General features: G+C 34.0%; 6 protein-coding genes and 1 pseudogene across 11 annotated transcripts in view; 3 read left to right on the top strand and 4 right to left on the bottom strand.

Moving 5' to 3' along the window:
• LOC133307306 (2-oxoadipate dioxygenase/decarboxylase, chloroplastic) overlaps positions 1–2,490 on the top strand; it is a 3,839-nt gene extending 1,349 nt beyond the window's left edge. The window contains exons 4-7 of the mRNA XM_061507798.1: positions 549–670; positions 767–930; positions 1,843–1,997; positions 2,206–2,490. Of these exons, the coding sequence (XP_061363782.1) occupies positions 549–670; positions 767–930; positions 1,843–1,997; positions 2,206–2,304 (540 nt within the window). The 3' untranslated portion in view covers positions 2,305–2,490. The remainder of the gene's footprint in view (positions 1–548; positions 671–766; positions 931–1,842; positions 1,998–2,205) is intronic.
• Positions 2,491–4,575: 2,085 nt separating this feature from the next.
• LOC133307322 (serine/threonine-protein kinase PBL34-like) lies at positions 4,576–9,164 on the bottom strand. Of its 3 annotated transcripts, none has more exons than XM_061507826.1 (6): positions 8,566–9,164; positions 7,425–7,762; positions 7,196–7,331; positions 6,594–6,730; positions 6,399–6,522; positions 4,576–5,488 (listed from the first exon to the last, which is right to left on the bottom strand). In XM_061507826.1, exons 1-6 carry the CDS (start codon positions 8,747–8,749, stop codon positions 5,004–5,006), a joined length of 1,404 nt encoding a protein of 467 aa, XP_061363810.1. In that variant the 5' UTR covers positions 8,750–9,164; the 3' UTR covers positions 4,576–5,003. The 3 variants fall into 3 exon arrangements, with proteins under 3 accessions (XP_061363810.1, XP_061363819.1, XP_061363803.1); XM_061507835.1 differs by having other exon boundaries at positions 8,587–9,164; XM_061507819.1 differs by having other exon boundaries at positions 4,577–5,488; positions 8,569–9,164.
• Positions 9,165–21,245: 12,081 nt separating this feature from the next.
• Positions 21,246–31,506, bottom strand: LOC133307313 (uncharacterized). Its single transcript, XM_061507807.1, has 11 exons — positions 31,399–31,506; positions 30,930–31,216; positions 29,950–30,027; positions 29,320–29,837; positions 26,788–27,381; positions 26,461–26,615; positions 23,117–23,316; positions 22,887–23,020; positions 22,398–22,732; positions 22,210–22,313; positions 21,246–21,651 (listed from the first exon to the last, which is right to left on the bottom strand). The coding sequence occupies exons 2-11, from the start codon at positions 31,186–31,188 to the stop codon at positions 21,581–21,583; spliced, it is 2,448 nt and encodes an 815-aa protein (XP_061363791.1). The 5' UTR covers positions 31,189–31,216; positions 31,399–31,506; the 3' UTR covers positions 21,246–21,580.
• Positions 31,507–36,706: 5,200 nt separating this feature from the next.
• LOC133307240 (protein TWIN LOV 1) lies at positions 36,707–40,998 on the top strand. Of its 4 annotated transcripts, XM_061507722.1 has the most exons (8): positions 36,707–36,744; positions 37,228–37,872; positions 38,311–38,518; positions 38,622–38,686; positions 38,838–38,917; positions 39,024–39,079; positions 39,171–39,234; positions 40,473–40,997. In XM_061507722.1, exons 2-8 carry the CDS (start codon positions 37,320–37,322, stop codon positions 40,629–40,631), a joined length of 1,185 nt encoding a protein of 394 aa, XP_061363706.1. In that variant the 5' UTR covers positions 36,707–36,744; positions 37,228–37,319; the 3' UTR covers positions 40,632–40,997. The 4 variants fall into 4 exon arrangements, 3 of the variants coding, with proteins under 3 accessions (XP_061363706.1, XP_061363720.1, XP_061363712.1); XR_009751020.1 differs by lacking the exon at positions 36,707–36,744 and having other exon boundaries at positions 36,801–37,872; positions 39,024–39,059; positions 40,473–40,530; XM_061507728.1 differs by lacking the exon at positions 36,707–36,744 and having other exon boundaries at positions 36,804–37,872; positions 38,311–38,456; positions 38,611–38,686; positions 40,473–40,998.
• A 2,698-nt stretch (positions 40,999–43,696) lies between these two features.
• Positions 43,697–44,883, top strand: LOC133307287 (3-ketoacyl-CoA synthase 10-like; annotated as a pseudogene).
• A 797-nt stretch (positions 44,884–45,680) lies between these two features.
• Positions 45,681–47,378, bottom strand: LOC133307279 (aldehyde oxidase GLOX). The gene has a single exon (XM_061507768.1). It carries the CDS (start codon positions 47,376–47,378, stop codon positions 45,681–45,683), a length of 1,698 nt encoding a protein of 565 aa, XP_061363752.1.
• A 3,490-nt stretch (positions 47,379–50,868) lies between these two features.
• LOC133307265 (protein NRT1/ PTR FAMILY 4.6-like) lies at positions 50,869–57,015 on the bottom strand. Its single transcript, XM_061507751.1, has 5 exons — positions 56,882–57,015; positions 56,667–56,775; positions 56,148–56,365; positions 52,278–52,709; positions 50,869–52,153 (listed from the first exon to the last, which is right to left on the bottom strand). Exons 1-5 carry the CDS (start codon positions 56,882–56,884, stop codon positions 51,176–51,178), a joined length of 1,740 nt encoding a protein of 579 aa, XP_061363735.1. The 5' UTR covers positions 56,885–57,015; the 3' UTR covers positions 50,869–51,175.
• Between the last annotated feature and the right edge of the window lie 14,664 nt (positions 57,016–71,679).

The following is a 71,679-nucleotide window of genomic DNA, read 5'->3' as shown; positions in this document are numbered from 1 at the left end:
ATGTGGAAATCGAACTGCTATTTCGGTTTCCCGCTCTTATATACAATGGTATGATGTTAAAAAGTATACTGCGTACTTTTCTCAAATTCACTTAATTGTATGGGGGTTTGAGGCTCATATTTGTTAATTCTCACTTTATCTTCTCTCTCACCATTTGAACTTTAACACCAAGAGTATAGACTTCTCACAATTCCAGTAGTAGAAATTGCTTGTAGAAGTATCTGGTTTTCTACTCACCTGCCAAAAGCTGGTTGTAAGGCAATGTTTTGTCATATTATCTGTTTTGTGGCTAGTAGTTGTGTTTATTATGATAATGATAATTTGAGAAACAAAGAGTGGGGGTTTCATTTCTTAGGATTTAACATATGTTACTTCAGTATATATTAAGATTGAGATGTGATATGTTGTTTATGCAATCCATATCTATGGTGATATACATAATTGCATGACACCAATCCTTTATACTTATATAGTTACATCTCAGCTGCATTGTGGCTCCAACTTCCAAAAGCATGATTGTATTAAATGAAGGTTCGAATTTCTTGCAGGAAATAATTAGAAAATACACTGAGTCATCTAGTAACGGAAGCAAATACGCTGCTCTTGCAAGTTCTCTGGGACTTTTAACATGGGAAAAGCCCTTATATTCTGAGTTTCAACAATTGGCAAGGTATTACTATCTGTATGCCTAGAAATATTTATTTGAGGAAAGTCACTACCCTCTTCTAGCATTTAGTTTGCTTATGGTTTTATACTTGATGCATAGTGAAAGTGAGTATGCTGCCTGGACCCTAGTCAATGGGCATGCACTGAACCATGTTACTATTTCCACTCATCGGCTGAAAACTCATTTGAGGGATATAAAAAAACTAAATCAGTTTATTGAGGACAATGGATTCAGATTGAATTCTGAAGGAGGAGTACTGAAAGGTTTGTACCCTTGTTTATTATTCTGCAATTATAAGGTTTTCTGGATCTTTTCTAACCAAAATAAAAGCTTTCAATGTGCAATGGTAAGACTAGCTCATGCTAATTTCTTTCTGATTTAGGCTATTGCTATCTTATGTGAAACAATGAGGATAGAAGTGAAAGCAATACCCACTTATTCATTTCATTCATAGTGTTAGAGATGTGATATAAAACTATTGATGTGTCTTCACTTTATACCATAAGCTTTTGGGAGAGTTGGTTTATGACATAGTATTAGAGTCTCTATGACCAAGTGGCATAAAGTTTGTTCCTTACCACCCCATTCTTCTAATAGAAAATTGAATTTTAGCATGAGGTAGGTGGGCTTGTGCATTATTCACACTTCAAGTCCATAAGGCTCTTGCATGAGGAGGTGCGTAACAGATGTAATATGAAACCATTTGTGTTCTTACCTAACAGTTTAAGCTTTTGAGACGGTTGGTTCATGATGCATAACAGAAATGACTATTTTCCTTTCATACCTGCATGTACTCACCCTTTTAAAAGTTCAGGCTTACTCATCAAATCTGTCTTCATTCTTCCCACCCTTTCCACGGGGAAATAAAAATCTTGCAGTTTTTCTGTCGAGCCCTTTTCTCTTGAAAATTCTATCTATTAAAAGAGAGGGAGAGAAGCTGTTTTTAATTTGTTTGCAAAGTTGTTTTTCCATTGATCAGAGGCTTCTGCATTTAGAATTGGAAAAAGAATATTGTCAGTGCATGCAGCATTTTCCAAACTAATGAGCCATAATAACCTAGATTAACCATAGAACATAAGGATATATTACCTTAAAGTTGAAGAGGATCAGTGCAAGTTGTAGTCCATTGCTATCGTGGATCATGTGAATGACTTGAATATTTCCTCCACTTCCAGTGAGCCCTGATGGTCTTCTCCTGCAAAGCTCAACTGTAGCAGATGCAATTTCTTTCCAATTTTCTGATGGTACAACTGAATCAGTTCCATGCTCATATATTGAATTTGCTGAGCGTCTAGTGCTTCCCCAGTATAAAAATTTACCTCACACAGAGGTAAGCAGCAATCTTTCTTTGGCCTATCATGTTTTAACTTTTTATTATAATTCTTATCTTCGGGTGTTGACAGCTAAGACTGATTTTGTGACCGGTCTTTTGGTTAGGATCAAATTGTGAACTACTTTAAGAATTTGAATGACATGCTAATATGAATTCAAGACATTTTCTGCAGGAATGCTAATTCTTGTTTTAACTAATGGAACAGGTTAAAGAGTTCCATAGAAGGGATGGTTTTGAGGTAGCAAGTGCTGACAAGATCTTTGAAAGCACATCCAAGGAGCAGCTGAGCAGAGCAGGCTCATAAGAGGCTCATCTTAGTCTCTACCATGAATTCCCCATGGGGAAACACATAACATTTTATACCATGTTATATTCTGGAAGTTTGGATTTCATGCACTTCCAATCATGTAGATACTGCATTATTAAATTGGATTGAGTAATTTAGAAAATGTTATATAAATAAATATAAATAAAGATCAGATATCCTTTTCCTCAATTTCTGCCTTTCTTCTTATCCCACCAGGGCTAAATCTTGTGTTAAATTAGAATTAAAGGATCTGAGGTATTTGTTGATCTTTGCTTTTCTGTGTGCTTTTGAGAAAGAGAAATTACAGGGAATAGTTGAGCTTTGAATAGGTAATATGGTCAAAGATGGAGAGGATTCATGATCTTAATGCATGTAAAGGCCAAAAAATAAAAACAAACAAGAGACTGCAAAGGAGAAAAATACATTACTATTATCAACCAATTTCAAACAATGAAAGAAACACTTCCCACCCCTCAAAACAAAACTCGGTCATGGTTATAGTACAATTACCAGTATTGACCATGACCCCTGCAATGAAACCACCAAGCTCATTCCTCAAAATGCCTCAAGACTCATCCTTTTGCTGATTGGAGAAAATGGATCCATAGTTCCATACACATTAAATTTGCTCCACCCCCTCCCTCTGGAGGTGCACACCAACTAACCTTTAAGCGTTATGAAGCCACAGGAAGGATCTGGTCCTTTGAGGCACTTGGAGCTTCCAAACAGTTTTGGAAAGTTTTTTCTAGCTACCCAAATCTATGTTCTCATGAAAACCATATGCTTCCATACCTGATGTTTCTGACTACCAATAATATCCATAAATCCTATGTTACTGACACTGCACAAAAATCATTTTAACAGAAGGAATAAGATCCTGCCCGCAACCTTAAGCTAAATGTGATTTATTAAATTGCCTGAACCTTCTCTAGTACGTGGTAACATGGGTCACTCCACGTGCTGGATGGTATTAGGATCCACTGATTGTGTTGCCTCAGTCCAAAAATAAAGATCTGGCCTTTGATTTATTGTTAAATTCTGTACCCAAAAGAATAAATAAATAAATATTTGCGTTATATATTTGCTGTTTATATATTTGGGAGTGGACATCCTTCTTAATAAACGTTAAATAGGTTAGACCTTGTTAAAATTTGTGAAAACTTATCCGAAGAGAAGTATTTCAGGTAGTGAAAATTTAACATGAGATGAATTATTTCCATTCATTTAAAAACTCCTTTCAAAAGTTAGTACAAAAAATAATAATAATAAATTCACAGCTTATTTTTTTGGATTACAAGGAATCCTTACAATTATTGGGCACTTGTCATTACATAGCTGGCTGAGAATGTAATGGAATTCTCACCTGCATTATGGGACCATGAAGTTACGTACAATTTCCACAACCGTGTAACAGGGTAAGCACGTCCCTAGGTCTATATATAAGGGATGTTCTAACAAATTTAAGGTAAGTTATTTTTCTATCATAAAAACTCACTCATACTTCATTCTTTTACTCATTTCAAGTACTTTTGTAGTTACTCTTACCACCGTGATTGGTTAACCATGCAGCCCTTCAATGTGACTAAGCAATCCTACACAACCAAGCGTAGGAACAATAGTTATGCTCTGTTATTGTGTGGCAAGTTGAACAGTTCATTAACCCAACCCGTGATTGGTTAACACGTTAATATGAATAATTATTTTTAAAATGAATTAAATAAAAATATTTTTTTTGCTGAAAGTCCGGTAAACAATCCCGCGCCTATATCTTTCATTTATTTGATCACTGTAATTCTTGTCACATTAATTTCAAGAGGTAAGATTATATCTTAATTTAACCGAATTTATAGCTATGATATTTTCATTTTTGGACCTATATAAAACCTGATATCGTTGCACTTGTGTGACCAAACTTAAATGTGTGACCAAATCTCAAGAACAGTTCTCGAGCATCATTCAAGTGTATATCCTTAATAAACCACTTTCAATGATGACAAAGCTTACCCACGTCAACTACTTATTTCACCAAATACCTTCAATTATTAAATGAATCATAAAGAAGTATTACCCTACACCTGAACATCATCATACGCACTATAATCTTACACAAAATTTAGTTATAAGAATGAACACCATCAATGACCAAATTACTAAAGTTTGAATTTTTAACTACTTGAAGATGCTATAAAGTATAAACCGCAGCTTGCGTGATATACAAAATAAAGAATCATTTGCTGGATCATACAGGAATAAATAACTGACATAAAATAGTGCAATAAAGCTTCTTTCTCATCTTCCTATAAACAAATGCCTGTAATTAATTTAAGGAGATGCAGTGTTTGATAGCACAATCAAAGCCTAGAGAAATCAAGAGATAACATTTTCTGGGGCAAATGAGAAAAACAAAATAAAATAAGGATGAGAATATAATAATGTTCAATGTTACCAAACAACCTGAAGAAACATATTGGTTGACAATTTGACATAAGACATAGTAGCTCAATAAGCTTCCCCAGCCCTCACCTGACATTCTTCCCGGGCCAACACTCATTACAACATCATAAAGCAGCATGCTTCTTTTGCTCTCAAGTTGTCCATGAACAAAATGGTTTGACAGAAGGTACATCTAGACGGATTAAATATAGAAATGGCGAAAAAAGAAGGGTGAAAAAAAAGAGGAAATTTTCACCAGCTCTCTATGCTTTGGCTTTGGGTTTTGGTGATTGTTGGGGATACTGATGGTGATATGGAGATGCATGAGTACCATTTGGTATTGAAAGGCTCCTTTGCTGGCGTCCATTTCTAGTATTTGGGCTTGCTCTAAAGCGGTCAGCTTGCATTGTCTGGAAATAATATAAAGAACTTGCCATGTCCTTAAGGTTTGGGAGAGGCTTTAAAGCCTCTACAACTTCACTCATTAGGGGTCTGGCTTTTGGATCTCTATTAAGGCAGTGAGCAGCCAATTGTGCTGCTTTCTGAGCTCCTTTTATGGAAAAGTGACCTTCCAGGCGAGGGTCTATCAACCTATAGAACCTTCTCCTCTCCCCGAGATAAGGCCGAGCCCATTCCACAAGGTTATGTTCACCATTGGGTCTGTGTTTATCCATAGATCTTCTGCCGGTCAACATCTCAAGTAGTACCACTCCAAAACTGTACACGTCGCTTCTTGATGTAAGATGACCTGCCCCACCAGTAAATCTGATTAGAATATAAGCAATTAGATATTACAGATGTTAGATAATATTTAAAAAAGGATTTGATTTGGAACAAATGTGATTGAAAATCAACAGCAGAATATAAGGGAACTCCAATCTTTGTAAGTAGTAAACATTACGAGAATGCAACAACTAAAATTATCAAACCCATCAACACAATTGATCAGTGCAGACAGGGAAACTATAGACAACTCTAAAGGGTCTGCTTGGATTAGATTTTGGCAGAATAGATGTTAAAAAAATTGATCTGTGTTTGGGAATGATATTTTAAAAGTGAGTTAAGAAGAATTGGTTTTGTTTGGATGGTAAAGTAGAATCACTTTTGAAGGATAAATATAGGTATGTTTTTAAAAATGTTATGGGTATCAGTTTTACTCAGCGGAGAAGCTAAAAAATTTCACTTCTCGCAATATCAATTATACTCACTGCACAATTGATTTTGAGAACCCAAAATCAAAAGATTGATTTTGAGAACCCAAAATCAAAAGATTCAAAACCAAACAGCACAAGTTACCTAGCAATAGCATTTTTCTTGACACAAATGCACGTTTAGCACCATCCAAACAATCTCTAAGTAAATTATGATCTTAAATCATAAATTTGGCTCAAGGGGAAAACAATCAGCATCACCCCATAGAGGTCAAGAACATTGTATGCACCAAACAATAAAACAGCACCACAAGGAATTACATTCCAAATATTTTTGTTCAGAAATTTTTAGATAGTGATCATCAATAATAGAACTAACAACTTCCGAGATAAAAAGTGCCCAACAAAACATAGTCAGATAGTATACCTATGAAGTGTGTGTGATTTTACTGATAAATAACTATTAAAACTTGCAGTTTTGGAATTGCCATATCAAACTAAACTTACCTGTCATGACATATTCTGGTGCTGCATAACCGTAGGTTCCCATCACTCGTGTAGACACATGGGTTTTATCACCTTCTGGACCATCTTTGGCAAGACCAAAGTCCGAGAGTTTTGCATTGTAGTCCTGAATTTGTATGACATTAGACTGACAAAAAGAAACAAGATGTAATCTTATTGTAGTATTTTGGCACTTACAGCATCTAATAGTATATTTGAAGTTTTAAAATCCCTATATATTACTGGTCGTTCAGCTTCTTCATGAAGAAAAGTAAGGCCCTTAGCAGCTCCTAGCGCAATTTTCATCCTAATGGACCATGGAAGAGGCAGGGATCCTACATATGATATAATTTCTAAATGAGAATATCAAAGAAGTATATATATATATATATATACACAGCAAAAAGTTTCAAGTTCCAGTCTCTACACATGTTAGAGAAAGCTGCAAAATCCAGCAAGAAATGAGATACTCATAGAAACAGTATGATTATTTATGGAAACATCATTATAATGGTATAGGTTAGTTCTATACATTATTCTTAAGTAGGCAGATCACTAATGTACTACATCTAATAAATAAGAATCACCCTTCTCCCCTCAAATGTAGAGAAAATATTTTTCCATGTCAAAATGCCAAACACTTTTTTATCTGGCTTTGATGGAGAAGGAACCATGCTTCACGAGAGGCATCCGGCAGGGTTCTACATATGTAGTCAAAACTTCAAAGTGCAGTAGTGATCCAACTATTATTATTGAAAAAGAAAATGAGGAAACAAATTAGTTAGAAAATACTAACTTACTCCTAAATAAGTGGTTTTCCAGGCTTCCCCGAGCCATGAACTCATACACCAGCAACCTTTGATTATCTTCAATGCAGTAACCTACAAGTTTAACAAGGTTTGGATGAACTAGATCACCAAGAAAATTTACTTCAGCCTGTCACATGATACAAACAAGAATGGTTGTTAGAAAGATAGAATTTAGCAGATAATATTACAAGAAAGGAAGGATTATTTAAAATAAACAAACCAGCCATTCTTTATGACCCTGGAGCCCATCATGGTTAAGGGTTTTTACAGCAACGGTAAGCCCTGTGCCAGGTTTCACGGGAGCAGTTCCATTTTCTTCAATCCACCCCTTGAAAACACAACCAAACCCACCTTCCCCAAGGAAACTCTCAGGCCGAAAATTTCTTGTTGCCAACTTAAGGTCATTGAAAGAGAATTTTCGCAGTCTGGAAGCAATTTTAAGCTCCTCTTCAAGTTTTGAAGTGGATGAATTGCTTTCTGCATTACTAGTGGTTGTAGAAGAGACCGCTGGAGCTGTTGGTTGGTCTCTACTTGTATCATTAGTTGATTTACTTTCAGCTAATGAGAAGCCAAAGATAGGGAAGAAAAAGGTATCAGGACAAGCAGTAAACATAGCATCACACAGTATTGGCTTAGAATAGTTGGGGAAATAGGCACCATCTCAAGAGTAATTCAATAACTCAATGACTTCACCTAAAGTAATTTACCTTTTTAGCCTATGTTTGAAATTCAGTTATTTCCAAACAATAGTTGGGACCGATTTCCTTTCTAATATTTACTCAAGCTTATCTGACAATAATTACTTTAACTAAAGTCTCAAGTTTGACACTTTGTAATTCCTAGCCAATCTAAAATCCAAATTTACACTGGTTTCTCATTATGTTAACTTGGTAGACTACATGGGGATAAAAGAAACATTCTAGTGATGAAGCTTACATATACATTCGCATACCTCTTGTGATTGGCTAACTTTATGTTTGGAATATGTTTTCGTATAGAGTTTTGAAGAAGCAGGAATATGAAAAACTCAAACTTTTCTCTTTTTTAAGTAAATAAATCTCTACATTTTCAACTCTGTTTGGATGCAGCCCTGTGAATGGCTGCCACAGCAAGCGTAATCATTTCACATTATTTGGCATGGTAATGTTCAGAAGTAAGTAAACCTGCACAAGGTGCTCAAGGAAAACTTCTCAGGCAGACCAAACGCTAAAAACAAACTACTAAAAACTACTAAAAAAAAAAGCATGCCAACCTGAGTAACATTTATGAAAAAACAAAAACATATCACAAACGCATTTACATAGATGGAACTTCCAATCACACCATAAGAAGAACAATAACTCTTCCAAGGAAATAGTAACTACCATAATGAGTGCTGGTACCGCTGACTGAGCTATCAACCTTGGATCTTGAGGAAATGCAGCTACCCATGAATCTCAGCCTAACCCAACACCCACTCTTTTCCTCATCCTCTATCTTCTTCTTCTTCTTCTTCCTCCTCCATTTTGACTCCACCACCTTACCATTCTCAGCACCTAACCCCATCTCTAGCAAGACCAAGAGAACCAAACCCAAATATCATCAAAATCACCCCAGAACCAAACACCACCCACCCTTCAATGCCCTACCTTCCCATCACCACCCCAGATGATAAATTTCCCTAATAGAGCCCAAAAATCACAATTTTACACCCAAAAACCCCTCAAAACAAGGTAACTTAGAAAACCCAGAAATTAAAACTGAGAAGGAAAAAGGAATAAATCGTCGCACGAAGTAAATCAAAATACAACAAACAAAAAAATGGGGGGAACCCTTGAAGCGTATATTGATGAGAATGGAAAGTGAAGAGAGTAGTGGCAGAAAGAACACAGACAGCAGCACAGCACCTGAGCTGAACTCAGAAATCTCCGTTCAAAGATACGGAGAAATCTCAGAGATGGGGTCCTCTGAACACAAACACAAATGCTACAAAACAAAATATTCGGAAATAATATATATTTTATTCACATTTATTTATTTAGGTATTCAGTTAATATTACTTCCAAATTCCAATTATCGATTCTCTCTCATTCTTTAATTATTATTTATTAATCATGTTTTTGTTAAAAAATAAAGTGACAAATTTTTGTTCTTTATTAATCGAATCGAAGACTAGGAAAAGGAGTTGTTGCTACTAGCTGCCCCAAGAAGACGGGCAGGAGTTGAAGAAGTGGGACCCACCAATATGCTGCTCTCATCTCAGCGGCGGCATTTGGCATGTGTGTTTATATTTCACGAATGAATTTAAATTTTCGATATTTATCTTTTTATAATTAAGTAAAAAAATAATATATTTTTAATGAGATTTTATAATTCTCAAGTTACACGAGAATTAAAATCTTATGTTGTAGAGGCAAAAAGTACGTGAGACTCATATGTTAGAAAAAATAATATGCAGGACTCACATCAGCATAAAAATCGAAAAATGTGTAGGAAGATTTCAATTCTCATGTTGAATAAAAAATATAAAAACCTTTTTAATATACAATAAACATGTTTATTTTTATTTTATTTTTTTCATATTAAGAAGATATAAAAATCCGTATGTCATTCGTGCTGTCCCAATAAATATATATATAGGAAAAATATTTTCTCCTTTTAAAAGAGTAAATTTTTCTCATGTTAGTGACTCATAACATAAGTGGGTCCCACCTTGAAACTTTTTCTCTCTCCATTATTTTGTGGACCCCACTTATATTATGAGTCACTAACATGAGAAAAAATTTCTCCTTTAAAAAGGAGAAAATGTATTTCCATATATATACGTGTGTGAGAGAAAGAGATTATGATAATTTTGCAAGTAAATTAATATATTTGTAAAAGGGAGGTGATTTTTTCTTGTTACATGAAAAAAATCATTTCATGTTGCCCCATTAAATTTTATTTAAAGTTTTTTAATTTTTTTAATTTATAATGGTGATTGATCCCACCATATAAATGTCTCATAGGAGATATATGTCAGCCGCAATTATAATTATCAGTATTTTACGATACACACACGATATGATTCATACGATACAATAGAATTCACAAGCACAATGATACATATCTTGGTGTATATCAAAAATAGATTTGTATCGAATGATATGATATTGTATCTTATGATACAATACATGTATCATATGAAACAAAAATTAAATCAAAATTTGTAATTTTTAATATTAAAAAATAATGATTTGATTTGTGATTTAAATTAAAAAATCTAAAAGGATCTTTTTTGGAAGAAGATGATGGATTAGTTATGTCACTAATAGATCTTGGTAGTAATAGTAGTGATAATATTAGTCTTAATGATTGATAAATAGGAGAATAATTGCTTTGCATTTTAATTACTTATGTATTTTGTTTATTGGATCCTTTTTAAAAATTGAATTTATATAATATTCACGATACACAGTTCAAAAAATTGACTCAGTTATTCACTATACACAATTCAAAAAATTGACCAAATAATACATAATACATATTGCGATTCAACAACCTTGATTGGAACATAAGAGAATGTTTGCCCTTTGTAAAAATTTAGAAGTTTAACAAGTGTTTTTTCTGCAGAGAATGAGAATGCAATGAGTTTTACGTGTATTTTTTTTTCTCTCTCTTATTTATGGGTCACACTTCTGTTTTGTGTCTATTACATGAAATGTTCTCATGTATTTGGAAAAATACATTACTTTAAATTTTCTTTAGACTCTCCACTTTTCAAGAGAGCTCTTTCTGTATAACAAATGTACCAACATCTCTCCCAAAATAAATAAAAAGTGAGGACTCGAAAAGGAATAGTAAAAAATATTTTGATTCAAATGGAATTTTTTTTATTTATTTGAAAAGAGGAACACTGACTTGTATATTTCTGTAGCAGCCAATTTTTTTTTCCACTTTTCAGAATATTACTTTCTCCGCTCCTTTACAAGTGTCTACCTATAAAGCCACTAATGATCACACCCTCTTAGATTATCACATTATTAAAATATAAATATCAGCTAATACTTTATAGTTCTCGTGATTCTATTTGTATTTGAAAATCAAATTAGGCTCGCAATGCTTGTTAAAAGTTAAATTTTCTATTGCTTTTGGATCATTTCAACTATTCAACGTTTTATTTATGGAAAATACAAATATAATATTGCAGGATGCAACATTGGTAACATTGCAGACACACCAATATTATTGGTCCCAGGAAAAAAAAAAATGGATCCCATATTTTTTGAATCTGTTGAAAAGTTTTGTTGAACATAACAAATGTAAATTCCCTTATATATATGTATAATAAAATAATAATTAATTAATCTCCATTTGAGTGACTTGTTACAGTCCTACGTATTATTAGCATCACAGTGTACTTCATCTAAAATTAATTCTCTATATTTATATAATAACTACATGCTTATTAATTTTAACAAGATTAGGAAAATCTTTTGCTTACTAATTTCCCACATAATTAATTAGGATAAGATTAGCCAAAAAGGAGGTAAACGTGTTACTCTTTTTTGACCTTTTCTTTTTTTACCCATTCCACCAATGGTATTTAGGAAAACGAAGTAGGGCGCAAAACTAGTAGTTGCTTTCAAATTTTGATACCTAAAACTTAAGTGTAGGTGGCTCTACTAGGCAAACACTTATAAAGCAATAGGAATGGAGTAAAAGGGAATAATATTATGTGACAGCTGAAAATAGATTGATTAAGAGATTGCTTGCTGGTTCAAGAGATTACGCTTGACTTTAAGGATCAACGTGGAACATGCAGATTTACTTCAGTTTCTGATTAATGATACTCACATAAATTAATCATTCACTTAGGAAGATGCAATTTGATATTTTGATTGAAAATGAACTACTAATCATTACTTCAATTATTGTTTCCCTGCTATGTGATCTCTGTATGTTACATTTTATGGTCAGAAAAAGTAAATAAATTTTGTTTTTGGTATACATAATGGGCCTGATCAAAGTTGAATTCATATGTCAATCCAATGATGGATGTGTAAGAGCCATCTGGCTAGTTAAGACCATAAATTGAGATTGTCTAGTTTATATTAACTGAAATTGATATTTTTGAAAATGATTTGTATAAAAGTCAGTGTATGCAGTGTTATAAAACTCAGCTTGATCGGGCCGAATTGTTTCAGAACCGGCGAATCGATCATGAGATTAGTTTTAATCAAGTATTAGACTGGTCGTGCACTGAATTCGGTCAAATTAGGTTAAATTCAGTGACCCGTGACCTGTTCGAGTTATGCATTTAAAAAAATAAGAATAAAATTGTTTTAAAAAATGGAGAACTCATTTTAAAAAAATTTGTAATTTTATTTACTAGTAGTATATTCTTCTACAATAAACTCAAATTTCAGCTTTCAATACTGAAGCAATTTGCAAAACAATAAATTAAGAGAATGTGACATATGGTATTCCAATGTCGATGAATTTAAAAAATATGATTTCACAACATGTGACCTTTCGAATGTTATTGAGAAGTATGCTTATGGGTATTCTCACTTGCAAAATAGCGTGCATTTTCTCTTATTTGTGCTTCATGAATTTGTAAAGGTGTGATTGAATAATTGTTGAGCTTATTTAGTGAATCTTATTTAACTCATTTTAGATATGAAAAATATAATTAAATTTATATGTTCATATTTATATATATTTTTATATATATTTGAATCAATCGATCCGATCAATGACCCAATACTGTTATCAGATTGATGTCCGAATTGAATTTAATAACGAGAAAGATAACCCTGCAAGTTTGAAGCCAGGTATCAGGAATTCATTCATATGCGTTTATGTTTTAAAAAGTCACGGATACAGGTTGGATTGATTCATCAACAATGTTATTTTATGCACATAAAAATAGAGCAGGTTATATTTACAAACTTTTTTGTTTATAAACTCTTACAAACTATATTATCTTTTCTCGGGAAAACACTAATTTCACTATGTTCTCCCGGGATAAGATAGTATAATTTGTAAAATTTATCAAAAAAGTTTGTAAACGAATTTTTTTTCCAAAAAAATACTCACGATTCATTGCATTCATATGTTCCGCAACAGTGCCTTATAATTCTTGGTCGCAAAGTTCGCTTTCGAATCCAATTTCCGATTTGAATTTTGTTATGTCATAACGTAAGGGATGTTGGGTAAAAGAGAAAATATTTTTATGAAACCAATTTCTGAATGACTCGGTTAATGAGGTGAGCAAAATCGTCATGTCGTTGAGCAATGAAACCGACAACCACCACGCTTTCGGAGGAGGAGTGAGTTAGTGATGGTGGTGGTGCTGAGGGATGATCGTCGAGCAATGGGATTTTTTTGTCAGAAAATTTCCATCACTCGAGAATTCAAGAATATCACTCTATCCTTGGATAACATTTTGACATATAAATGATTCACAAATCAAAATTCCAAAAAAATTAAATTTTTGGAAAAAATTTCAGAATTTCCCGTATCAAACATAGATAAATAAAATTATCAACATTAATCTTTTAGAAATCCAAATATTTTCCTTATACCAAAAAAACTCCCTTGAACGTTTTGAGTTTTCAATTGTATTATTAATTGTTTGCGCGCTTTTAAATTGTATCATTTGCGCGCTTTTGCATTAAATGCTTTTGACATTAATAATTGCTTTATGTACATTTTATGCTGTTGTAATTGACTCTTGGTTGATATCCTTACTGATAAAGGATAAGCTATATTAAGTTAGTTATGACAGTTATTAGTTAGATTCTTCTTTTATCCTTTCTAGTCTTTATCATCTGCTATATATATAGCAGCTTGTAATCCTCTTCTTCATGATTCAATACATTCAGAATTATTCAGTTTACCTTTCTTTTCATTTCTTGTTTTCACTCCAAGAGTGAGATTCCGTTTATGTCATTAAGGTCTGATACCTTACATGGTATCAGAGCGGGCAACGATCCATGGAGTCACCTAAATCTACTGCATCATCAACAAGCAATGCAAATGCATCAGCAACAGCAACAACAACCAAACTCATCATGAAAAGTTTCTCCAATCTGATTGGTGACAAGCTAGATGAAGTTACCTTTCTTCCTTGGCAACAACTTGCCCTTGCTTCCATCCATGGGCACAATCTTCAACATCATCTCACCAATGACAAGATTCCTCCTCAATATACCGAAGAAGCAAATCAAGATCCTAAAACTGAAACACCAGATTACATCCATTGGCATCAACAGGACAATCTTCTAGTTTCTTGGCTTCTTTCCTCCATGAATATGTCCTTCAAAAATCGTATGGTAGGTTGCCACTTTGCTCATGAAATTTGGACCAAACTACAAGTCTATTTTGCTTCTCATACTCAAGCCAAAATCAAACAATTAAAGAATCAATTAAAATCTGTCAAGAAGACTTGTCCAGCATCCGAATACCTTCTGCAGATCAAGAAAGTGGTAGACTCATTAGGAGCAGCTGGTTCTCCTCTCACAGAAGCTGAACACTCAGAAGCAATTCTTGATGGCCTCAATGAAGAATATGCTCCCCTCATCACTTCTGCAATGTCCAGAAATCTGCCTTTTACAGTCATTGAATTAGAAGCTTTTTTGCTTGCTCAAGAAAACATGCTTGAAAGATTCAAGAAACCTGATAATGTCACACCTATTCAATCTCACTTTATGCAAAGACCTCCATCCCAACCCAACAATGGTGGTCGTTTCTTTGCAGGCCGTAGAGGCAGAGGTGGACGATTTTTTAGAGGTGGTAGAGGTCCACCCCAATCTTGGAACACAAATCGTTTACAGTGCCACATTTGTGGAAGACCAGGTCACCCTCCGTGGAGGTGTTTCTATCGGTTTGACTCTTCTTACCAGAATGCTTCTCAAAGCACCACTCCATCCTCCTCACATCACACTCAACATATGCGCACACCTCCTCCTCCACCTCCTTCTTTTCATAATCCTGCAACTTACTTAGCTGAACCTGCTTCACTTCTTGACAATTCTTGGTATCCAGACTCTGGAACCACCAATCACCTCACACATGACATTGGTAATCTCTCTTCTATATCTGAGTATCGTGGCTCAGATCATGTTCTAGCTGGTAATGGAGCAGGTATACCTATTAACCATACTGGTTTTTCATCTTTTACTTCACATGATTCATCTTTTACTTTCAGACTTGATAATCTTCTTCATGTTCCTCACATTACCAAAAATTTAATTAGTGTATCACAGTTTGCAAGGGATAACAAGGTATACTTCGAATTTTACCCTGATTATTGCCTTGTTAAATGTCAGATAACCAAGGATATAGTCCTCCAGGGCAAGCTTAAAGATGGCCTCTATCAATTCATTGATGTTCATATTAATAAAATGCCCCATAATCCCAAACCCCCCATGGCATTGGCCACTTCTTCTGTTTCTTTTGATTTGTGGCACAAAAGATTAGGCCATGCTAGTTCTCCTATTGTAAAATCTGTCTTGCAACAATGTAATATTTCTGTTTCTGTTAATCACCTCAAACTTAATCCATCTGTGTGTGAAGCTTGTAGTCTTGGAAAAATACATCAGTTACCTCATTTTTCGTCTACTACTCACTATGCTGCTCCCTTAGACTTAATTTTCTCTGATGTTTGGGGACCAACTCCCTTTGCTGGTTTATTAGGAAGTAGATACTATGTCTTATTTGTTGATGCTTATACAAGATTTGGTACTCTTTATCTTATCCAAAATAAATCTCAAGTATATTATGTGTTTATACAATATAAGGCAATGATTGAAACCTTAACTGGCTTAAAAATCAAGAACCTACAAACTGACAATGCTAAGGAGTTTACTTCTACTTCCTTTGTTCAGTTTCTTCATACTCATGGCATCACACATAGACTGACTGTTCCATATTCTCATCAACAGAATGGGAGAATTGAAAGAAAGCATAGACACATCACAGAAGTAGGTTTGGCTCTTTTAGCAAATGCCAAATTACCCCTTTCTTATTGGGAAGAGGCATTCTCCACTGCCATATATCTTATAAACAGATTACCAACTCCTGTTCTTCAATACAAGTCACCCTTTGAATTGTTGTATCATAATAAACCTGATTATAGTTTTCTTAAGGTATTTGGATGCACTTGTTTTCCTTTGCTTAGACCTTACAACAAAAACAAACTTAATTTTAGATCCCATAAATGTGTATTTTTAGGCTATGCTATAACCACAAAGGCTACAAATTCCTCTCCCCTACAGGAAAAATTTACATTTCCCGAGATGTTATATTTGATGAAAATGATTTCTCTTATGTTACTCTTTTTCCTACTGTTTCCATGTCAACTCATGCACCCACTTCTATTACAATTCCTCGAATACCTCTAGTTTCTCAAGAAACTGTTACTACTCATCCAACCAACTCCACTTCTACATCTACAGATTCTACTAATACATCTTCTAGTCCTCCAATTTCAGGTTCAGCTCAGACATCCACTTCACAACTTTCTGCTGATGCACCACTACCACCACATCAGAATTCCACTCCTCCTTCTGATCCTCCACTAATTCATCATATGCAAACCAGAAGCAAGTCTGGCATCTATAAACCCAAAACTTACCATACTTTTGTTCACCAGCATCTCTCTAATCTTCATGACACTGAACCTGCAAACATATCTCAAGCTATCAATTGTCCTCACTGGAAGCAGGCCATGACAGAGGAATTTCGAGCTCTTATCAACAATAATACTTGGACTTTGGTACCTCCTCCACCTGGAATTCAACCAATTGGTTGCAAATGGATCTTCAGAATTAAAAGGAAACCTGATGGCAGCATCCTAAGATACAAGGCCAGACTTGTGGCCAAAGGTTTCCAACAAAAGGAAGGCTTCGATTTTGGTGAAGTTTTTAGCCCTGTTGTAAAACCTACAACCATTCGTTTGATTCTGTCTATAGCCCTTACTCGAGGATGGATCATCAGACAATTTGACTTCAATAATGCTTTCCTGTGTGGAGTTCTAGATGAGACTGTTTATATGTCCCAGCCTGATGGTTTTCACGCCACAAATTCTCCATATGTTTGCAAACTCAACAAGGCTATCTATGGTCTAAAACAAGCTCCTCGAGCTTGGTTTCATACCCTCACTCTGACTTTGCAGAAATTTGGCTTCACAAACACCAAATCTGATGCCTCTTTATTCACCAGATTCACATCTACTTCAATCACCTACATTTTAGTATATGTTGATGATATTCTCATCACTGGCAACAACTCCACTGAAATAGCCTCTCTTATATCCAACCTCAACAGCATTTTCTCTTTAAAAGATCTTGGTTCCCTTCACTATTTCCTTGGATTAGAAGCTGTTCACACCTCACCTACTACTCTCCATTTAACTCAAACCAAATACATCTCTGATCTCCTCACCAAAGCTCACATGACTTCCGCTAAACCTATGCCAACTCCTACGATATCAAATCAGAAAATGTCTGCAACAGGTGACACTGCTTTCTCTGATCCCACTTTATACAGATCCATTGTTGGAGGACTTCAATATGCAACCATAACAAGACCAGATCTTTCCTTTGCTGTCAACAAAGTTAGTCAATTTATGCACAATCCTCTTGAAGTTCATTGGAAGGCAGTCAAACGAATCTTAAGATATCTTGTTGGCACTCTTACTCATGGCCTTGTTTTTCACAAGTCCAAGGATTTTCGGTTAATAGCTTTTTGTGATTCAGACTGGGGGTCTGACATTGATGATCGCAAGTCAACTAGTGGTTTTTGTGTGTTTCTTGGATCCAATCTCATTTCCTGGTCAAGCAAGAAACAACATGCAGTCTCCAGGTCCAGCACAGAGGCAGAATTTCGTAGTTTAGCTTCATCTTTGGCTGAAATTGCTTGGCTTCAGTCACTTCTTCTGGAATTACACATACCCTGCAACACTTTACCTACTGTATTCTATGACAACTCTAGTGTTGTGATGTTGTCAGCAAATCCAATCCTTCATAATCGAACCAAGCATTTTGAATTGGATCTGTATTTTGTCTGAGATCGTGTTCTTCAAAAACAGGTTTTTGTTCAGCATATTCCAGGTTCCGAACAAATAGCTGACATCCTTACAAAACCGATTCCTGCTGCTGCTTATTCTAAATTTCGGTACAAACTCAAGGTTATTCCACTGCCCATGAGTTTGAGGGGGGATGATAAAGGATAAGCTATATTAAGTTAGTTATGACAGTTATTAGTTAGATTCTTCTTTTATCCTTTCTAGTCTTTCTCATCTGCTATATATATAGCAGCTTGTAATCCTCTTCTTCATGGTTCAATACATTCAGAATTATTCAGTTTATCTTTCTTTTCATTTCTTGTTTTCACTCCAAGAGTGAGATTTCATTTATGTCATTAAGGTCTGATACCTTACACTTACATTTTGTCTATTGAAGTAGCGAAGCTTTTTGTCATGTATTCCTGTGATTTTGTTATTATTCTTTCGGTGCATGTATTAAATACTGTTTCCTTATATATATAAATATTAAGATGAGTAAGATGAATATTTTGATGTTTAATATTATTGATTATGGTTTATTGTAATAATACAGATTTAAAATTAATTAATGTCAAGTGATCTAATATATATAATTAATTAGAAATTAGTCACAGTATATTTAATTATTTAAATTATATATTAAGAGTTTCTTTATCACATAAAGCTGGTGGCATTAATTATAATTGATCAAATATAATATAATAGATGTTATCCAAAGAGTATTTATTATTTTTTACGTGATTAATTAGGATATAATATCAAATTATATTCTTAATTTATCCATATGAATTAGAAAATAAAATTAGATATTTTTATCATAAAGTGATGTACGAAATTTACAAAGTTTTATCATTTTTGCGTAGGATTAAAACTTAGAGATTTCTTATGAACTTTTACATAATTGATTTATATGTATTTTTTATTTGTTGTTATATATTGCTACATGCAATTTTATGGATATTTCTATGCATAAAATTCAATGTCTAGTAGGGGTGTTCATCAACTGATCCAGACTGATTCAAACCGCAGTGACCGAACTGAAAAATCGATAACCGAATAAATCGAAAATCGAAAAATAAAAAAAAAACCTGCAAATTTTAATTGGATTAGATCAGTTTTTGGATGGTTTGATGAAAATCGATCCAATACAAACTGATCTAATATATTAATTTCCTTCTACCTACTTGGGTCTTTCCTTAATCATAGCCTAAAAATTTCTAAACCAAAGACTCATTAACCCATCAACTAAACCCAAGAAAAAATCTAGTCACATCTCATCAACAAAATTTTATCTTTGTAGAGCTTCATATCTCATTGCAAAAAAAAAACTATATTATAGTTTACTAATGCTTTTGTATTTAATTTTTTTTTTACAAAGCCAATATATACAAAAGATGTTATTTGCACAATAATCATGAAATAAATTTTAGGATTTTCAAAAAACCGAAAACCGATCCAATCCAAATCGAAAAAAATTGGATTAGATCGGGTCGGATTTGAAAAAAAAATCCAAACCGAATGGATGATTATATGATCAAACTGGAGGGATTAGATCGGACGATTTTTGCTTTCAAAACTGATCCAATCCAGACTGCGAACACCCTAATGTGTAGTGCTCTATATAATTTAATTAATTAGATGCTAGCCATAACATATTTGATTATTTAAGTTATATATTAAGAGCCTTTAGATTATATAAAGTATAAAACATTGATCATAATAAATCAAAATAATATAGTGAAATTCATTCTGTAGAAAATTTTATTATGTTTATATGATTTATTGGGATGATGTAACAAATTATAATTCTTAATTTATCCATAAGAGTTGAGAAAAAAGGAACATAATTTGCTAGTTTTGTCATAAAGAAAATCTAGATATAATTGAATTAGAATTTTAGCCCATAGATAAGTTTTATGTCAATAGATTCATAAACTTTAAGCGTTATTTATATTGATAAAACATGATGTATAATTTGATGGCCTCAAATTTAATTGTAAGCATGTATGTTTAATATTTTGTTGTCATGCAACCTACATGTTAATTTCTTTTATATGAAATGTGATGCTATTGAACTAAAAGAGTGATCATATCTCTTATGTCTTCTATGAATTTAATATGATAGGTGGAAGTCATAACTCTTGATAGATAGATTTTGGATCTACAATTGGCGTCTCAAATTCCACGCAGGTGGAACATTTTTCCAAAATGCCACGATGGCAAATCCTGTTAGTGGTGCGAATTCTAAGGATTGAAGATCTGCTCTTATGCATGGTGGATCTTTGCTAGTCAGATTAGTCAAAAAGCTTCTGCATATAAGACACTCGCTGGTCTTTTAGAGAGAGATAAATTTTTGAGAGAGAGAGAGTAATTTTAGCGAATGGTGTGGAGTGTGGGGGCTGAAACTCGTTGTCAGTGGTGTGAATGGATTAAGTCGATTAGTTTATATCAGATTTAACTTATTATAAGTAATAAATTAAAATTTAAAAAAAATTATTTAGAAAACAGGTCATAGATTTTTTTGTATATGTCGGACCTATCAGTCTACGAATCGGCCTATATCATATTATTTATTTTAAATAAAATTATTATTTTAATAATTTTGAATAATAAAGTAATATTATTTTAGTTATTCTTTTAATTGTTGAATGTTTAATAGACTTAAATAGACTGATATGTCCGAAAAGGTTGTATATGTCGGGAAAGGTACGAAGGAAAAGTGAAGAGAAGATTAAGTTTACAAATCTAAATTGAGAGAGTTATAAAATGTTTATAAATTAAATAAGCATGAAATAATTGAAACTTTATATGATGATATCTCCATTTATTCCTTTTATTTTGAAATATTCTCAAATAAGGAGAATTTAGTCAAATTAAATTTAAAGTATTTAACCCTCTTTCCCGTTCCCCCTGTCCAACATGAAGTGTGAAATCTGAAAACTAGATGATCAATCGAGAGCACACTCATTTGCAGCTGTCCACTGCAATATATCAAGATTCAAGAGGCGCATCCTTGTTTTCACTCTGAAGAGTCAGATACGTACATCTTCACTAGAAAAAAGTTTTATCTATAAAGATTACATTGTTCCCCTTAAAGGGGTATGTAACAATCATCTGTTTAAGCTCGTGGTTTAAAATGCAAAAGTGAAACTATATTAGGACAAATTGACATGCCAACTCCACCATAGTTCCAAACTAAGTGACTAACGGATGATATCTACCTTTGTGCCATTGATAGTAAGTGGCGAGAGCAATTCTAAAATTTAGGCAAGCATATCATCCATTTTTGTTTCTACTGCCCCAGAGAAAACGCAGAAGGAAATGCAACCAGCTATAGGTCCATTCTAAATAATCCCATTGGAAATGCTGGAAGTAGCATTTATCTTTAGTGAGCACTCAGGGATATAGGTAACACCTGCTAGACAAAAAGGTGAATCTGTGAGAAGCTGAGCTATAGCATAATTGGCATTTCGCAGCATGAGTGGCAGTTGACTATTTTGAAGAGAAGAAAAACTCCTACTAATGACGAATAAAACAGAATGCACAAAATAAACAAAAGTTCTTTATGTATATACTTCTCACTTATCAGTTGTACATACGTAAGAACATATGCTTCTCACAAGTAAATACCTGCAGGGATGATGGTAGAAACAAATGACTAGTTGTCTAGTTCCATGCAGCACAACTAGTAATATAAAATGTACCAAAATGGGCAGTTGTTACAGAAATGTCACAGCTAGGGGAAGCCAACTCAAGACATTATAAAATGCATGACTAAAAAGTGCTGTGTTTTAGTTACAACTTTAGCTGAGAGTGATATTTCAAAATAAACATGACAATCATAGAAGTAACAGATGTTTAGGCAGCAGTCCATCTTCCTGTGAATTTGTATTGACCAATTATTTCTTCAGATAGATGATCAAACATGCAGTAAAGAAGAAGAACATTGCAAAAAAAGTACAGCGATCTTGACCTTTTTCCTTGACATCAATTTGCAAAGAGTCCAGCATAATTATGCCATCAGTCAATGGTAGTAGTTCAAGCTTAATTGTGGCTATGGATCGAGCTGGAATACGCCTGATGGCCCGCACATGATTTTGAATCCATCAGTGGCAGTCAAAACAAAAGTTACCGAAATAAAAATGAGATCTGATACATTACCCAAGCGGAACTCTACTCTGCAGCCATAGATGTGTACAACTAAGACCAGAACTAGGAATGGCATCATCACTCGTAGAAACTGCCTGAACTTCGCCATCATAACTTTGTTTCTCATTTCCTTTTACAATAGAAGTGATGCTCTGTCCCCGTGTGGCACCAATACCTCTTTCACTGTTTCCTCTTCCTAGAAACTCTGCGAAACCAATAAAAGGACTCACTGGAGTCGTCGGTGAATTCAGGGAGACCACAGAAGGGGGTGAAGTAAATGAGGCTGGAGCAAGCACTGTGAAAGTTAGATCCTCGGATGTCAAATTTGAAGCTTGAAGAGTTAAGATCTGATCAAATTAAATCAAGTAAAACTAATTGTGATTGCTGATAAAAGTGTTAAAAATAATTGTAATTGCAATAGGAAAAATAATCAAACCAAACTAAATGAGCTACCATGCAAAGCCTCAGTTTGTGTTAGACAATAGCTAAACATATATTAACCTGCACAGGAAGTCGGCTAGTTTTTTCATAAGGCCCAGCAGACTGTCCTGACATCTCTGATGCAACAGAGATCATAATATCCCTCAAGGTACGTGGTCGCCAACTGGTTGGTTGCTTAAAGAACAACCTTGATGCTAGATTAAGCAAAAAACCATGGGAAAAACAACTAATTAACACCTTAACTTTCATTAGGTAGCACACCAGCAAACCAAGACGGGCAAAAAGCTTACACGTAAAATTGCTTCGACATGACACCATAATTGCATACTGATCATTAATTAAAGCAATCTTCCTTCTGTCAAGAATTAATTTTGATGTTTTATCTCCAAATTGCAACTTTGACAATCGGGAACTTCTGTCATCCTGAACATTGAGACTCTTCCCTGTAGAAGTTGCTGGTTTAAGGATAAAAGAATGCTCTTCACCTCTCCTGTAATTAGAAACTTTTAATAATATGAAAAGATTATTAAAGCTAATCACATAAACAAAATTCTGAATTTCACTGAGCATATTTATTTCTGTTTTCTTATTTTCTTAACAGCTAATCAGATTGATTTCAACACAAAAGTATACAAATTCAGGCATTCAACATACAGAAATTGCCTTCACTGTCTATGAGCTGATAATTTTTCTTGTCAAAAACATGGTACTTCGGAAAAATTTTGCATTATTGTACACTTCATTTCTAACAAGTAACTCAGACATGCAACATGGTATACAATTCTCCAACATCAAGAAAAATAATTTACAATTTATTTAAAACCAAATTATGGTGAAACAAATTTTTTTTTTCATGTACATTAAAGGCTGTACTAAGAAATTATAGTTTCTTGCCTAAACCCATCATCATTGTACACTCTAGGTCTAAAGCACAAGCCAATGAAACTAGATAGATGGGAAATTCATTCCAACAAAATGCATGCCCATTAGGTGCACCATAATCTTTAATTTGTCTTTTGTTTAACGCTATAGATTCTAGAAGTCAAAATGTCTGGGTTCTCTAGCTCCCATTTCCAGTCATATTGACTGATAACTGTAAAGCTGTCTGCACTCTCCAAATTCATAGTGGTGAACCATTTCTTTCTATTTTGTCCTACTTGGTCAATTATATCTTGTCCTACACTTTGTCACTGACACAATTATTTTCTTTATTTAAAGAAAAAATCCTTTTGCTACTGTTATCAACAAAAGCAACCTTACACTTTTAAATTCACACCTATATTCTTCCTCTTCTACTTATGAAAAAAAAATAGTCCTCTCTGATAGAGTTTCCACAACATTTAGCTCTAAACACACCTCAAACATCTGAAAGTAGGACAATATTTTTTTATTTTATTTTTTTAAAAAAAGAACAGATATCTGAAAGATTTTTATCCTTACTCTCAACACCTCAAACAAGGAGAGCAAGATTTCCTTCTCTTTCCTCATTAAACGTCCAAATAAGAAGGTAACTCCCACATCTCACCCCCCCCCCCCCCCCCCCCCCCGGTCCCCACTCTTCTCTTCCCTTCCCTTCCCTTCACCACCACCTTCTCCATCACCAGCCTCTCAAAAGTGATGACCTCCTGAACACGTGGATCGAGTTCGACGGATCCAGCAAAGGGTTGAGCTTATGGGTCTCGTTTCCAATATCAAACCGAAAGACCCAATTTTGTCGATGAATCTCGATGTTGATCGGTACTTGAATGACTTCATGAATGTTGGGGTCTCAGTGTGGAATGATGGAGCTTTGGCTCTTCTTTTGACTCTGAGCTGGGTTCAACGATGGTGCCACCTCCTCCGGTGGTTAGTTTGATGAAGCAAACTGCCAATTCAGTATAGCCGCCGCCAATTTCTTTGTCTCTTTCTGCTTCATCCAATGGTGAACAAAAGGAGAGCACTGCCACAAAGGGCAGAAAACCGGATTCGAAGGGAGTTTGGGTGGACTTTGTATGCTCTGATTTTGGCAGATGGTAGTGCAAAAGAGAGAGTAGAGAGGAGAGATGTGAGGAGGAGGAAGAAGGACACATCACTTGTCTTGTCATGTGACAGTTAAGTCATTTCGGATACATGAGGTGATATTTTATTTTTCACATCATTACTAAATAAAATCGTATTAACAATAACAAGGGTTAGGAGCAAAACAAAAAGGAAAAAAATACGTTAAAGCTTGTAGAAAATTACCTTTTAACCTTGAAAAAAAATGGGGAAGCTAACCAGTAAAAAATATTCTTTAGGAAATGATATAGTGATGAGTACAATTGAACATTTGAACCTAAATATTACTATTGAACCTAATATTCAACTTTTTGACCTGACTAATACAAATTCCAAAATCATTCACCTGACTAAGCTACTGGTTAAACATATTACCGAAGTAATGCAGCTTACAAAGAAGAGGCAAATGTGGCACCGCATTTGGTACAAAGCATCTGACACATCGCTAATGCAGTACTGACTCGAATCTCGATAGTAAGCTTGTTGAGTCTCTGATTGTGGAACATTTGTTTATCTATATTATTGTGAGTGGATTTTCTTATAATCATTAATCAGTGTAGCGTGTTTGGATTTCCAAAAGTTAAAAGCAGGAACTTGTTCGCTTCTTCTTTAATACCTGTAAAACCCAAAAGGTCCTTCTCATTGTTTTCGTTTCACACAAGCATTAAGGACCAGCATGCCCAATTGATATATAAAATACTAAATATCATGCCAAAATTATGAAACTGGGAAATTATGAAAGTTATTTAAAAAATAATAATATTTTCAAACAGAACATTAAAGCAGAGAAGCAAACTAATCATTTAATCAATGCTGGGTATGAAAAATTGTGAGTGGATTTTCATATACTCAAACGCTGATTAAATGATTAGTTTGCTTCTCTGTTCTAATGTTCTATTTGAAAATATTATTATTTTTTCAATAACTTTCATAATTGCCCAGTTTCATAATTTTGGCATGATATTTACTATTTTATATATCAATAGGGCATGCAGTCATGTGAATAGAAACAATGGGAAGGGCCTTTTGTGTTTTACAGGTGTTAAAGAAGAGGCAAACAACTTTCTACTTTAACTTTTGGAAATCCAAACGCGCTACGTTGATTAATGATTATATGAAAATCCACTCACAATAGTATAGATAAACAAATGTTCCACAATCAGAGACGCAACAAACTCACTACCGCGTCCGAGACACGTCATTTGCAGTAAGTACCGCGTCAATGTCAGACGCTTTGTACCAAAGGCGGTACCACATTTGCCACGTCTTTGTAAGCTACATTACTTCGATAATATAATTGACCAGAAGCTTAGTCAGGTGATTGATTTTGGAATTTGTATTCGTCAGGTCAAAAAGCCCTAATATTCTTTCGGAAACAATGTAGTGATGAGTACGATTAAGCCTGTGTGATTAAGTTATTTGGTTTTCTCAAGCGCATATTGAACCCGCACACTTGTGCTTACATTCCATCATGAACGCCTCCCCTCCCCCTCCCTCCACACAAAAAAAAAAAGCACAAACATATGCAACTGAATAGCCAGGTAAGTACCAACAGAAAGTCAGAAACAATGTAAAGATACTTGTTCCGGAAAATAACCTGAGGGCTAGATTTGGTAGACAATGATCATTTCCAGCTTCAATACATGAAATCGGCACTGATGACAATGTTCCATGTTTTGTATCCTCCACGAAAACGAGGGTTATGGCATCTATAAACATCACAATATCTGGAGCATGTGCAGGAGCAACATTCTGGAGAACAACTAAAGAACTATTAATAAAAGCAGAACTGAAAAACATTTAACAGTAGAAAGGCCCAAAAGAGATGCATGGCAATATAATATGCAACAGATGTATATATAAAAAAGTAAAAGAAAAAGAAATTTTTTCAAATAATTTGATCCAATGACATCATAGTTCAAACCTTTATCTGGACACACAGAAGATCCTCTGAATTGAAATCAGCAGCAAAAGAATGGATCTCTACAGGTTGTATTATTTCAAGTTTCCTTCTCCACCTTCTTCCGGGCATATAGATGCCTTCTAATCCACAACAAACAGAAAATCTGTCTTGCTCCAATGAGACACCTCGAAAAGATAAAAGTCCTTCCACCCCAGTTTTTTTCCTTAAAGTTTTCTGATATGAGATTTGATCCCAATCCTCAAGATCAAAGCTCGGCTTAGAACTAGCTGCTTTAACAGGAGCAGCTGGAGCACTCGTACTTTGGGGTAACGATGACATGGAGTAACTTCTGACATTGCCAAAGGAGAATAACTGAGAGGTGCTACCAATTCCTGAATTTGAAGTTAAATGAGGGGGTAGCTGGCGAGTAGAAGGCTTCCTGTTATCCAATGGAAGTATCCAATTTAACAGTTCTGCACATGGATCCTGGTTTGTATTAACTGCATCCACCTGGCTGTCAGGAGACAGCATTCTGTCCGGACACTTTTCGAATTGGAGAATTTCTATACAAGGATCTCTAAGAAAATTTACACCAACATTCACCTGTAAAAGAACCTGCATCCTTCCAAACAAGAAAACTGAATTAGATCATAAATCTGAGTAAACGAGATTACCCAATCATGAGTAAGAGGATTTTGCAAATCAAAAGCTAAAAGAAAAAAACAGCTCAAGATAAAGGCAAACTTATATATAGGGTGCATTTGTTGATCCACTGGGATTTCCCAGCAAAATTTCATAAATACCTTCAGAGGCATTAAAGAGGCAAGCTAAACAGCACTAAAAGAAACTTTTTGCAAAGGCTAAAGTTCGATAAAAAGAAGAGACCAAGGAGACAGCAGGTGAAAGACAAGAATGAAACGATGAATTCCCAGTTATAAAAGATGTGTTCTAGAAAGTCCCATGATGATGTAATTACATTAGTAAATATACTCCCCAATAGTGGGTCCAAGTATCATATGCATATAGAAATATTATGCTCCGAATGATCCAGCAAAAATTTAAAGATTGCAGATGTTGATAATGCTGTCACACAGTGAACCAAAGCGGAGCATACAATGAGTTCATTGCACAACCTCATCCAGATGCACTAAAACTTTATACATTTTTACTAAGCACAAGTGAATTGGATTACCCCACACTTGCTAGTCGGTTTTAACGCGGAGTGATTTTTACAAGTGAATTGGATTGAAGTATCACTCGTCTTGGTTCTCTAAAAGGAATTTCTGGTCTAACAAAGTAAGGACAAATATGTATCTGAATAGATTTTTAAAAGAAATTTCATCACAGAGAAGAGGGAAAATACAACTAGAGCGAGGACAACATATCCTTCAAAACACGCAAACACTCTTACACTCAAAATAAGAAAGAAACAAAAAAGAAAAAGAAGAAGAAAAACTAGATACTAGAAAAACATGTAAAAAACAAGGCTTCCCAATCTCTCTGCATGTCTATAAGGGCAACCCCTTTAAACAACCATGAGCGGAACACCAAAGAGAGGCCATAAACATAATCCAATAAAAATTTAGCGGCAAAGAGACATCCTTAAAAATCTGAGCATTCCATCCCAATCTAGAGATTTGGATCCTCTAATCTGAGGTCACTCGCAAGACAAAGGAAGATAGAGGTGATGTCCTGTGCATGGAAAAAAAATGTGGGCTATCATATCCCCCCTGCAGAGGACACTATCTCTATCTCATCAAGTGATCCTCTCGTGCGTGCAGATCCTGATCCACATCTGCACAACATTATTTATAACAAATAATTGATTTCAAAACCATAGTCGTGGTTTAACAGATGATTTATAAATGAAGGATCACCAGGATGAATTGAACCTTTGCCATGTCTTTAATTATGACCAGAATAGCATCAATTACAACCAAGGTGATGTCGTGACCGCGTTTGAACTAACTGACTAGGCCAAGGTAGATAGAAAAATAACGGTAATTGTAGAAATTATAAATGATGAACTACATATTGCTTTCAGAGCTTATTATTTAAGCCATTATCAACAATACTCATAACACTAGAGCTCAATAATCATAGCACCTACCCCGGCAAAGGAAAAGAAGAAAAAAGTACTACTACCATTAATACAATTTATCTACTATTTTCCTTATTGTGTGTCACAAATTCATCATAGACTTCCTATATTAAAGTACAAATGATTGTACATTATGAGTAGAAGAACATAGGTCAAGCTGTGTGCGCGCGTGTGTGTTGAAGAATGGGGAAATTTAAGGCTCAATTCAATAAGGGAGAAGAAGAATCAGAAGAAGGGATTAAAGGGGGAATTTAAGGCTCACCATTATAAGTAGGCGATAAGAGGGAGAAGAAGCAGATAACCTATAATGCTTAATCACAAATTTAACTGAAAAAGAGTACACCATCTGACTGTGTGACTTTAAGATCCAAACAAACAAAACATCCTTGTCTCTCCTTACCAATTTAAGATCAACTAAATGCAAGATCATGCCAAAGTTTTATGAAACATACCACTATGTCTCCATTAGGTAGAGCACAGCACTTGACCGAATTTCTTGCCACTCCACCAGTAGTAGTTGCATCAAAATTTCCTCTATCAATATCTGCACTAATAGAAGACAATGCAGTCTCTTTGATTTTGCTTGTTGAGGCCTCTTGATTATTTGCCCCAGAAGAGTTGGAAATTTTTTCTGAAGAGCATCTTTTGGACCAAAGGGGCTCATCGGACTCAGAAATCCTCACAAAGAAGTTAGAATTCTCAAATTTTTGCAATAATAATGCAGTTTGCCTCTTCTGTACCTCCATCCTAAGAAGGGAATCACCATCTGAAACATTTGCAGGCTGCTCTTCACCACTGGTACTCAGTTCCCCTTCTCTAGAAGCTGAATTTTTTTTGTTTTCAATGTTTCCATTTTCTTTCTCAGGTCTGTGACCTATGCCATTCTCACTCATCATTGCATTAGATGGAGCAATAATTTGTGTATCCTGCTTACATGCAGACAAGCATGCCAAGATATGAACTTGTTCACCTGAATTACAGGTGTAAATTAGGTCTGCTAAACTTTTTGTGGAAGCCAGCTGACCAAATCACGTATGTCAAAACTGAGATTCATATATTTAAAGAATGAAACAATCTATTACCAGGAAAAAGAAAGGAACGATCAAGAGAACACAGGGACTGTATATCTGGCACATGATTCCAGTTTTCAGGAAGTTCCTCTACAGAAAGAAAAATGAGAATTAGATGTATCACATTATATATGCAGAGCAATCTGGTCCACTACATCACATATAAGAGGAAAAACTTAAAATAAACCGTATTGCTTAACTCTACTATTGAACTCTATGCTAACAAAAACCATGCCATGAATATAATTTAACCCATATGCTAAGCATATAACAAACAAAATTAACAAATCGTTTCTAGACCTAGAAGAGAAGAGACAATTGACATAGTCCTACTTTCCTTAATGGTTACTAATGAAAAACTCAACAGCTGCCCCATCTAGGTATCAATTTAATTCCCCTTTAATCAAGTTCTTGCACTTCACCAAGAAGAGTAAGTGGAAAGCTGATATCATACCAAATGGTGGTAGCTCAGTTGGTAAGAAGGGAGCTGAGTAAGTGGAAAGGAAAGAGTCTCGATTCGATTTCCACATGTCACATTTGGGAGGGGTTTAAATATCATCCCTGATCCGCCCCGCATTCTGGATTAGTCTTATAGCTAGATCAATAAGTCAAAGCTTGTGGGGATACTGGGGGAGCCAACTCGCTTCAAAGAGGTAATTAGGGTTGAGTTAACTCAAAAAGAAGAAGCTGATATCATCCTTATAGCACTTGCAACCCTTTGCAATCACTACATTTCAATTTAAAATTTACGTACTATATTAAGCTCAAGTCTTATAACATGCAAGTGAACAACCCTTTCCTATTCAAAAGGGTCAAACATAAAATAACGGAATAAATAAAAAGGAAGGCTATCTTGAACATATATTCATCTGTAAAGAAGTGCCAGAGCAATAAAATTCTAACCATATCACGTCCAAACTTCTGTTGTCACGCGAAAGAATAAATAATAGAAACAAGCTGAAAAATTATATATTGTTGAAGTGAAGACATACTGCATGGAATGGTAATCCATCCTTCTTCCTCAGAAACATCCACGTGCTTATCAACCATAGCTGGCAAGTCAAGTTTTGAATTCAGAACAGCCATGCTGCGATCAATCTTAGCATCATACGATGGGTATGGATCATCAGACGTTAGAGTCTCCAGAGAAGATCCAGCAGATGCAGACCTATGATGCGTGTCAACGCGAGGTTGCGGAATCGATGAACTTTCTGTATACACATTCGTAGTAGACCGCATCAAAAAATTCATGGCGACGCCAAACAAACAAAAAAATTGCCTGCAAATTTAAACGATTCAATTTCAATGAAGAATAAGCCAATCACTCACATTACCGAATTGTAAAATGGAAACGCAACAGATTTCAGTTCAACTAAGCAAAACAAGAGTGAAAATGCGCAATTGGAATCGGAACAAACAGAAACTGAATATCGAATAGAAAATGAATTGATTTAAGGTAACCTGATGAAGGATCGAGCGTTGGCGCGAAGAGAGTGTGAGAGGGATAAGGTGGAGATCCAAAGTTGCAGTTGCGAATTTGCGATTAGTTGGAGTGCTCTCTCGATCTCATTCTCATTCTTCAGAAAGTTTTAGCAGATTTCAAAATAAATTAATTAATAAAAGAGAAAACAGTAATTTTAATTAAAATTAATGTTTTTTATTTAATATTTAAATTAAAAAAATATCTCATTTTCTCTCCCTGTGGTTTATGATTCTCTAATAATAAGACATAGTAATTTTGACTAAAATAATAGAGAAATGTTATATCTATTTTAGTTTACAATCTCTTATATTTAACTAATGAACTTGATTTGCGAAAATAATAACAGTTGATTGACAGAAATAAACGGTTAAAATATAGTTGTAAGAGATTATAAACGAAAATAGGTTCTAAATATAACATTCTTCAAAATAATTTAATTTTATGTTCTTTAAAAAAATAAATATTAATTCCTTAATAAAAATATAAAAATGGTTATATTTCTTTTGGGGATGATTATATTTCTTGCTATCTCTTTTACAATAGTTAAATACTAGAGTAGAGATTACCAAAAAAAAAAAAAATACTAGAGTAGAAATTGATAAAAAAGAGGAAGATGAGAGAGGGAGTGAAGGAAGTGCTTAAAGATGGAAAAAAGAAATCTGTATCAAGTGATATTTGATTTTAATCAACGGTTTTGAGAGAAGTATCGGAGGTGATAGACTTAATTGATAATAAGTATACTATTTCTCCTTTTTTTTTCTAAATTTTTTTGAAACCTTTTTGGGTTGTATTAACTTGAATTCAGTATTTTTTTTTTTTTTTGGAGTTACCCAATCCTAATTACCTCTTTGAGGCGAGTTGGCTCCCTCCGGTATCCCCACAAGCTTTGACTCTTTGAGCTGGCTATGAGACTAATCCGGAGTGCGAGGATCAGTGATGGCTAAAGGTTCAGCCCCCTCTTCAAGAAATTCGGTATTTTTCTGATCGATTAATTTTAAAAGTGTTAAGATTTTTTTTCTCTTTCTACAATGAAATAACTCCAATTAAAAATATTGAAAACATAAACTACAAATTGATAAGTAAACATATATTGTTATAAAAAAAAAAAAAAAAAAGTAAACATATATAATTGGATATTTTGGACATTATTTTCACATTAATATTGAATTTTTATTTAATTCATTATTTTCCGATCCAAATAATAAAGAAGTAGATTATATTTATAAACTTTTTGTTTACAAATTCTTACTAACTAAATTATGTATTTTAATCAAATATATATATTTTCCAGAGTACATAATTTAATTTATAAAAATTTATAAATAAAGTATAATATTTCCTATAAATAAATCATACAACTTTAGTAATTCATTAATCGTACTTTGTTAAAGAATGTTATTACCCAAAAAATGGATCAAATATCAATTCATTCTTAAAATACCACAATTTAAAAGTAATCATCTCATGTAATTTATTATATTCATATTGTACGTATTTTCCATTTGATTTTTTACATGCTTTCTATTTTGAGTAAATTTTTCCACATAAGTTAATTACGTGTAGTCGTGTACATATTATCAAATGTCACCGCCATCTTTCTTAGCGCATATATATTGAAATAGCGATTCTACAACACTTGTCTCTCCATGTATGTTAGTGCTGAGTGAGAACGCACCAGCTTTTGGCAATTCCACTTAATAGTTAAGAACAACATTCCCCAACCGAACTTCCATACATGGTGAAGAACTCACGTGATGATGATGCCACAGCCAAAATATACTCAACAGCCAAACCCAAGTGTGGCTAAGGCCACCACGTCCTGCCGCACCACTTCCATTACTCATATTTTTTTTTTATGCCTACTATATTTTTACTGTACAACACGGATAAATCAAAATATTCAGAAAAGAGAAATAATAAAAGTTAGTTGAGATTTTGATCCAACGATATTAGAAAGTTATATATAAGGTAGGCATTAAATTAAAGATAGATAAAATAACTTAATTATATTCTATAATAATGAGATTAAGGTTCCTCATATTATAAGAGATAATTTTATCTCTTACATATATAAAAGTGTATGGATCCCATATGAAACCATATGAAAAGAATAAAGACAAAAGACTCACATAATTTTTTTTATGTACATAGAAGATAAAATTTTATCTGGAGAAAAACTAATCACTATAATAATAACTTCCAAACATATTTCTAACGAAATTTTATTTTCTCGCTAATAAATTGTTTTCTGTGAACCACCCAATGGGCCTTAAGGTATCTCTTTTGGGCCTCTTAGCTTCTTATCCAGATGAAGCCATTGCTTCATTATGCTTGCTAGCATTCGCTATCGCTTCTAAAATGATCTTGTCCTCTTGTGTACCAAAATGAAAAAAAAATATGATCTTGTCCTCTTGTGTATCAAAATAAAAATAAAAATATGATATTGTTCTCAAGGACTCAAGGTCATACGTGGCAATTGCTGCGGAGAATTCCAATCTTCCTACGTTGCCGCAAGGCCCGCAACCCTATGCACTGAACTAAAACCTAACTCGGCGATCTCTAACAAGACACACGTGGCAATGGGCGATGCTCATGCTCAGTGCTGCAAAGCTCAAACTTTCCTTTTTTTTTGTTTGATAAACAAGCTCAAACTTTCCTTACCTACAAGCAACAACTCCTAATTTGAGACGCACAACCTCATAAAAATATTTAGTATTTTAAGAGCAAAAGTAATTATTTATTCTGCGTATAAATTATTTATTTCATTTTATTAAATAATTAATTTAATCCAAAAACTAAAGACATGTCTTTTTGTAGAAGAATGTATTAAGTTTGAAGGATGGATAATATATATATATATATATATATATATATATATATATATATATATATATATATTTTTACGTGGATTAAGAAAATCACATATTTATTAAAAAACTGTTAGCTAGTCTCTGTCAACCAAACTTCTTACGTGAGATACTAGCTTGTCTAACGAATGAGCTTCTAATAGGCGTTTGGTTTAGGAAATTTTTTGGAATAGTAGAGAAATGAGATAGATAGAGAAATGATTGGAAAGATAGATAAAGTGAGATAAGTAGAAAAATGTAAAAAAGTTGTTTGGTGGGGAAAAACTTTATTGGAAAAATTAGGTAACTTTATGAAATCAACAGTGCATTAAAAGCTAGATAACCGGTTTTCTGAAAAATTTCACCTTCAAATTGGGTTTCTAAACAGTGCGGATATCTATGTTTCTCATAAATCTAGACAAATTGGATAGATGAGTTTTTGGTGAAAAACGTTGAAACAAACATGGGGTTTCTAAAAGTTGTACTTGAGAAAGATAGATATCCGCTAAAAAGCTCCCAACCAAACACCACCTTAAGGACTTCATTATTTTGAGCATATTTTTATTTTATTTTTTTGATAGATTGAACATATCTTTGGTATTAGAGGAGTATATACTCACTCCTTTACTAAAAATAGAAAAAAAATGGAACTTAAGGGAGGGTGAGTAAAATGAGAAAAATCAAATATATTGCTCATTCATAATTAATAAAGGATACATTGAATCTTCAATAATATAGAAGTACTAAAGATACTTTTCATTATTTTTATATTACACTTCTAACATATTTATTTATTTGATATCTTTTTAACTTTATTTTTATATTATATTATAGTACATTTTTTATAAAAAAAATTATATACATATTTAAGGACTAGTAATGTTTAATGTAAAACACATAACCTTATATAACCTCATTCCAAAATAAGATAATGAAATCAGAATAAAAATATACAAAACTTTATATCTAACAAATTGTAATGAAGTGACAATCATTATATTATTAAATAATGTGTACAAATATATATGACTAACATTAGTCAATATTATAATTTTCTTACCCAGTACATAATTTTCAAATTTTTTTCTCTCAATGCTGTAGGACATATTATAGGGCCTCTCTTAAGACATTTTTTCCATTCACAAAGACTTTCAATTAAAGAAAATAAACCTCTTGCTACTTATTGCTAATTTATTTAGGGTTTTATTTTTCTCATATTGCATGAGATAAATTGTCTTGTGCAACTCATAAAAAAGTGAGTGAAACTTATTTTTTTATTTTCTTTTTTTTTCTAATGGATCTCACTTACTTTTTTAATGTGTTACATGAGACAATTTATCTCATATAATATGAAAAAAATAAAAGTCATTTACTTATCTCTAAATTGGTGAGCTCAAGCTTGAACGACCGGGACTATCCCCACCCACAACAGTCCAAACTACACAGGCCCACAGCCTAACAGTACCCGTCCGGCTCCGCCACGGGTTTGATGAAAAGTCCAAGTAATTATTATCTTAATCAAAGACAAACAGACACGTCAGCAGAAGAATAAGACTAGTAAATAATGACGCGGATTGGATAAGAATCGAGTAAGAGCCAGCATGGATTTGAGTGTTTATTTTTCTCTGTTCTTTTTTATTTTTTAATGTTTAATTGTTCACGACACGGTCATATACATAAAGATATGAGATTTCATTTTCTCGTAAGAATTTTTTTTTTTTTTTTTGTAATTTTTTTAATAATGAGTCTTATATTTATTTTAAAAAATTTATACATAAATTAAAGGGTCATAATATAAGAAAATATTTATCATACAACATGAAAAATATTATTTCCTAACAACATTTAACCCACAATCGGTTTTACTTTTATCCCCGTCGGCGAGCTGGGGTCGGTGGTTTGGTGGGTGGGTATGGGTCCTTTGTGTGAGTTTTTGATCATTTCAATTGTGATGCAGAAAAATATTTGATAAACCTAATTAACTCAAGCTAGTTGTATTGAATTAATAAATGACTATGTTATCAAAAAAAAATTAATGATTAATTAATATTTAGTTATCACAATTAATTATTGAAAAATTTTCTTATCCATATAAACATTTAAAGATATCAATAGCTGTTCGTTTCGGTGGAGAGGATCAATCAGAATTCAGAATGCTATTTCGGTAAAACCGTCGCTGTTAAGGGACAATGACTCAACGCAAGACAAAACAGAAACCGGGTTTGGTATCCTAACTTAGCCATCCAATAACCAAAATCAAAATTAGGCAAACATGTGGTTGCGGCTTTTCGCATCCCGTGTGCATTGCGAGTGTTGCTTCACTCACTGGTCCATTTACTTGACCTGACGCATATAATTGATAAAATATCTTGAATTATTTATGCAAATTAATTAACAACATAAATATTATTTTATTTTTCTCTTGCATATATCATAGTATCATACATACTCATCAAGAAGTGTTGGATGTAAGAGCAAGTAAGTCGTATCAGAAACTTTCATTCCTAAATTAAGTACTTATTAACATAGATTGTTACTCATAAATGTAAGAGCAGATTAATTTCCTTGACTAAACTTCGTATCGAAAAAGTTTTTAGCAACATCTTTTTATATTTTTTAAAGAAACAAATAAAAATAATAATCTTGAATTTTGTGTGACTCCGCTTTGTTGCGCAACTGGGCACTCCTTCTTCTCCCTTGAGCTTCTTCATTTTGGTAGCGACACTGTTTGTTGTATTGTCTTGTCCATCATGTTCATACCTCATAATTCCCCTTTCATTTTCCTCTAGAAGCACATCTTTTAAATGGGTCATTCATCACCACCGCAACTCGCACCAGATATTATTTCCCCATTTTCATCGTCAATTTCACAAAACACTTTCACACAATGCTAACTTAACACTGTCCCTGTTAACTTTTCTTCTCTCTCTCTGTCTTTGTGTGTTGTTTACTTGTTTGTAGTATTTTGGGAAAGAAGCACCAAAGAGCCAAGCGAGTTCACATGGGATTGGGAACAACCCAAAGGAGGAGGAGAATCCAAGGTAGCAAAGACGATGGAGTTGGAAACCAAGTTGCGTGCGATACAGAAATCCTTCGACGACCGTTACTCACGCTACGCGCGCGAGTCGCTCGACGAATTGCCTGATAATTTCACCATCACCGACCCTTCCATACCGGGCCACCCCATCGTGTTCGCCAGCCTCGGGTTCCTCAAGATGATGGGTTATTCCAGAGATGAAGTTGTTGGCAAGAGTGGGGCCATGTTTCAGGGTCCAGGGACTTGTAGAAGGTCGGTGATGGAGATTCGAGAGGCCGTTAGGGAAGAGAGAATGGCTCAGGTCAACTTGTTGAACTATCGCAAGGATGGCACACCCTTTTGGATGTTGTTTCACGTTTCCCCTGTTTTCAGTGCCCATGGCGGCGCCGTCGTTCACTTCGTTGCGGTTCAGGTCCCACTCCACAGAAAACCCAGGGTTCGGAGCCAGGACGGATCCAGGGTGCAGGATTTTGGGTTTGGTTGTTGTAGGAAAGAAGTTTGCTCTGATTCTTTGCTCGAACTTGGTCGTGTTTCTTCCTTGGATCAAGTGTTGGAACATGATGTCAGAGGTTTGTGTCTTTTTTTTTTGTTTTTTTTAATTAGTTCCCCTCGTGTTCATACATTTCTTGGTTTTTCTATGCTTGTGGCTTGGTTTATGATATTAATCACATACTTATGCCTGACTCACTCCAGGTAATTATTAGTTACAACGTATATGGGTTGGTTAATGGATTAATTATCTGATTTTATTTTATTTTATTTTTTACAACTTTTTTTTTTCTTAAGTTGCATTGGGACACGTTTCTAACCAATAATTAACTTATGTGCCAGTCAGATGTAGGATTCCAACTATAGAAATAACATTTTCTTAATCAAATTTTGTTATCTGTCATTTCTATAGCCCCTCTTGGCTTAACAGCCCTTTTTTCTTTTTCTAGCTTAGTGATTGTCCTAGCGGTTTGGGTTATATTTGGTATTTGCTGATTCGTTAGCTCAATGACATGCAGAATTGGAGAGTGAAGAGCCGTGTGAGGCAAGTGATGTTGAGAAGAGAAGTGCTGTGACTGCCATGGACAACATTTTTTCTGTACTAACCCACTATAGCGAGTCGACGGGCAGATTGGTGTGTAGAAAGAGATGCAGCATGCCTGACGTGGGTGTTTTTAGCTCATCCTTCCTTATTTCTCTTGGTAGAATCAAACAAAGCTTTGTATTGTGAGTTATTGGAAAAGTCTAGTTTTCTTACTTCACCATAAGCTTCATGCTTTTTTGCAGACCCTTAATTTGTTTATATGTTGGATTTTGAGTTTCCTTGCAGAACTAATCCACATTTACCGGACATACCTATTGTTTATGCCAGTGACGCCTTCTTGAAATTGACAGGTTCTAAAACCATTACCTTATATAAATTAATAATAGCCTTGTGATCATTTTTAGCAAATATTCTGGCATCTTATGTTAGGATATTAAGCCAATAATTCAGATTCTTTTAAAATTTCAGTTTATGTTTTCAACTATCCTGTTACTTGAATAGGGTATCCAAGAGATGAAGTGTTGGGCCGCAACTGTAGATTTTTAGGTGGAACAGATACTGATACCTCAACTTTACATCAGGTAATACATATTTTTCACTGTAGTTCTTCAATATTTGTCTTGTAATTTGGCAACTTAGACCAATAGAACTGGACCATGTGGTTTGTCTTTTTCTTATTGCTTACAGATAGGGGAAAGCATTAAAACTGAACAACCGTGCACAGTACGTATTTTGAATTACAGGTTAACACTTTCCTTCACTTTTGTCTGTGCTGCCAAAGCTGTGAACGTTATTTATTGGATGTGCTGAATCAATTTACTTCAACACTAACAGGAAGGATAAAAGCTCATTTTGGAATCTTCTTCACATTTCACCTGTTCGTGATGCTTCTGGCAAGGTATTCTTGACGAGCTATTCATTAGCTGAACTTTAATTGTAAATGTCTCTGTTTTTTAATTTTCTCTCAGTCATTTGTTTTTACTCAGTCTGATATTGCATAGAGAATATTAACATGATCGAACATGAATATGGTCTTGATTGTGTTTCTTTGGCAATTTTAGAAGACTGCTATTGTTTTGGCTACTTTGACAGTTCCAATTTTATTGTTATTTTAATCAGTCAGGTCTTAATGTATAACCAATTTAAATTTATAGAAATTCGTACGTTGCTTGTTGAAGTATCTGCTTTTGATTGTAAACTCTGAAGTTTCTCATATTCCTCGTGCATAATAAGTGCTTTGTTGGTCTGGACAAATGATTTACTGGTAGAATAGCTGGGGAAGCTAAGAGTTCATATTTGATATTGTGTGCTTGGCATAATTTTACTGTGGTAGTAACTATTATTTGCTGTCCTGGCTAGGTTGTTAAGAAGGTAATGGTTCCTATAGTAACAAAACTGATCCTATTTGCTTGATTTTACCGATTGTGATTTAGAATCCCCCTCCTCACCCCCTCCCCCTAATCATTCAAATGATCAAGTCAGAAAACTGATTTGCAAAGAGTTACAATGTATTCAAGATTGGCTAAATGGAAATGGCGTGACTGTGATTATTGTGTAATTTTTTGTGGTGGATCATCAGATGCAAAGCCTTTTACTTCATAGATTTGTCATTTGGAGAATAGAGTTGATGTAATCTGATTGATAAAGCAAGCCTTGCGGTGAAAAGCAGTAGCTGAAATTGTAGATGATGAAATATTTATCACAATTCTGTTATAATTACTTGTATTTGATAATTATTATAATTAGATATATTTGGTTTTTGTTTACCTAATCGATACCTAGATTTTTAGCCACTCTCCTCTTCCCTCTGGGGTTAAGGATGAAAATTCAGAGTCTTGCCTCCTCCCATCCTATCTATTCCCCTCAGAAGAGACTGACTAATCCAGGCTTTGTCATAAGTTAATTGGCTGAATTCATTTTCATATGGATGTAGTTCATACTTATATGTTAGTAGGGGTCTTTGCTGATTTAGCTAGTCACGGCTCCATTATATGCATTTTTGGGAAGAGACGCCTTCAGCATCATATATGGGTTTTACTTCTATTTCTTTTTAGGCTAAACTGGAAATCATCGTGCAAAATGAAAGACCAATTCTACTTATTATGCTTTCCTTGGCTGAATTATGTGATTGCACAGGTAGCATACTTTGTGGGAGTTCAAATAGAAGATGACTATAAAAACGAGGATAGACAGTGTTGGAGACCTGAGATGAGGCATCTTAGCGTGGTTGGTGTGGTCAAGGCCGCAGTGAGGAGTTCATCATTAACTGCCGGAACTTCGAAGTCAAAGTCATAGGATAAATCCTGGTGGATCCTTCGCCTTTGATATATGGTTTTCCAAATAATATGCCTACTTCCCAAAAATGTTATTCCCTTGGAGAAGTTATCAATCTCAACTGCTGATTGTTGAGATGACAGAAAAGATCAAAAATTGATTTGTGAAATCGATTCATATTGTCAATTGTAAGAAATCATTCTGCATTGGAAGTCTATAAAATTTCTTTTCCCACATGGTGCGTTGAAAGGAACTTTTATTTTCCTCAATGTAGCTATAAAACTTATGACTTGTACTAACTTCACCTCATCTTTATAGTTGCAGTGACTATTCAACCTTACATTTTTATTCTTCTATGTATATTGATTCAGTTTTTACTAATTTTGATTGTTGTTCCCATAATATATATTTTTTGGATTTTAGTTCTATAGTTTTAGTTATTCAGTTATTTAGTGTGTTTTTTTTCCAAGGTACAAAGCAAGGCCCCAAGATAGTTAGTTTTTAGTTCCCATCATTAAGTATCAGTCTGAATTTCAGTTATTTAAGTTTTACTTATAGTTTTTTTTCATCAACTTTTTTTTCTTCTCGAACGATTAGTCTTTATAGTTTAAGTTATTAAGATTATGGTCCTTGAGGGGCCACAACTTTAATGTTATTTAAGTACAAGGACTTGTACTAAGAAAAATATATATACAGGTGCCAAAATTTACCTTAAACTGTTATTGCTGTTTTATTTTTAAATTATTTTTTATTTGCTATGACTTGGTGTATGTTTGTTGCATTACCTTACATTGTACTTAAAATAATCTATAATTAGTAGCATGATTGGATTAACTTATGAAAAACTTTTAATTAAATTTTTTAACAGTCAATTATTTCTTCAAAATATTCTACTTTCAATATATGCAGGAAATAAAAAAAAAAAATTGGATATAATGGTGGCATTGATGTTTAAACTTGTGATCTCATGCAGACTATTCAGATCTCTCATCATTAGACTAATCCGTGGTTTTTTTTAAAAATTAATGTAATTCAAATATGCACATAAACTTTTATACTTGTCATGAAATTTATATCTTGTCTTTTCTCCCCCTCAATGTCATTGATCTCATATATTTAATACAATAATGTAATTAGTAATTAACTTAATTTGTTTTGGGGGCTTATTAATCTCGTGCAGTATGAGACTTTTTGTCTCCTATTGCAGACACAACTATGTGATGGGACCCACCGTTTATTAAAAAAATATAATGCAAAAATTGATGGGTTTGTAAAAAAAATTCTCTTCGGTAACATGAGAATTTATTTAACTACTGTTTACTGAAATTAAAAAAAAATAATGCAAAAATTGATACGTCTGTAGGAAAAAAAATTCAAAAATTCTCTTCAATAACATGAGAGGTTTTTTCCCTTTGTTTTTAGTCGGAATATTTTTCAAGGAGAAATTATTAAGTACATCCAAGAATTGTTGATCTAGTGTCAATTTAGTTAGATTTTAAGATTTGACCTGCTCAAAGTATATTGAATTCAAATCCTAAATGTCACAATTTTTAAAAGATGGAGAGACACAAATCCAAAATCAAATTAGTCAGATCTATTAAAGACTTTGGACACTGGTTGATATCTACAAAAAAAGAAAAAAGAAAAAAAAAGACATACTTATTTTATTAAATTTAGGCATGTTGATTTTGACGAATGGCTTTGAATAATTGGACACGTGACATAGTAAATGCAAACTTGCTGATCATGCTTTGAAATTCGCTACCTTTTAGATTAGGAATCTTGAGCTTTGTTTAATAATATGAAACATAAAATAACCAAATATTGTAAATTCCTAACCGAAATGCATTTATAACTGAACATACAATATACATATAAAGTTTAATTTTGTTTGATTTTTAAAATAATCGCAATATTGGATAAATATTAGTTTCAGGGACAATATATAATTTTAATTTTTTGTTACTTTCTAAATCGCACGACAAAATGTTTTATGGGTTCGTTTTTTTTTTTTTTTCCAGTTACTGCAGATAAGTTATCTGCAGTAAGCCCAATACGACGTTATTTTGGGGCGGAAATTATGGTGTTTTTGTTATTTTAATTTATTTCAGGGTTATAATAGTCTTTATATTTATAATTTTTTAAGATTTCAATACCAAAACGACGTCGTTTTAGGAAAATGCAAATAACTTATTTGCAGTAACTGCAGAAACATTTTTCCATGTTTTATATATATAATATTATGGGGCAGGATATTCTTACACCAATGTAAAAGTTAAAAGTCTTACCCTCAATCTTGATCATTGATCCACTTGTATCCAATGACTCACATTATTAAAAAATTTGAGCTCTTAGATATAAGTGGGATTAACGGACAAGATTAAGAGTGTAACTTACACTGGTGTAAAATGATCCTGACCTTAATATTATATATGGGTAAAAGATTTCTCCAGTCAACAGATATAAAGTATCTCCGGGACGAAAATTAAGGTGTTTTTTGTAATTCTAATTTGTTGCAGCGTTATATTAGTCTTTATTGTTATAATATTTTAATATTACAATCTTGAAACAATGTCATTTTGACTCACTAGAGATAACTTTATATCCAGAAATACTTTTCTCATTTTATATATATTAAAGAGTAAATACTCTTTTTCGTCCCTGGTAATTTTCACGAGGCACATTTTAGTCCTGAACAATAAAAAGGCTCATTTTAGTCCCTAATATTTGAAAAAAGGGCCACGTTCGTCCTTCCGTTAGTTGGCATCTGACGGCCCAACTAACAGAGCACACGTGGACCGTTACTTTGCTGAGTCACCGTTAAGTATGCCAGCGTGGAAGTAATACGACGTCATTTTATGTCTTCTTGGAGTTTTGGACAGCTGACTCTAGCATCGCAGACCCTATTTGGTCCCTGACAAATTTATCGAGGCCCTATTTGGTCACTGACAAATTTATCGAGGCCCTATTTGGTCCTTAACACCACAAACCTTTCTCTATCTGCATGCACCTCAAGCTGCATTAAATGTTTTTTTCCCAACTCTTTCTTCAATCAACATAGTTTTCTGCAAGTGAATTTTCTCCCCATGTCAAAAGAAAATGAACAACTTTCCACAGAGATTCTGCAAAAGGGTGTTGAGAACTCTGACCCAAATTCAGGCACTCTTAATTTCTCAGTTAAAGTACGGCCTAAACTGCCAGATTTCCTTAGTTCAGTTAATCTAAAATATGTGAAATTCGGATACGGCTACTTCATTAGCCATCGTTTGTATTTGTTGCTGGCACCACCTCTTCTTGCAACCTTGATTGCTCATATTGGAAAGTTCACTTGGAAAGATCTCTATGACAAACATGACCTCACTGAGGCTCTATTTATATCAGCACTTTTGTGCTTAATGCTATATTTTTATATTGAATCTACACCCCGGTCTACCTATTTGCTTGATTTTCATGTTTTTGCCCTTCAGATGAGTACAAGGTAAACAACACTTTTTTGTTAACTATTTATCACTCTTCACATATTTAAGTGTGGATGAGATTTAAGTCTTCATTATTTGAGATTGTATAATTCTTTGCCAATATGTTTAAGGGAATGTAAGCCTATTTATGTATATATATTCAATTTTTTGCATGCATTGAATGGGACAATTAAGGACAAGAGGTATCCATGGTGATGTTTGAGGTAATTAAGGACCTTCTTGGTGTCATAAAAGTAAAACCAAAGGAATATTAAACACCACCCCATCACTCTCATCAATGATAATAAACCAAAGGGAAGATAGTGAAGGGAGGAAGGGACTTTTTGTAAGCAAAGATGTCAGGTTGGAGGCCATGCATCAAAGGCCAATATTACCACATTAGGTCCACTAGTCCTACCAGTTTCAGAACAGCTTCACTTCTTCACCAATTTGCTCTTCAAGAAAAAGAAAACAAAGCCATACATTCCGGATTACAAGCTGGGTTTTAAGCATGTATGCATTCTGGCAACAAGTAAGAAAGTGTTGGATGAGATTCAGAAGAATTTGGAGCTCACAGAGGAGTACATGGAAGCATCAAGGAAGACATTGGAACGATTTGGCAACACATCTAACAGTAGCATCTAGTATGAACTGGCATACCTTGAGTTTAACTCAAGGATCAAGAGGAGTGATAGGGTTTGTCAGATAGCTTTTGGTGCTGGGTTCATATGTAACAGTATTGTTTGGAAGCCCTCAGGAATGTTGGGAGACCCAAGCAGAGTCCTTGGATTGAGGATGAGTGCTGCACCACCTAGCTAGCAAAGAATCTTTTAGGGATCCTACATTTTCATATTATGAGCAATGGAAAAATGACATCAATTAAATAAATAAAAAAGATAGAGAAAGGTTTGTGGTGTTAAAGACTAAATAGGGCCTCGATACATTTGTCAGGGACCAAATAAGGCCTTAATAAATTTGTCAGGGACCAAATAGGGCCTTCGATGCTAGGGTCAGCTGTCCAAAACTCCAAGAAGACATAAAACGACGTCGTATTACTTCCACGTTGGCATACTTAATGGTGACTCAGCAAAGTAACGGTCCACGTGTGCTATGTTAGTTGGGTTGTCAGATGCCAACTAACGGAAGGACAAACATGGCACTTTTTTTTCAAATATTAGGAACTAAAATGAGCATTTTTTATTATTCGGGACTAAAATGTGCCTCATGAAAATTGTCAGACACGAAAAGAGGTATTTACTCTATATTAAACCAATAACTCATGCCTTCATTTTGGTAGTGCTATTGCATGCGTATATAAGTTATTTACTTATTTATAACTCAATTCCTTTTGTTTGTGAGAAAAGAAAACAACTGAATCATCCAAAACTGGTTGATAACTTGAATAAAATAGAAAATTCCCACACTAACATCAAAAGGGGAATTTAAAAAAATGTCCAGCAGGGCTCCCAGAAAGTCTAAAAGTCTAAACTACCCCTACAAATATCCATCCACATGGACGAATAATGACTCATGATTACGTGTTTGTATGTTTCATTTCCCGTTTAGATCTCTCCAAAATTATAATTTTGAGTAAAATTGAAAATCAACTAACTCACTTGACTTGAACCCAAACAGCAACACTCGGAATTCCAGCGTGGACAATGTAAAGCATGTAGTACCCAGGTGGGGCCACCGCCAGTGACAGGGGCCCACGTGCAGTAACCTTGTAAGCAAATGGTGCCACCACTTCCACCGCCGTCACTTCCAGCATCAGCATTCGCTGGTTCATCGCGAACGAGTGCGTCGTGAACGACGGCGCCACCAATGTCACGCTGATCCCAGGAATCGGATGGTACACCTGCAACGAGAACGTCACCGAAAACGTTCCCCCGTACGACGCAGTATTATTCGCCGCCTCTATCGCAATAATCGAGGGCCGCAACGTCAAAAATTCGGGCCCCATGTAATCCGGGTAATAAGCATCCAGGCTCAATTCTGTCGGGTACGGGTACGCCAGAAAATCGTAAACCCTATGCGGGTTGCTCCCGCCCACTAAAACCCTGCCATCTGGCAGTAACACAGCCGATGAGTGATACATCCGTGGAGTATTCCCCGGAGCCAGTAACTGAAACCTTAATAACGGGTCGCTCAAACCGGGTTTATATATAACCGGGTACAAAACCGGGTTCGCTGCGTTTTCCCATCCTGCAGTACCATTCGCAGCGCCGTTCAAGATGAGAACATCTCCAGTAGGCAGCAAAATCATATCGGGCATGACCCGAGGGGTGGGCATGACCTCCATGACCCATTGGGGTTCCGGGTCGGTCACTCTCAGCCTCCCGCAACTTCTCGAAGCTTCTAGAAAAACCTTCTTCTTGTTTGCCAAGTTAAACGCGCCGGGGAAAGCTCCGCCGCAGACCATCACCTCGGCGTCGGGCAAACGGGTCCCGTTTCCCAACCCGGTGAGGTTCATGGGTAGCAAAACGGATGACCCGGTGCTGGGGTAGTTCCTCTTCTCTTCACCGGGTATAATAGGATACTCGCGGACGACGCGGTTGTGGTTATAGTCAAAGAGAACAGAGCGACGGTTAGCGAAGATGAAGAGGTTGCCATCGGGTAAGAGGTGCAAGAACGGGTAAAGATTGTTCTCTTCACCAGGGTTAGGGTCTCGCGTGACACGCAAGAATCTGAGATAGTAAAACGACTTGTCGTTTAGCAAGTAGTCATTCTTGGGGACGAACTCGTAGGTGAAGGAGGAACGGCCACCGACGATGATGATCCTTCCGTCGGGGAGGATCTGGTTGGAGGCGTACCATCGGCTTGAGGTGAGGTTCTGATGAAGCTCCACCCAGTCGCAGAGGTTGTTTTCCGGGCACGGTGTGAAGGTTCGGAGTTTGTTGTAACCGTCGTTGAAACCGCCGGTTTGGATGAGGGTTCCGTCGGGTGCGACGGCGGCGGAGGAGCACCAGGCGTCGGACTGCATTGTGAGGGGGCGGATGGTGTTGGTGGTGACGTCATAGAGGACGGAGTGTGCGGTGCAGTCGATTTTGAGAGCAATGTCTCTTGGGTTGAAGCGGCAACGGCCCCCCGAGAGGGAAATGTTGGAGGGGCCGAAGTCTGTTCGGTCGAATATTATGACCTTGTTGTCCCTCATGACTTGCATGTGCATGGCGGAGATGCCTATGCTGCTTTGGAGTTGAACCCAATGCCCCCCTGCGGTGCTCGTCCCATCTGGGATCCCCGCTGTTTGGGGTATCAAGAAGACGAAGATGAAGAGTAAAGAAGTGGCGTTCTTGATCTTGAACGCCATGGTTTCGTGCTTCATTTTATGTCTTGCCAACAAGATAAAAAATATATATATATATATATATATATATATATATATTTATATGTATTATGTATAATTACCACTTCACCTGACTGACTACCTTCTTGAGTTTGTGAATTGATTTCTTTGTTTATTTAGTAGTGATTATTTATTGGATCAGTTAATTGATAAAAGGATGATAAATAATAAATGACCATGGGATATGTACGACTATATAATTACGAGTTGAATTATGATTTCTGAGAGAGTGAATGTGTGTGGGGTTATATGAAGATAGCGGAGTGACGAATGAAGGAACGTGCAGTGACAGCCTAGCTAGCGGGACACGGTCTCAGTACGTACGTGCTGCTTCTGCATGTTGGTAATAAGGTCAACGTTATAAGTTTTGCAGTCTCTGACTGAATTTTTTTTTGCAGCAACTAACACACTTCAATTGGAAACATTGGCGGTGGGGGACTGAGGGTTGTTATGCTTTTTATGTATATAGCATGGACCCAATTTAGAATGCAATCGCGTTTCACACAACAGGAATGCCTCAGATCTGTCAAATATAATGATCAACTGTACATAAAATTTATGAATATTTATGAACCTCGACAAGGATTGGATCTACCTACAATTTACTCAGGGAAGACTCTCCACAAATTAACAAATGCGAAAATCAGCACCACCTTTAATACAAGATGTGATCATTCAATGGCTGTACTTATTTTCTGTACAAGGAGCAGCCTAGAAGATGGTGCTTCTGCAAATTGATATTTTGTGGAACCATGGCTACTTAGTAGTTCCCCCTATACCCGTTACGTTTTACGTTCATTAAAGAAGAAATGACAATTTCTACTATAACTCAAGTAAAAATATATTTTACTTTAGTTCTTTTATGGCTATCATGTCATAAAAATGATTATCGATCGAATTGGTTAAAAGCAACTTGTTTTATATTATTATTTAATGACATATTGACACATTATAAAATAGGGTTTGTTTTTCTTATATTGTAGGAGAAAACAAATCTTTCCTACAGATATCATAAAAGATGTGCTATTTTTTTTAAAAATAGGTAGACCCCATATTTGTTGTATCTATGACATGAATGAGATTAGAAATTTCTTACAACATGAATTTTGTTTTTCCCTTATAAAATTAGTTAAACTTCTCAAGTAATGGTTATTGAAAAAACTAAGAAAATGTAAATTGGTTTTTTTTTTTTTTGTGTGTAAATCATAGGTAACCTTCACATAAAATAGAAAATAATTTTATTCGAGCCAAAAATATTCACATAATGGTGAAATTAGCTTTCCCCCACACGTATGCTCCCAAAGGTGATTTGGTTCTTTGAATTCAAGGAAAATAAGTATTTATTATTAACGCTTAAAATTGAAACAGGAAGGTTGAGAAAATTGCACATATGGTTTATTCAAGACCGTACTTAAAATTTTCTTTACTTTTTTAAGTTAAATTTGTACTTATAAGGATTTTGCCAAAACTTTCTTTTATCTTAGCCACTATGTTTGGTGCACATACTTTGACTCTTTCACCCACTAGGGATTTTTTTTCTTTTAATTTACCAATTTGGTATATGGTTCAAGGTATTTATGAACGGGAGTCATTTAGTGACGCGAGGGGGACCCAACGTCACTGAGTGCCGCTACCAACCCCCCCGCATCACTCACAACTTTTTTTTTTTTTTTTTTACTTTTTTCTATTGTGTGCCGCTCCTCTCCCCCCTCCCTGAGGCACTCACAGAATTGTGCCAAGTGGCACAATCTGGTTACTCTTATTAACGTAAAACTTCAGAAAGCCATAACTTTTGACTCGGGTATTCAAATCAAATGCTTTTTTTTTTGATTTCACATAACTTTTCGAGATCTACCCAATGACACCTCATTTGATACATTTTACCTTTCATTAATATAGTTCAAATTTGCAACACTAATTACACTTTTTTACAGATTTAAATTATGTTTGTGAGAGATAAAATATGTTAAATGAGATGTCATCGCGTAGATCTCGAAAAGTTATGCGAAATAAAAAAAAAATCATCTGATTTGGATACCCGAGTCAAAAGTTATGGCTTTTCGAAGTTTTACGGTAATACGAGTAACCAGATTGTGCCACTTGGCACAATTCTGAGAGTGCCCGGGGGAGGGGTGGCGGCACTCAATAGGAAAAAACAAAAAAAAAAAAGAAATTATGAGTGGCGCGGGGGGTTGGTAGCGGCACTCAGTATAAATGACCCCCATTCGTAAATACCTTAAACCAAATACTAAATTGATAAATTAAAGTCACAAAAAATCCCAATTGATCAAAGAGCCCACGTACTTTCATTCACACCTACTCACATCTTTAATGGCAGAATCCGAATATGTATAAAAATTTAAGTAGGATGAACTTTAATCAAATGACGAAAAATGTTCAAATATTAAACGATGTGTGTGTGTGGATAGATGTAATTATTATGTAAAATATAAAAAGGATTTGCGGGTTGTGTAACGATGAAAAGGGAAATGTTTTTGTTATGTTGTTGGAAACAGGTTATCTTATGTTTGTGAAACAAAATTATAAGAGGGACACGCAAATAATTGAAAAGAGAAAGAATAGAGATAGAATCCACTTTTGTTATGTGTGTGTTGAAATTTGATTTATCTCATGTTAGATGAGATAAATATAACCCTAATAAAAATGCTGCTCAGTATTTCAAATGACGAGTTCACAGTCAAATAATATACACGTTACAAAAGATAAAATAAAATAATGCACAAGGCCCAAACCTACAAGGCTACAACCATAAAGATGGCATGCCTATTTATGAGGGCTTATTCCATGTAGCCTATAACCTGCATTGATTTCACAATTGCCTCACCTCACCAATGTAGAGAATAAAAACAATCAATTCTAGATTGCTAACTACATTGATCAATTGGCAAATAGAAAACAAATATAGCAAAGAAGAATGAGATCGAGAAGCGTACTTCAGAGTTCAGAACAATTGGGCTTGGCTTTATTCGAGGGATTGTAGCTAGCTACGTAAATCATCTCAACATTTATTTAGCAGAAAAATAACTATGATTCTAATGATAGAGAAACATTTGTTCTATCTTTGACATAGTCAGTGTAGAGCACAAGCCAAATTAAATTATCTTTATTCCGTTAATATTTGACATGGAACGAAGTGCAAGCAAAATTAAAGATTCGGGGCTTGATAAAAACTAGTAAAAAATTTACTCCTTTATCATATGGGTTGATCTTTTTGACTTTCTATACCCTTGAAAGATATTATAATGTATTGAAAATTAATTCTGTTTTGTTGCCTCGGTTCTGTTCTAGTTGCAGCTTCGCTTTTATTTTTTATTTTTTTAGGTTGATCTCGATTCATTTTGTTGTGTTTCTCATTTCACTTGATCTTGTGCATATAATCGAATGACAAAGATTGTGTTATTTGCCTGAAGAGCATGACAAACAGATTAATAAATCGTCCAAAAACACCACGGATTGAATATAAACCATTTGCTCTCACTATATGATAAACAAAAAAGCAAGACTGATTACACGTCATACCCCCCCTTTTTTTTTTCTTTTTTTTTAACACCTTTGTTCTTTCTATTCTATTATTCTAGTATACATAGGATACCTCTACTGGGGTAAATGCTGATGCACTCTATTGGAGACTTGTAGGCAGTTACACAGAATTGCAGCTGAAGAATGGGTTGGAAAATTTTGATCAATGAGCTCTTAAACTCAAGTGCTCATATAGACCGTTTGAAAAATTCCCCTTTGCTTCATTCATTGGTACCTCTCCCTCTATATTTGTACCTGATAGCCCAATACAGGTAATGTAGGAAGTTCAAAGCACTCAGTACACACATGAACCAATAGAACTTCTCCAGGTGATAGTGGTTAAGGTTGGCACCAGATAACCATGCTCTGTGGTTTGAGTTACCAGTGATACTGTTTATTATAGATACAATCACTGAACTTAGGTAGTACCCCATTGCCAAAGAGGCCCAGGAAAGAGATGTGGCCAAGGATCTCATCCTTATTGGTGCTTCTGAGAAGAAAAATTCCAACAATCCAGCCAAGGTGAAAAGATCAGCTGACCCAAGGAATAAGTACTGAAGAGCAATCCAAAAGAATGTGATGGGTAATGGTTTGGTTGCATCATCAAGTAGGCCTGAGTGAGTGGCCACCCTTTTCCTCTTTATTTCAACAAGAGCAGCCACACCCATGGCAACTATAGAGAGTACTAATCCAATTCCAATCCTTTGTAGATGAGAGATGCCCATTTCTGATTTGGTCGCTTTCCGAGCATAGGGGATAATAATGTGGTCATAAATTGGTGCTAGGATTATGATAAAGAGCACTGGAAAAATTGGTAATGAAGCTGGTGGAACCTTTAGGGAACCAAGCTTGGTGTTCATAGTAGCAGCTTGTTCAACAGAGAATGTGGACAGCTGAGCGAGGCAGCAGTTAAGCATAATGGTACATGCAAATATGGGTAGTACTTTCAATACTACCTTGACATCCTCTACTTGCTGTACAGTGCATTCTAGTGAAGAATAGATTGGCTTGTTTGCAACTGCACTATTGAGAAATTTGAGGTTCTCCGTTGGCGTTTCAGTTTCTGTACTTGCTTTTACTGTTTCTTCCTCTGATTCCTTTCTACTTGATTGTGGATTAGAAGGACTTGAAGCCATATTCACAACAGCACTACTAGAGTTTCTGTAGGTGCAGCTATTCAGTAAAGCAGCAACAAGAACCTGCTCAATTTTATAACATGAAGCCAAGTTAGTCAAAAATGAATAAGAACAATAGTTGAGGAAAAAGAGAGAGGGGAAAATAGGATAACTAGGCAGAAGCAAACCCCATAAGTTAGTTAGTTACCTTTAAAATGGTTGTTAGTGGACTTCCTGAAGGGATCTTATTTCTGTAAGTAGAAGAGCCTGCCAAGAACACTGGAATGGATACAAATATGCTAATAGTAGATAGTGCAAAACCCCATTCCCACCCTTTGTTGTCTTCAACCCACACAACAAAAGTAACTGCAATAAGGGCACCACATGATAGGCAGAAGACAAAGTAGTTGAAGAAGGTTGATCTCTGCTTCCTTCCAGATGGGGTAGTTTCATCAAATTGCTCACCACCATGTACTGGCAGTGATCCTTTAATCCCTCCAACTCCCAGAGCCACAAGATAGAGGCCACCAAACAGCATTGCTGCTTTTCCACCATTAACTTCCTGACATGGGGTGTCTGGGTCACATTTTGGTGGCTTTAGTGAAGCTACGCGAGCTTGTATTGTGAGTACAATCAGACCCTGCACATAAACTCCAAATTCCTTAGCCACGTCACATTCTTGCAATATACAAAAGCAGAATAAGAATGTGCTAGCTGCTTCAGTTGATTTAGTTTCTCATTGGCAACAACTCTTATGAAATCTCACGTTCACAATTTCACAACTCAAGGTAAGGATTTATAAAAGGTAAAATTGTTTAATAACCTCTTGGACTACAATATTTTAATAATATTAACAGCCAAAGTTTTTTCTCACCTAGTAAATATCAGTTACATGAACTAAAAGACGAAATTTGTGGAAAACCAACAGGTCATTTAATTCTAGAGAACATTTAACTCGAATATTATCCTGCCCTTTTTTTTTGGTCATTAATTTTATGTTGTTCTGGTAATAGTTGTTGAGATATATAAAATCATTAACGTAGGCTCACCCATAAGTTTAAGCTTTTGGGTTGAATTGGTTTTTTACATGGTATCAGAGTCTCGTGTCCCGGGTTCGATCCTCATCGTGTCCCGGGTTCGATCCTCACCGTCTCCCACTTTCTCTTGTGGAATTTCTTAGCATAAGTAGGTGGGCCTGTGCATTGTCGGACTTTCGTGTGAGGAGACGTGTTGAGATATATAAAAACATTAATGTAGCTTCACCCATAAGCTTAAGCTTTTGGATTGAATTGGTTCTTTACAATAGTCATGCATTATTCTGAGAAGAGCTTTATAGCATCAAGAACAAAACCCACCAGGTCCCATGTTTGTTCCAATACATTGGCCCAATCTGAGGTAAAAGCTGCAGGAAATTTTCAATTGGCGTGTACCAATAGTTGGATGGCAATGCACATAGGCAATTCATTGATTGCATACGTTAAAAAGGGCTATGTAATAGAAGGCCTGAACTGGGTCCAGAACCCAACCACCAAGTCCCAAGTTTGTTCCAATACATGGGCCCAATCTAATGTAGAACTAAAACTGCAAGAAAATATCATGTGTTGTGTACCAATAGTTGGATGAAAATGCACCTAGACATTGCATTGATTACATAAGTGACACCTACCATGTTTTTGTCCTTCTTATTTCCCTCAGATTTTGCTCAGAAAATGAAAGTAAACCAATAAAAGATCACAAATTTCTCCAACGGATATGGTTTTGGAGTATATATAAGAAGAAGACAGTGTGACTACCATTCTTCAAATATTGACCAATAAATACTTGGTCGTAGGCCACGTGTTTATCACTTGATCCCCACCTCAGACCCTGGACCGTAGCACAGACAAGGACTTATTGTATTTCAGTATTAACAGCTAGTTATGAAACGTCACTGTGAGATGTTTGCCTTTTAAGTAAGTTATATGTGCTTTGTGCAAGGGTGGGGATAATGGATTATCAAAACGACAACCACACACGTGGTTAATGAACTTTTTTTGCCAAAACTATGTGCGAACTTGTCATATATGCTTTTTAAACATTCTAGAATATATAGATTAAAAAAAAAATAAAACCTTCTAGAATAAAATCAGACAAGAAGTTCTTTTACCACAAGATCATAGGGACCACCCGCTGCTAAGGGTAAACATGGCATAAGCTAACCTAGCTAAGCTTGACATTATATACCAATAAAAAATACTGAATCAATCACTTGGAGTAATAATTTTACTTGTGGTGTTACTAAGGAGTGCTCGAGCCTCAGCGCTCGTGTCTCATTACCCTTAATATGCATCGGGTGGATCCTAATATTTTTAGGAATTTGTTGACGGGTACGAGCGCCTCTGTGGAGGCTCTTGGGCACCCTTAACAAATTAGGTGACGAAATTTGTTTGTTTGTTTTTAATTTTTTGGTTGGACATAAGTATTAAAACAAGAATGTTAGGATAAGAAATTTAATGGTATAATAAAAGGTAAAATCATTTCTCCAATCGCTTGACATCCAACAATGACATGTGTATGGTTATGATTTTTCACATTCAATACTTTCATCTTTTGTATAGTCATGATTCTCCATATTTAATGTTGTTACTTATATATATGGTAAATAATTGACTGCTGGACTTCAAGTGGCCGGAAAAATATAAACCCCGTAATAAAAAGTTATTATTATGTTGTATGCAAATAAGTAATTTAGCAAAAAAAAAAAATTAAGAGACGAGGAAGGGGTAAAAATAAGCTACCTAGAACAGGTGATCTCTTACAAACAGGGACAAAGACAAAGGGGGTCCTAGGCACTGTGAGGAAATTAAATACGTTGCATGAAAATAATACGTGGGATCCTCTGGGTTCGTGAAAATATTTTGTGTTTATTTTTAAGTTTTATTAATAATTATAAAAATATTATTTTATTTTATTGAAAAGTTGCAGGAAAATTAGTTAAAAGAACGCATATATAAATTATCTTCTTAATTCTTTTCTCCATAGGAGACCAAAAAGAAATATTGTATAAAAAGAAAAATCTCCTCGCACCGACATTATTTTATCTCCTCCACTCCATTAAGCAAAAGGATAATGTCGTCTGACAATAACAGCCATTATTATGTGCCCTTCCCATTTAAATGATGTAGCTTAGAAGCTTACCACAACTCCACAAGATATATGGTATATAATTATGTGGAACATGAATCACTGTTTTCTCTGCTACTGTATTTCTTCCTTAGCTACCACTAATTAAGATTGCCAGCCGAATGATAACATATACTAATATATTTATCACAATATTTTTGGGATAATTAAAATGTAAAGAGAGATAAAACTATCTCTATGCTTATCTTCTTTTTTCCTGTGCCTAGAAAATGATTCTTCACTTAAATTATTAGGCTGAGAATAAATTATCACTATACAATTCTATTTTGGAAGATTTTTTTTCCTGCGAATTAAATCATATCTTAGTGGGTGTTCTTTGACTTCTTTCATGTAATTCATGAGGTTTTCTTAGACAAGTGGAAGAGGGAATGCACCAAAAGAAAGGGAATCCAGCTGGGATGGATAAGTATTTTGAAAACCATTCACACTTTTTCAATTATTTGATAGGGGATTTGGTTGCACCCATTTGATTCAACCCCACCGCGCAACTTGCAAAATTTATCAGCTGACTCAGATTCTGGTTAACACGTCATCCTCTTGCAAGACACGTGTTCTCCAAGTTACCCAACACCCCCTTATTTTATTTTTTACCTTTTTAATTTTATTACTCACTCAAACACCCATGGTTAACACGTCATCCTCTTGCAAGACACGTGTTCGCCAAGTTACCCAACACCCCCCTTATTTTATTTTTTAGCTTTTAAATCTTATTACTCTCTCAAACACCCATGGAAAAGGTAAAATATAAAGTGCAAAAGATAGCAGATTATAACATGGGCTAACTTGGTAATTAATTAAGAAAAAGCAGCACGAGAGACAGAGAGAGAGAGAGTCAGAAACAGCTAGCACAAGTGATCACAGGTAGAGAAAGGAACAGTATAATGCGGTGACTTACCAGGAACTCAATAACTGCACTTATCAGGTAGACGTAATAAGTGGTGAAAAAGGCATCGGATAAGAAACCACCGAGGAGGGCAAGGAGGAAGGCCGTTCCCATGAAATTGGTGACAGAGTTAGCAGATTTCGAAGGTGACATATGCATGTACTCCGTCAGATACAAAACCAAGTTGCTCGCATTGGCCAAATACGCCAGATTCTCCAATATCTCCACCACTGCAAATCACACAAACATAAACAACCTCGGAATCAGTGCTGAATACGTACTCACGTTTTTTGTTTTTCGCATGAGCAAAGCCCTTCCGCTAAAACAGCTTATTATATATTTTTTTCTTCTTTTTATTATTAACTAATAATGATTATGATCAAATAACATAATTATATCATCATTTTTTCAGATCAGAAGATCCAAATCCAAAATCAAGTCCCAATTAAAAAACCCCCAACAGATATATATGCGAGAAAAAATGATTAATTTTTTTTTTTTTGAGTGAAAAGAGAGAAATTTGGGACATACCCAAAACGAAGGAGGCTGCAAGCATGCCTCCATGGCGGGCTCTGAGAGCAGGCCTTTTCCTCCAGTCCTCATAGCCTTCCCATCTGGTCACTTGGTGTGCTTCCAATTCCTGAAGAATTTATTAGACAGTGTATATATTATTATTAGCACAATTATTAATAATAAACTTGAGAGAGTAAAAGGGAGAAGAGAGAGGGAAACCCAACCCAACCCACCATGTTTACTTGCTTTGGATCTGAGAAGGGTTAGGGGGGAAAAGTGCTAGGAGTGGTGAGAGATTTAAAGAGTTGGGAACAAGAGAGGAGGAGGAGGGGTAGCAAGGAAAGGTACAACTTGGGCAGAATGGTCATCCCAATCCCAAACACCATTAGCAATGGTCATTGACTTTAATCTTTCCTTTCACACTCATTCATATTATATTCGGTAAACGGATAGATATTTTCCCTTATAAAAAACCTTCCAAATAGGTGGGGAAGCTTAGTTATTAATGTATGGAAAAATGTGTATTATTTTAAATAATGTAAAGTTGTATCATTTTAAATAAGAGAAAGAAATAGATAATGAAGGAGCACTACTAGAAAAAACTTGTACAGTGACGGAATTGTTATGGAAATTTCGTCGCTAATTTCATCCTCGCTATTACTTTTCGTCACATATTCCCTCGCAAATTATTTTGCGAGGGAATTTGTGACGGAAAGTAGTAAAGACGATGAAATTAGCGACGGAATTTCTATAACAATTCTGTCACTATACAAGTTTTTTCTAGTAGTGGAGAGAGAGAGTGAACAAAAAAATATAAAGGTGTGGGTCGACCCATCTCTTTGTTGTGAGAGTGAAATGATATAAATTGTGTCATTTAAAATGACAAATACTTTTTCTGTATGTATAGCTATTTTTCATATTTAATTAAAGTTTAAATAAATTCTTTGTAAACGATGGCTATTAATTAATGTTTATGATCTTTTGCAAGTTTTTTATATTGGTGAAGATTTATTCATAAATTTTTTTTTACAGATTTTTACAAATTATACTATGTATTCTTGAAAGTGTATAGTATAACATAGTGTACTTTCAAAAATATATAATATAATTTGTAAATAAAAAAATTATAAATATAACTCTCCCATAATTATATATTACTATTATATGCTTCAGGAGCTTCACGATAACAATCTTTATTTAGTAAAACCTCCTTAAAAATTAATTATAAATACTTATTTATTAGATTTTTGAAGTATAATTTTTTTTTATATATTATGAGGTCTTATTCAAAAGTATAATAAAACAATAAAAACTTTTATGAAATAATTTAACCATTAATACATCAATTGCCTTAAGTTCCAATAATTCAAACCCACCATTTTATGTGATTGAAAACATAAATTAAATAATTCAGTGGTTGGAGACTTTTGTAATATCAAAAGTTTGTTTTAGCAGAAAAATATTTAACTAGATACAACTTTTTTTTTTGTTCGTTGAAAGATACAACTTAAGGACCCTGGGAAGAGTTTGTTTCATACTTAAAGATGTGAAGAAATTTTGTAAAATACAAAAGTAGCAATATATTAAAAAATTTAAATAATAAAAACTAGTGAAATTATAATTATTATTGTTATTGATGTCATCTAATTTTGTGGCAAATAGTTCTACATAAGAATATAATTTTTATTCTATTCCAAATTTCACATTAACATTTTCTCACATTTATTATTATAATCATTTAATATTATCATCTTATGCTTCATGTAACTATAGGGTTGAAACTAGCTAATGAGCTTCTTCACGTGTAAGATATAAGATATTTCAATTGGGAGAGCCGTCCTTACATGCATCCCTTGAATACAAAATTGGAGTGATAACAACATAATAAAGCCGGTAGGCCTCCTCAACAGCCAATGACGAAAAGACAAGCAGAAGGTTCCAACTAGACTTACATAACATAACTTATAAATAGGCATCCCACAAACGGAATAAGCTGCAAAAACCACTTAAACCCACCATACTAAGGGCCCGTTTGTATCCACTTTTTTAAAAAGTCATTTTTATCACTTCCTTATTTTAAAAGTACTTTTTATAAAAGCTACAACTATTTAGATTTTTAGAAAAATATTTGATTTTTGAAAAAAATATTTGACTTTTGACTTTTACTTTTTTGAGAAGCTAGAATTTTTAGCTTTCAAAAAAAGTAAGTTTTTGACTTTTTTTCCGACTTCTGCTTTTTTTAAAAGCAGGCATACAAACCGACTTTTTTCGAGAAGTGCTTTTTTTCTCTTAAAAAAAGCAGCTTTTGAAGAAAAAAAGCTCATCCAAACAGGCTCTAAGTCACAAGTAAGTCATGTCATTGTTATATAAAGAAGGTTCAAAGCTCGCGTATGATCATATTCTTCATTATTACTTAAACTTGTTAGTTAAACATTGATTTGAGTGTCAAAATGCATTATAGGTACCTCCCTCGTCTGTCTCAGTCAAGCAAAGATTTCCAACATCAACACAATCATCCCAAGAAGCCATCCCGTGACATCTCTCGTCAGATTTCGTTGCAAACTCACTTCAAACTTTAATTGGATCAAATTTAACTATGTGTGTTCAGGTCCAATATTTCTTAGATTGATTAACAACGTAACTATATGTTTTGAGGTTGAGTTCATTTAGTGATATTAGGAAAACTAGCTAAATATATCGAAGCATATATTTAAGAGCTAAAATTTCTAAAGCTTAAGTGAAAGTTATCAATGCACTACTATGCTTAACAGAGTTATATATACATGGTTTGTAAGCCTTATTTTGTAGTTGTCTGTATTTAGAAAGAATTTTGCGTAATTTCTAAGAAAGAAAAAACAGGGACCAATATTCCATATTGAAGTTACACTCCTATTAGTACTTGCAAATAGAAAAATAATGATAAATAATCATTTTATCAAATTTTATATTATATTTCTCTAACACACTCGTTTATATAAGAATTCATTGTGCTTAAAGCATAGATATTGCACATGGTCTTTTTTTTTGTTCTACATTATGCTGACTTAATTTTACTTAAAAGTTATGGTGATAAGAATCGAACTCGTGACCTTGTGATCACCTTGGCTCAGATACCATAACAAACAAACATCTCAGCCCAACATCTCAAGCTAGTAAGTAATAGACCTTCAATGATTTTTATATTATATATTTCTAACACATTGCCTCATACAAGAACCTTTTAGACTTGAAGTGTGGATATTGCATAGGCTTATTTTTTTTTGTTCTATCTTGTGTTGACTTAATTTTACTAGAAAATGAGGATGGTGAGGATTAAACTCATGACCCCATGGTTATCTTGGCTCTGATACCATGTTTAATAATCATCTCACTCAAGAGCCCCATAAATTTTATATTATATCTCTCTAACATATACCTTGCCAAATTAAAAAGTTTAAAATTTTATTCCTGTTTTAGACTATTATTACATAATTAATTAGGAAATTTAACTCTAGTCTAAGGTTTTCCTTAATTTGATTTTGATTATAAATATTTTCATAATTGAAAGAAATTATTCTTCCTTTACATGCAATTTACAAGTAAGTGCCAAAAACCAAAGAAGGGCAAGATTGAAACATATGATGCACTAGTATATGTTATTCAAGCCTCTTAGTGATATAAAATTACCCACTGTAAGGATGGTCCCTTCGAGGAATTCTGTATAGAGTCTGGTATTATACACCAGACAACAGCTCCTTATTCACCGCAATCAAATGGGATTGCAGAAAGAAAAAATCGGACATTGAAAGAGATGTTCAATGCTATGTTAATTACGTCCGGTTTACCACAGAATTTGTGGGGGGAAGCCATTTTGACGGCTAATTATATTATTAATAGAATGCATCACAAAAGGACTAATAACATACCATATGACATATGGAAAGGAAAGAAGCCATCCCTGAAATACTTTAGAGTGTGGGGGTGCTTGGCTAAGGTTGCGGTTCCTAAACCCAAAAGGTTGAAAATCGGACCTAAAACCGTGGATTGTGTATTCATCGATTATGCACTTAATAGTAGTGCTTATCGGTTTCTAGTTTGTAAATCTGATGTCTCAGATATACATGTTAATACGGTTATTGAGTCAAGGGAAGTTACTTTCTTTGAAGACGTATTTCCGTAGAAGAAAATACATGAATCAAGTGGTAATAATGATGATCAGGTTGTGATACCTCGGGATGCTACAACTAATACTGATCTTGTACAGGATGTAGAAGATGAACCTAGACGTAGCAAGAGGCAAAGGACCGCCACATCCTTTGGACCTGATTTTATGACAATTGTTATTGAAGACAGTGGGTGATTTTATATCACTAAGAGGCTTGAACCCATGTATAAACCAGAAGAGAGTAATTGATCAGAATTATCACTGTGCAATTATAAATATTTAAAAAATAGACTTACTTGTCGTCAGTATAAAGAATCAGAACAGATGAATGTATGCAGTAGAGGAATTAAATCCGAGCCCGCAGAACATGTCTCCTTAAGACAATTTGCCCCCTCACTGATGCCCAAGGTTGATGGACACTTGTCTCCCAGGATAGAACGGATTTCGTCTGAAGAATGGTGGCACTACCAATCAACAGCCCAAACGAACACAACTGAATGCCAGAGGAAATCACACAGGAGTACAAAAAAGGAATATGCAAAACCGAAAGGAGAAAATTTCCGGCAGAGTTTTGGTGGAGAAAAATTGGATAAATTTCTGAAGGTGTCAGTGTCTATTTATAGACACTGACCGGTCATGATGAACAGTCGCCGGCGACGAATCACCGTGTCTGACGACGGCGAACGGGTGCGACCGGTGACCATTCCGACGAACAGGTACAACCGGTGACCGGTTCGGGGAGCAGACACAACCGATGACCAGTTCACGAAAGGGAACAACCGGTTCGGTTCAAAATTGCTCAAAAAACCGGCAGGTAGAAACGTTTGGGTTCAAAATTTGGAGGGAAGCAACGGATAAATTTCACGAAAGGGAAGAACCGGTTCGGTTCAAAATTGCTCAAAAAACTGGCGGGTAGAAACGTTTGGAGGGAAGCAACGGATAAATTTAATAAAAAATTATTTTTATTACACACATATGAACCGAACCGGGCGGCGGCGCGCGCGCGTGTGGTGGACCAAAGCCCACCTAGCTCCTCCCCCTCCACAAAATGTGTAGTGACCCAAAGGGCCAATCTAGGAGAGTGAGGTGGGAGCTTATAAACTCTCTCACTTCCTACTATTTGTCCAATGTGGGACTTTGTTAAAAACCCACACACCTCTTCAACTTCCCTCTTCTCTTTCCTTTATTAACCCACTTCTTATTCATAACCAATAGATCATTGTTCATTAATTCCAACAATATAGCTTTGTCCTATGAAGCACCGACACTTCAAAAAACTTGACGTGTCGTGTCCGACACTTCTCGACACTCTAATATACGTTGTAGAGACTCAAAAAAAGATTCAAAGGTTGCGTTGCACTGCGTTTTTAATTCCAACTATTAGATTCGTTGGATTACGATTAACTTTTAATCGAGTTTAATATAAATATTTTGGATATCTTATGTTTCTTTACAAAGTTGATGGATATTATAAGTTTAATTTCATTTTTTGTTAAATTATTGAGTATTAAATATAATATACATTACATAAATTAAAAATAGTATTTAATATCAAAACGTGTCCTAACGTCTCGAAATCTTAGCATTTTTTAGATTTACCGTGTCGGAGTATCGTGTTGGAGTGTCGTGTCATGTCGTGTCTCGTGTCGGTATCGGTGCTACATAGGCTGTCTGACCACAAATATATTAAATATATGAAAAAAGAGTCTTCTAAAGTAAATGTCTCTCTAAAATAAACCAGTAAAATTTATGTGTATAAAAAAAACCAGTAAAATTCACACTTTTTAAATTTTAATAAATAAAATTATAATGCATTTTAAATTAATTAAATAATAAATACATTATTTATTATTACCGGTTAGTTTTGATTTTGAAGAACATTATCGTCCGTGTATAGTGGTAGGCGCGTCACCTTTCTATATCTAGTATGCAATCTTTTTAGAAAGCCAATGATAAAAAAAATCTGCGTCTATACCCTTCTTTCCTTTATTCCTAAATTTGGTTTGCACCACTGTTATCATTAATTCATTTAATATAATTAATTTGTGTTAAAAAAAATTAATTCGTGATGTATAACAATAAAAAAATTGATCCCTCTATCTCCGGTAACACGCGTGGCAGCATCACATGAAAACTAAGTAATCCTACCCATAAGGAAATTGATAGGTTGAATAACGCACTTCATTCATGATATAACTGTGCAGCACATGTACGCGCATGAATCACATATTGGGTCCCTATTAGATTATTACATGAATTGGTGCATAGTTTAATTGATGTAACAAATTTTATGCTTGTTATAGATTAAAATAGAACAGCGGAGTTTGAGAATCTAGGTTCCATATAGGAGTGGAAATTCCAGATTTGGCTAAGAAAAAATGTGGATTTTTATTCTTTGGAGGGGAGGTATATATGGACGTTGGAAAGTGAGTCAAAACTTCGTATTTTAGGACATACCTAACTATCGCCCACTCATATACGCACTGTTAATGACGGTAACTGGGTGCCTCAAAGTCATTTTCAATCCAAAAAGACAAGATTTTTGCTTATAACAGCTTAACATTCATTTGACCCTATCCCTAAATGTTTGATTTGGAATTTTAAATTTATTAAACTACTACACACATAACTCGCATGCACTCAAACCAATCCATCCGTGACCTTTATTTTGTTTTTTAGGGTTTAAAAACAAAATCATCCTCACTGGGCATGTTCTATCTAGCAACATCATGAAGCAATTTAGGTAAAAATTAATCCAAAGGTCGTTTTCCAATACATGTAATTAATTCTTTTAGCAGATTTTTTCTGCTTTAATTTCTTTGAGTGATTATTTATGTAATCACAAACTTTGTTTACAGTCTAGCAATCTGTTGAAAAAGTCAATCCAAAAATAAAATAACCAATTTGTATTGAGTCTGAAGAATAATAATTACACTCATACACATAAAGTGGTCATTTTGACGTAAAATATGATAATTTAATCATGATGAAATTTGTTGATCTAGGGCTTAAGGATGAGACTAGAAACATAGGAGGTTATATTAATCACAAAGATTTTTAACCATATAATTGGTTTTATAACAAAAATGGAAAATGTCAAAATTGAGAACAAATCAAAGAATATTTATTTTCTTTGCATAAAACAACCTAGTTTAAAATGAGGGATGCAACAGATTCTTACACTAACTAACAAGGAAAATATTATGAAGCAAAATATTATAGATTAAAAATTAACCCCGTTTAAAAAAAAGTTTAACATTTGGCACGTTACTCGTGCAAGGATGACTATGTAGCAAGTGTCATAATTGATAGCATCTCAAACAAAATCGTTCGTAGTCACAGGAATTAATGTTTTTTGTTTAAGCATGACGTATAATCAACTCTGTAGAAATTTTATCGAAAACAATTACGTCAAACATTTTTTGGATGGTGATGATGAATTGCTTACTCAATCAAATATTCGACCCCGGCCCGAATAAAATGTAAGACAAAATTATATTTATGAATTTTTTATTTATAAATTCTTATATATTACACTGTGTATTAGAGGTAGTATATTTCAGCAAATAGTATATTATATTTAGTATATAATATAATTTGTAAAAATTTATAAAAAATAAATTTATAAATATCCCTAAAATGTATATTAAGTCCCTCCCGAAAATTATTTGCATACTAATATTAATATTTTGTGTCTTTGGAATCACTCTTGAAAATTATTTGCCTACTAACATAAAAATTGTATATTAATATTCTCAATACCTACGAGTCACTCCTGCATCTTATCCTCTTAGGACGGTGATATACGTTTCAATCACCATGACATGACAGCTCGCTACTGGCAACCAGTTATAAGTCATATATATAACAGACATGTAACATGGAAAAAAAACCGTGTTCTTTCTGCTAAGTTCTCGTACTTTTCTCTATTATGGTGGAAGATTAATGGCTTGTATTTGCATTTGCCCACAATGTGGCGTGCATTGATTTGGCTAGTTGGCTTTGTCAAAGGAGATAAGGTAGGCTTAGGATATAATATTTCTGTTTAGAAAACACTTTGCAATTACATGACATAACATCACATAACTTTGACATTAGGATAGGAAGGATATTGTGTTCACCGGTCGGTGAACTTGACGGGCGTTTGGTAGAGGAAATTATTTTTTTTATCTGAAATTTCAATTTTTAAAAAATATGATTTTTACATTTAGTTTATGATAATATTTTAAAATTAAAAATTTAAAAAAATTTAAAAAAATTCAGTTTTCCAGAAATCTCCAAAAATTCCGCGTACCAAACGGGCCCTAAAGAGAAATTTTTATTAATGAGTTAAAGTAATAAGTTACAATAGTGTATTTAATATCTTACATTGGTACAAAAATTATTGAAATGAGTATTTAGGTCTTTTACAAATCTAATTTAATTTAATTTTAATTAATATGATTTTTTTTTACTTACATATGAAATTTTAACATTTTATTTTCTACAATTATATTAATAGGTTTTCATTTCATTAATACCCTCACGTTGAATTATACGAAATTTCTCATAGTTTGACTTAAGCATCCAAATAATTAAAACTATAAATGTTGGATTTAATTATATAATTGGACCACAAGCTTGACCATGTACTCCTACAAGTTCATTGTAAAGAGAGGATAATCAAAGTTCATTGAATACTTGTCAGTCTTTTCAGCAGCTGAAGACAACCATAGAAGTCAAAATCACTTAAGCATCTATCCCGCGATGCTTTTAATTTACTTCGAACATATGTAGCAGAGAGCCAGAGACACAAGATTAAAAAGCCAATCATAGATTCACATTGACAATTGTTTATAGATTCTATTGTGCAGTTGATTGGCTAAAATAACACAAGGATACTACAGCATAATTTTTTTTTACCGTATTTAATCATTTAAATAGTATAACTACCAAATAAAGAATAAGATTAAGATATATTATAAATCTTAAAATTTTTATAATTCATTTGATCAAATTATAAAATTTTATCTAAAGCATAAGAAAAAAATTATAATAATTATCTTTAGTTATTACAATTTTATTATGTACAAAATAATATATAATAAAAAGGATATTATAATAAGTTTTATTTCATAATATACATGGATATAAATATGTATAATTTTTTTTAATATTATACAAGAATGATCAAACAACTAAAAACATATATGACTCGACCATTTATGCACGTAAGGATTGGTGCGGTCAATTATATACTCCCGGAAGTATATAGTTAAATAAATATTATAAGTATGTACTTCCGGAAATACACTATATATAAAAGAACAGTGTATTGTGGTGTACTTCCCGGGAGTACATAGTTATAATATTTATTATAACTATATATTTCCTAGAGTACATAGTGAACCATACCGATCTTTAGGTGTAGTCTTTATAAACAATTTTCCCTTAATATAAATACCATTTGATTATATAGTCACAAAATAAATTACATATATAATCTAAAATACAATATATTTGGTTAATTTCTTTGAATATATCTACTTTCTAGCAAAGAGATGCGTGTATAAAGTTTTTAATTAATTTGTAACTATAGATATTAGGGGAAAAATTTGCAAAAAAATTTAAGAGAGATTATAATAATTTATAACTTTATTTTTTAATTTTATTTTAAACAATTTTTAATATTTTATGGGAAATTGCTTCACTCAATATAGTTTCCTTTTTTTTCATGTGCAATCCAGTCATTTTAATGATAAAAGCTGTATAATTAAATAAACAAACAAATCTACAAAAAAAATAAAACATAAACGTGATATTCACGATACCCTGATCTAGAATATCTCATAAGAATCAAAATTGAAATTGTGGAAGCTTGAGTGCTTGACAACAAAGTCCAAAACTAATATGCATATCCACCACCAAATCCAAAACACAAGCTAGTAGATGTAATACTTAAACCAAGCAATTGGGCATATGACATTTGCTTGTACTTAACAATGACAATTATCTTGCGTTTGTGAATAATATTTGCGCTTTGGAACTTGAAATATTTTCTTATGTGTTGATTATCTTGTTAAAAGTAGACTACTAGAGTCCAGATATATTGGACCCAAACTTGTGCCTGAAATTTATTCAAACCAAGAAGAGATAAGAAAATATTAAAGCATGCTTAACCACACAGCAACCAATTCTTTTCCCAACAAACAATTAAAAATGTTAAGTAAAATATTTAATGCAAAGCATGTTTAATTTAAAAAATAAAAAATAAATGACAGAAAATTGAAATAAAATTAGGAATGACAGAAGGTTATGAGTTTGATTAAGAGGGAAAAAGGGCATTGAAAATATTAAATAAAAGTTAGTTAATTAAAAGTGATAGTAGACACATAGAGTCCCAATAAACATTTCTCAACCACATGTCATCTTTTATTAGTTATATATATATATATATATATATATATATATATATATATAGGGGAAGGATATTGTAACAAACAAGTTGTGTTACTACCATGTTACTACCAATCAATCTCACCGTTAGATCGATTATGTTGATCCAACGGTTATATTTATTTCCATCTTTGTATAGTTATGATTCTCCATATTTAAAGTGAAAGCATTAAATATGGGAAATCATAACCATACAAAGGTGAAAATAAATATAAAGTATTAAATTTGAAAAATCATGACCATACAAAGATGAAAATAAATATAACCATTGGATCAACATAATCAATTTAACGGTGAGATTAGTGGGTAGTAACATGGTAGTAACACAACTTGGTTGTTACAATATCATTCCCTATATATATATATATAGGAAAAAATATTTCTACAGCCACCTTGGCTTTAGATAAGGTTATCTACAACTATCCAAAAACTATATCCTATGTGGCACCGATACGACACGCGACACGTGACACGACACGACACGACACTCCGACACGTCAATCCTAAAAAATTATGAATTTCGACACGTTGGGACACGTTTTAATATTAAATAATATTTTTAATTTATATAGTGTATATTTCATTTAATATTTAATAATTTAACAAAAAAATGAAACTAAATTAATAATACCCATCAACACGTTATAAAGATGGAAGCTTTAATAAAAAAATAAGAACTGGGATGAGAGAGAGATATAATATCAGACAGAGAGATCAAATCATATTAGAGAGAGATCAGAGAGAAGAAGATACAACAAGAGCGTGATAGGAATTGACAACAATGATGCTGAGATGATCTCTTATCTACTTAAGGGAAAAAAGATAAAATTGATATGACCAGGTGGAAGCTTTATTAATATATTTTAACTTTTAAAAAAAAAAATTATAAAAAATTAAAAAAAAATACGAAAATGCCATTTGACCGTGTCAGACACGGTCAAATTCGCGTGTCGGAATGGTCAACGTGTCGGAAAAAGTCAACCGCGTGTCTGACACCGTGTCGGAGCGTGTCGCCGTGTCAGAGCGTATCGGACCCGACTCTTCCTGTTTTTACAAGTGTCCGTGCTTCCTTGACTATATCGTTTTGATTAATGAAGGGTGTTTCTGTAATTTTAAATGAATTAATAAAGGGCGTTTCGATAAAATATATATGATAAAAAAATAAACAAAATTACAGAAACACCCCTTCATTAATTCATATAAAATTACGAAAACACCCTTCATTAATCAAAATGACGTAATTTTTAGATAACTGTAGATAACCTTATATAAAGTGGTTGTATAAATATTTACCATATATATATATATATATATATATATATATATATATATATATATATACATATATATATATTTAAATCGGGTTGAACCATAAAAATTATTTTTTGGCTTATACCAAGGGGATAATTAACATGATTTGTTTTAGCCAGATTATTAGTTACAATGGACTAGATCTTCCTACATTTATCTCCACTAATTAGGTTTGTATTATCAACAATCATCCCATATTTATCTTAACTAATTTAGTTGTGATTATCTTCAACAATTTTAGCCTTAAATTAGGAATAACTTCTTGTCATTTTAAACTATATTATGCTCAAAAAATAATTGACTTTTTGGTAGGGAAGAATGATTGTTTTACTTCTGCTTCTCATAAAGTTTAGGCGCACAAGTCAATTAATTTAATTTTTCTTTTGATTAATATGTGAGTAATTGTAATTTAATAATTACATTGATGAAAAATAATCATATAAGAATATTATTAATTAGATGGTACTTTTTGTCACAATGATCAACACAAAACTTTATACTTATAAACCCTTAGTCATTTAAATAAAAGTTTCTATATTAATTCACTTCTAATAGCTTCTTCTTATTATTAGGTGATAATTCGTTGTTTCAAAATAATTATCGTTTAAGATTTTATACAAAGATTAAAAATGTTATTAAAGACTTTTATATTTAAAAACTCTAACTACCACATTTAACTAAATTACTCTCTTATTTTGTTATAAAACTAACTCTCTCTCTCTCTCTCTTTTTATGAACAAGAATAAAATTGTAGATGAAATAAGGTCTTATTGATTTTTTAAAGTGACAGATAGTTTAAAACAAAACAAAACAAAAATACTTAATATTTTAAAATGGGAGGATTATAAGTTTTTTATTACTTACAGTTAGGGGTGTAAATGGGCTGGGCTGGGCTTTGACCTTTTTGACCCAAGCTTAGGTCAAAAAAAATTCAGCCTATCTAGCCTACTGATCTATTAAAGATTTTATTTGTAGGCCAAGCCCGATCTATTTTAAAAAATAAGAAAGCCTGACATGGCCTACAGGCCTTGTAGGCCTCCCACTGTAGATACTAAGCAAAAAAAATAATTGTATAGAACAAAGAAAGTTTCATTCATGCATGCACTAATACTTCTCATAAGAAAAAAATGACAAACAAGAAATAGTCAACATAATACCCTAGCTCTAGAATGTATATCATAGCGGAATAGAGTCAAAGAAATGGAGAAAATAAGAAAAATACAATTACCGGATGCTGAAATAAAGTCTACAAGAGAATGTCATTTATCTAAAATATTTTAAACCACCATCAAGACAAGGGAAAGAAGAGTATTATTGAAAGATCTTCATCACACATTACTCCATAGTATTAAGCTGAAACATGTAAAAAATGGAGACACTAGACAAGTTTTCCTTTCATAAAATAAAATAGCACAAAAAGTAAGAGATATTGGTATTTGGTACTTTGCGTCTTTGCCACATAAAATAAATATTATTTTATTATTTTATTAATATTTTTTAATAAATTAAATAGACCAGCCTACAAGGCTGTAGGCCGGGCTTGACAAAATTGACCTATGACCTATTTGTTAAAAAAACTTTTTTATAAGTCTAAGTCTACTCTACTTTTCTGAAAGGTCGGGCCTGAGCCGAGTTCAATGTAAGTCGGGTCGTAGGCTGGGCTAGGCTAGGCCAACCTGGCCCATTTACACCCCTACTTAGAGTACTGATCAATTAATTTATATACAAATCAAAGCCTTGCTTTCACCAACTCACTAACAGCAACAAACAAGAAATTAAATAAGTAGATATCTAGGCTCTATTGGTATTAATTCATTATGTTTGAGCTGACGCTACTGCTACGTGTTCACGACTTATCCATGGAGTCAAAGAGAGGGAAAGACAAAACGGAACATTAACTCTAAATAGCACATGGGAGAGGCAACAATAGAGTGAGAAACACAGCTTTTTCCAAAGCTTTGTGGACGGGACATTAAGTCTAATGTCCTGGTTGTTAGCACATCCCTGACCAAAGTGATAATGATATTTTAATTATTAATCACCTATTAATTATCTCTCTTTGATCTGATTAATTTTACGCGCGCCTATTTGTTTATATTGGTCAACACCAAGAAATCAAGAATCGATGCTTCGGTGATATTTAAATTCAGGCGCACAATCGGCAAGGTGCCGTGCCATTCGGGTCAAATTGCTTTTGCTCATTATTATTAAACCAATTAACCAATCAACGAATGGCTTTTTCAAGTTTTCTCTTTCCTATCCTTCTTCCTTTCTAGGGTAATGTGTTTCACATGGATTTAGATTCTTTCATGTCAAAAAAATATCATGTGATTGTGGTTGTGGTTATGTTATTTAGTTATAGTTATTTATTTAAGAATTATATATATTTTTTCTTTTATATTATTATCAATTAACATGATCACATATTTATTTTTTCTCGTATGAGATTATTCAAATTTATTTCACATACCCACTTAATTATAGTACTACATATAACCGACAGCAGGGTTTACCTTACCCGTCCAGCTCGGGAGGCATGACACCAAGTCTAAGTCATCTTATTGGGAATTTCTTGTAAAAGAAGAAGAAAACTTGTCAGATATTTCTTTTATCTATGAAATACTATTATTATTATTATTATTATTATTATTTTTAGGGTTAGAGACTTGTCAGTTGTCAAGATATAATAATTAGGCTGTGTGCTGATTACGCTATTGCATGAATAGTTAGTACTCAGTTTTTAGTGATCACTAGTAGTAATTCACTGATCTACAACATGATATTTATTGTCAAAAGTTATTATTCGTCTTTAATTAGCTAATAACTGTCACTGAGTCGCCATCACATGAATAGCTATCACTTAATTTTAAGTGATCAACATTAGTTATTAAATTTTCAACAAAAATAATTTATCCATTAGGAAAAAGTAAGTAACCTTTTTTATAATTAAATTTTGAATGATATTAATTTCTTGCTAATTTTAACTTTTTTGTCTCTTTAAATTATATATTACTTCATACTTGCCATTAATTTTCCATTATATACTAACCCTGTTGATTACTGTGTAACAGACGCACAACCACAACTCATGTTCTCAAAAGGCTTTACTTTTTTCGTATAGAGTCATGCTATCCAATCTTT

This window comes from Gastrolobium bilobum, unplaced genomic scaffold (genome assembly GCF_033153095.1).
Source record: "Gastrolobium bilobum isolate Gb01-03AN ecotype WA unplaced genomic scaffold, APGP_CSIRO_Gbil_v1 utg35918, whole genome shotgun sequence".
NCBI lineage: Eukaryota > Viridiplantae > Streptophyta > Magnoliopsida > Fabales > Fabaceae > Gastrolobium > Gastrolobium bilobum.
The sequence above is the reverse complement of the archived record's forward strand: the minus strand, read 5'-3'. Positions and strand labels throughout refer to the sequence as shown.

What these genes read in the sequence shown, in the direction of transcription:
- LOC133307322 (XM_061507826.1), bottom strand. Translation starts at nt 8,749, where the DNA reads ATGGGGTTAGGTGCTGAGAATGGTAAGGTGGTGGAGTCAAAATGGAGG. An exon ending in CAAATATACTATTAGATGCT is followed by an intron (nt 6,523 to 6,593) that starts GTAAGTGCCAAA and finishes ATACAAATTCAG; the next exon opens with GACTACAATGCAAAACTCTC. An exon ending in ACCAGAATATGTCATGACAG is followed by an intron (nt 5,489 to 6,398) that starts GTAAGTTTAGTT and finishes CTGGTGGGGCAG; the next exon opens with GTCATCTTACATCAAGAAGC.
- LOC133307313 (XM_061507807.1), bottom strand. Translation starts at nt 31,188, where the DNA reads ATGAATTTTTTGATGCGGTCTACTACGAATGTGTATACAGAAAGTTCA. An exon ending in ATGGATTACCATTCCATGCA is followed by an intron (nt 30,028 to 30,929) that starts GTATGTCTTCAC and finishes TTCTTTCTGTAG; the next exon opens with AGGAACTTCCTGAAAACTGG. An exon ending in CAGAGTAGAGTTCCGCTTGG is followed by an intron (nt 22,314 to 22,397) that starts GTAATGTATCAG and finishes GCGGGCCATCAG; the next exon opens with GCGTATTCCAGCTCGATCCA.
- LOC133307240 (XM_061507722.1), top strand. Translation starts at nt 37,320, where the DNA reads ATGGAGTTGGAAACCAAGTTGCGTGCGATACAGAAATCCTTCGACGAC. An exon ending in GTTGGAACATGATGTCAGAG is followed by an intron (nt 37,873 to 38,310) that starts GTTTGTGTCTTT and finishes AATGACATGCAG; the next exon opens with AATTGGAGAGTGAAGAGCCG. An exon ending in CGCCTTCTTGAAATTGACAG is followed by an intron (nt 38,687 to 38,837) that starts GTTCTAAAACCA and finishes TTACTTGAATAG; the next exon opens with GGTATCCAAGAGATGAAGTG.
- LOC133307279 (XM_061507768.1), bottom strand. Translation starts at nt 47,378, where the DNA reads ATGGCGTTCAAGATCAAGAACGCCACTTCTTTACTCTTCATCTTCGTC.
- LOC133307265 (XM_061507751.1), bottom strand. An exon ending in GTGCAGTTATTGAGTTCCTG is followed by an intron (nt 52,710 to 56,147) that starts GTAAGTCACCGC and finishes GTTTATGTGCAG; the next exon opens with GGTCTGATTGTACTCACAAT. An exon ending in CACTAACAACCATTTTAAAG is followed by an intron (nt 52,154 to 52,277) that starts GTAACTAACTAA and finishes AAAATTGAGCAG; the next exon opens with GTTCTTGTTGCTGCTTTACT.